Below are 70,969 nucleotides of genomic sequence, written 5' to 3' on the forward strand. Positions count from 1 at the left end.
CTGTCTATAACTGGTTTGCCTCCTATCTAGTGGGTCGCTCTTTCAGCGTGTTGGCTAATGGCAGCTCGTCTTCTTCTTTTCCCCTTTCAGTAGGGGTTCCCCAAGGCTCGGTGCTTGGTCCGTTGTTGTTTTCTTTATACATGTTGGCCTTGGGTAATCTTATTCAATCTCATGGCCTCCAATATCATCTGTATGCCGATGATACACAATTATATCTTTCATCTCCGGATTTTCTCCTGATGTTCACGATCGTATCTCGGCATGTCTTTCAGATATCTCAGCTTGGTTGCTTCATCATCATTTGAAACTTAATATGGCAAAGACTGAATTGCTTGTTTTTCCTCCTAAACCTTCTCCTCATCTCTCATTCTCTCTTACTGTCAATAATGTTACGCTTACTCCAGTCAAGGAAGCTCGTAGTCTTGGCTTTATATTTGATTCCTCGCTCTCCTTTATTCCTCATATTGAGGCAGTAGCTAAATCCTGTCGTTTTTTCCTATATAATATTGCCAGGATTCGATCATTTTTGTCTGTCTCTTCTGCCAAGACTCTTGTTCATGCATTGGTTATTTCTCGGTTGGACTACTGCAACCTTCTTCTCACTGGTCTTCCTTCTTCTCACATCAGTCCGTTGGTTTCTGTTCACCACTCTGCTGCTAAGATCATCTTCTTGGCTCGCCGCTCTGACCATGTAACTCCACTTCTGAAATCTCTTCATTGGCTTCCAATTCACTTAAGAATCCAATATAAACTTCTCCTGTTGACCTACAAAGCTTTTCACTGTCTAGCTCCTTCCTATCTCTCCTCTCTCATCTCACACTATTGCCCCGCTCGTGCTCTTCGCTCCTCTGATGCCATGTTTCTCGCCTGCCCAAGGGTCTCTACTTCCCTTGCTCGGCTTCGTCCATTTTCTTCTGCTGCCCCTTACGCCTGGAACGCTCTTCCAGAACATTTGAGAACTACAAGTTCAACCGCAGCTTTTAAAGCTCAGCTAAAAACTTTTCTTTTTCCTAAAGCTTTTAAAACTTGATTTTGTTCTGACTTTATACTGTTAGTTTTACCCTACCCAGTGCCTGTTTACCCTACCCTGTGCCTGTTTGCTTTCTCTTCCCCTCCTTATTGTTTTATTATGGTTTTATTAGAATGTAAGCCTATGCGGCAGGGTCTCGCTATTTACTGTTTTACTCTGTACAGCACCATGTACATTGATGGTGCTATATAAATAAATAAATATAATAATAATAATAATAATAATAATAATAATAATAATAATAGGTACATGGGATGAAGCTCATCAAAGAGGCCATGCCTCCGTTTGCCCTTTTTGTGTAATGGGTTCTTGCTATTGAGCTATCAATGGCTATAGATCACCTCCAATGTCAGAGGCAGGATTCACGCTGGGGAAGATGCCTTGGTTCCACCTATGGTTAGCTGCCCGGTGAATATATTCTCTCTTCCTTTCTGTGAAAATTGGACCAGCATTAAGAGAAAAGCCCAGAAACGGACCCTCTGCAGATTCATTCACAAGAGAAGTGAGTAGCATCCTTTTAAGACCAGAAGAGCTGGGTTTTTTGTTTGTTTGACTGTTTAATTTGTTTGGCTTATCTTTCCCTTTCAGTATTATCCAGTCAAAGCTTTTCTGGCGGTTACATAAACGCAGCCGGAGAAAATCCGACACGAAGGAAGCCATGCAAACTACGTAGGTATCAGTGAAAGGATTAGCACTGAGCTCAGCCGAAGGTTACGTTTTAAACCCAAATAGCCTATTATATAAAAGGGTTTCCCCCCCCGCTCCCATAGAACCCAGCAAGAGATGGGATCAGGGGGCGTTCGATGGAACAAACAAGAAAACAACTGCTGTGATTTTTGCCAGGTTCAAGCCAGGAGCAGGTTTTGTCATCTGAGGGTCAAAATCAAGGGAGCAGCTAGCTGAAGCCAGGAGTTTCTACCAACTCCAGTCTTTGAAAGGATTTTGCTATAGAAACAGGGTCAGGGCTAGTTCGGCTTTGGGCAGGTGTACGCGAATGTGGAATTGGAGGGTGGGTTCTCTTGTTCAGGGCCCTGAGCCCGGTGGCTAGAGGTAGAAACTGCAACCTGAAACACAGCATGCAGAAGGACTGCTTTGTTGCTAGGGTGGCCACTCACCTGTTGCCAAAAAAGAAAGAAAGAAGAGGAAATGCATTACCAAATAAAGATGACCAAAAGAAAAAAAAAAAAGATTCAAGAGTTGGAAAAAGTTTGCAAATGCTAATGCACAGGTATAGGTGGCAATTTAGATATGATTGCGATAGTTTAAATTGAAATACATCACACCACAGTAGGGAAGATTCTGACTTAGGGAGCAGCTTTATATCGAGTCAGCCTGTTTCTCCATCAAGCCCAGTATTGTCAACACTGACTGGCAGCAGCGGCTTTCCAAAGATTTCAGGTGGGAGTTTTTCCAGCCTTTCCTGGAGATGCTGGGAATTGAACCTGGGACCTTTTACCACTGAGCTAGGGACCTTGGCCAGGTGCCTGCTCAGTCTGCTGGCCAGGTGCTAAATACTGATGGACAACTTTAAGGTCCCTGCTCAATCAGCCTCTTCTTTTTTTAAAAAAAATCTCTCATCCGGACTTGGATTGGAAAGACCTTCAAATAGAGGACTGTCCTCTCTAAAGAAGGACTCATGGCCACCTTATCTGTTGGCCAAAGAAGGGACAGCATGTGGTCTGAGGACACAATATGTAACTCTACTGCCCCTGTTTTTGGAGAAGATGTCTTAAGTAATCAATCAGAATCAGATTCAGAACTAGAAGACGCAGCGCCAGACACCAGCCAGCCTGTACCAGTGGAGGAGGAAGCTCTCACAGGCGATTCCCCAGCTGGGAGTCAGCCCTCTCCAGAACTTATCTTCTCGATGCCAAATCCTACACACTCAGTGGGAAGTGAGGTTTCTTCTGGAGGTGAGCATCCCAACAAGCTAGCTGATGCTAGAGTCCGCAGAAAGCTCAAACACACGGCACGGAAGGAAGGCGTGAGAAAGTCAGTTTGATTACACCAGAACCTGCCTCCGCACCAGGCGCTCTGAAGTTAAGGGCGTTTGGGAAGTGGCTTCCTATTCTTCTTGAACTGACAATTGTCTTGCTTAGTTTGCATAGTTTTGCCTAGGGGGAAGTTTCCAAGAAATTAGAGTCTCTTCAGGTAGAAGAGACATTTGTTGCTGAATAAAAGCTTTGTGGATTACTTAGCAAGCCTCAACATTTGCCTCCAATCGAAAGCAGGAGTTTTCTGAGAAACACGACACGTAGCCAGCTACCATGCTAGGGGCGGCCCTTGCATTAGGCATAGTGAGGTGGCTGTCTCAGATGGCAGAAGCGAGGGGGTGAGGAATGGGAACAAGATACTGGAAAGCAGAGCTGTGTGTGTCTCACAGCCTGGCCTGTGCCTCCTAAGCTACTCAGATGCCTCCAGATATAGTGGAAGATGCTGTCCCATCACCAGTGTTGTAGGAAGATTCAGCTGTCAGTCTGGTCAGCCATCTTGTCCTTTGCCTCAGTCAGCAAAATGCCTTGGGATGGCCCTGCATCTTGTTGAAGCTAAGTAGGTTTGTGTCTGGTCAGTGGCTGATTGGAAGACTACCTGGGAATCTCATGTACATTTCCCCAAGTTCTGTGGTTAAAAAGGGGGGGATATATATGTAGTAAAATAAAAATAGAAAGGGATACAGGGAAGATCCACGAAATCACAGACCAGTTAGCTTAAAGCCTGTTCTTTATAAATTGGTTGAAAGCATTATTAAAGATAAATTACTAAGCATATAGAAGGACAAGCCCCATTGAAAAAGAATCAACATGGCTTCCAGAAAGGTAAGTCCTGTCTCACTAACGTGTCATGAGAACCCAGTCATTGTAGCGGGGAAGACGATGACAAGCCAACCTGTGTGCCTGCTCAATCTCCTATCCAGGTGCTCTCTGTTGACAGGCAACTCCAAGGACCCTGCTGCTCACCCTTCTTATCGTTCTTTCTCTTTAAACCAGACCTGGCTTGGGCAGTCCTTCAAATGGAGGATGCCATCAAGTCAAAGGAAAGGAAAGGAACCTCTTGTGCAAGCACTGAGTCATTACTGATTCTTGGAGCTTTCGCTGACGTTTTCTTGGCAGGCCTTATAGCGGGGTGGTTTGCCGTTGCCTTCCCCGGCGGTTATTACCTTTCCCCCAGCTAACTGGGTACTCATTTTACCGACCTCGGGAGGATGGAAGGCTGAGTTGACCCGAGCCGGCTGCCTGAAACCAGCTTCCGCTGGGATCGAACTCAGGCCGTGGGGAGAGTTTCAGCTGCAGAAACTGCTGCTTTACTGCTCTGCGCCACACGAGGCTCATCATCAAGTCAAGGACTGTCATAAATTAAGTAGGGCACACAGCGACCCTAATCCTTAGAGCTGGTTTCACTCTCTGGGTTTGGTCTCAACCTGATGTTCCTGCAAAAGGCATTTGCATGGAACCCGTTTTGCATCACACTGGCCGTCTCAATTAGACATGGCAAGAGGGATGTAAACACACCTTGCACAAGTGGATTAAGACGTTGCCATCACGTCACTTTATCTGGGCAGGAACGAGCTTCTCTCTCTCTCTCTCTCTCTTAAAAAGCTTCATTTGAGAAGGCTAAACTAGGATGTGGTTCAGAGTTGAACCGCATGATTCGGAGACTCCCATGGCACCACTTTTGCAAGGGGGTGGTGGAGAAATCAGCTGTTTCAAAGCTCTTTGTATCAACCCTCAAACTTTCTGCATATACAAAATTGAGCATCCCAAGGAAAAAACTAAACTTGATCTTATCTTATTGACCTATCTTGCTCTTGAGAGGGAGCTTTGTATGTCCAGAGAATCGTTGGTTTGATATGGAGAGCATGTGGTCCCCTGCCCCCAGGTCAGGGCCGACCCTACCATTAGGCAGAGTGAGGCCACTGCCTCAGGTGGCAGATGCTGGGAACAGCACTGGGAAACCCCTTGGTTATTCCAACTGAGCCCTCAGTCGTTCTCCTCTCTTGGAGGACAGCAGCCCCCCCCCGCCCGTGCCAGCACCCTCACTGCATGAGGCAGGAGAGGACATGTCAGCACTGTGCCCCTCTTACCGTTGCTGCTTCCATTGCCCACCCACTGTTTACCTCGTCATGGGGAGAGCCATGTGGCTGGAAGAATTTACTGCAGGGCTCTCATGAGACTTCTGCAGCCGCTGCTGCAGGCCACGTGGCTCTCCGCAGAGAGAGAGAGAGAGAGAGAGAGAGAGAGAGAGAGAGAGAGAGAGAGAGAGAGAGAGAGACCCACCAGCTACCCTTTCACTGCAGCAGATACCACAGTGTGAGAGTGGCTGGCTGCAGGGTGGTGGGCCCTCCTGGGGAAAACAATAGGTGGAAATGGTACCACCTGCCACTCCACCCACTCTGCTGCCTGAAGCAGACGTCTCACCTTGTTTCATGGGAGGGTCGGGCCCAGAGGACAGAGCTGTATCCTCTGAGGAGGGGCCGTAGCTCAATGGAAGAGCACTTGCTTTGCATGTCAAGAGTGCCACATTCGATCCCTGGCTTCTCCAGGTAGGGCTAGGAAGGAATCCTGCCTGAAACCCTGGAGAGCTGCTGCCAATCAGTGCTGCCAATACTGGGCTGGATGGACCCATGGCCTGAATCAGTATAAGGCAGATTTTCTATATTGTAGTCCTCCACGCCCTAAGCTAGCCTGCTGCTCTCAGATATGATGGTGGTCCCATTGCAAGTGCGGAAGTAAGATCCAACCAGCTTCTGTCTGTGGAATGGCGTTGGTGGTAGAGAGCACCATCTTCTTTGCCTTGGACAGCACAATAACTTGGTACGGCTCTGACCAACCCACCTCCATTCTGAAATGGTAGGATCCAGCCATAACTGCACCACACGACCCCCCCCTCGCCCCCAATGATACCTTTCGGCTCTCGTTCCCTGGTGCCGCTTCGGAGACGGGACTGCAACGAAACGTGCTGGCAAACCAATGGTTTTTAGGGCTGAGCGGTACCCGGACTAAGGATGCCTCCGGGATATCCTACCACAGTGACAAGTCTAAACAACGGCGGCAGAACAGCTGCTGGAGAATACAGTCAGAGGTTTCCGTTTTGAGACACAAGCTAAGGAGATTTGTGGTCTGCCTGCATCGCTTTGAAAACAAGACCCGAACAAAACAAAAGCAAAAATTATATATAAGCGGCCATGTGTTTATTTGCTGCAGAAACAGTTCCCCCTTTGCATGGCTATGCCTGCTATACGGAGAGTTCTGTACTCTCTCTCTCTCTCTCTCCCCCCCCCCCCCCAATCTGGACAGAATGTTCCATTGTTAGATCAGATAGGGTGTAAATAATAAAACTCTATCTGGGCCACTTTAAACAAGCGTGCTTCTCTTGCTACTCGGAACAAAAAGTTTCCCAGCACAGGCAGTGCCAAGCTGGCTTGCGAGAACTGAAGACGGGGACAAGGTTTCCAGCCAACCGTCATAATATTTTCACGAAAGGCAGGTTACGTAACGTTGTTTGTGGCCACGACACACGGGGACCAGCAAATAGAAGCCTGGAAAGTAGGATATATAGCCAACCTACATGCCTATCAATATGAGATTATGGGGATAACCAGCAAGGAAGGGCAGTGACCTTGCTGCCTTTCTTGGGAGCTTCCCAGTGGCATTTATGGAAACAAGATGGAGGGGACCATCACTTGGTCGTAGAGCACTTGCTTTGCATGCTGACGGTGCCAGGGTCAATTCCTGGCATAGAATCATAGAGTTGGAAGAGGCCTCTAAGGCCATCAAGTCCCACGCCCTGCTCAATGCAGGAACCCACCTTAAAGCATCCCTGACAGATGGCTGTCCAGCTGCATCTTGAATGCCTCTAGTGTGGGAGAGCCCACGACTTCCCTAGGTCATTGGTTGCATTGGCATACTGCTCTAACAGCCAGGAAGTTTTTCCTGCTGTCCAGCCGGAATCTGGCTTCCTGTAACTTGAGCCCATTAGTCCATGTCCTGCATTCTGGGATGGCTAAGAGAGCCTGGCCCTCCTCTGTGTGATGACCTAGCACTGGAAGAGTGCTATCATGTCTCCCCTCAATCTTCTCTTCTCCAGGCTAAACATGCCCAGTTTTTTCAGTCTCTTCATAGGGCTTTGTTTCCAGACCCCTGATCCTCATTTCCCTCCTCTGAACATGCTCCAGCTTGTCTGCATCCTTCCTGAAGTGTGGTGCCCAGAACTGGACAAAATACCCAAGATGAGGCCTAATCAGTGCTGAACAAAGGGGAACCAGTACTTCGCTTCCCCAGGTAGGGTTAGGAAAACATCCTGCTTGAAACCCTTCAATGTTGCTGCCAGTCAGTGTTGACAATACTGGCCTAGATGGACCATGGTCTGAGTCAATATAAGGCAGCTTCCTAGGTTCCTAAGATGCTAGGCAAAATGCACCTTTAGCCTGATCCAGCAGGGCTCGGGTACTATTTTTGCTCAGCCACAGCAGGCAGGCTTGATCTTGTTCCATGGAGCACATGCCTTAGCATTGAAGGCAGCCTTCTCCAGCTGGGGGAGTTCCAGATGATTTGGCCTACTGTTCCCATCACCCCTGACTGTTGGCCATGCTGACTGCGCTGATAGTAGGCCAAAACATCTGGCGGGAGCCAGATTGGGGAGGGCTGTGAAAAGGAGAAACAGCCTTTGCATGCCTATAGCTCTTCCACATTCATGTGAGATGGTGTAGGTTTTTCGCTGGCCACTCATTTTGTCAGGGGCCACTGCTGGCCCAACTAGCCATGCCCTCGCACTAGCTGCCATGCCCTCCTTTTCTCCCTGACTCCCAGAGTCAAGAAAGAACACCACACAGCCTGCCCGCTCCTCCTGCAAACCATAAACATCTCGATTATCCAGGTCTCCTAGTCACCTGTAGTGAGTAAAAATTGGGTCTAGGTGACCAGGAAGGGAAATTTCTGTGAACTCGAAAAGAGTTTGTTCTTTCTCCCTTACACATGCCAGGCCTGTTGATATACCACAATGGCTTGCATTTTAAGCAGATGGGCTGGTAGCTTTTGTGCATTTATCGGCAAAGCTGCCTTATTCATTGTCTTGCCTGCAGACAGCAAAGAGCTCCTGTTCTGACCCTTAATACTTAAAGTTTCCAGCCACTCATAAATCTAAACTCTTGAAGCATATTTTATAAGATTTCCATACAGGCTTTAAACATGTCTAGACTGAACACCCCCCTGCCCTTTTCCCTTCCCTTGTTTCTAATGCTATTTCCACAGAGGCATAATCTCAAACCTGAAATTGTCTTAGGCCTCATGCGGCTTCAAAGTATAGTTTGCAACAATTAAATTAAGCCCCTGGAAAGTATGCATAACCCGAAATTGCTATGCAATTAACATTCCCCGTTCTCCCAGTAATGCCCAGTTATCCGTGGCCTAGTTATAGTATAAAGAGGGGAGGTAAAAAAAAAAAAAAAGGTGGTGGTGATGGTTGCACAGCTCTTCCGAAAACAGATTCAGCTGTTTTCCAATAACAGACACCTTCTGGATGACAGAAAAGAAAAGAAAAAAGCAATGTTTTAAGAAGCAACTTTTAGGCTCCTTACGTAACCTCCATGAGATCATGCTTAATTCAGATGGTGCCTAAAGTTGAATTGTATTTATGTTTTCAAGGAAACATGCATTCTTTCAAAGAAAGAAAGAAAGGAAGAAAGAAAGAAGGAAAGAAGGAAAGAAAGAAAGGAGAGGCATTTTACACAGACCATTTGCCAAAAAGGTAATCCAAAGAGCCCCCCCCCCCCCCAAGCCTGGAAAAGAGTGACGTTGTTTGCCAACATAAATTAAGAACAGAAACAACGGAGGACAATAGAAAACCAGCTTATTCAAAGACAGAAAACTCTTGGTCCGTCTAGCTCAGGGTCATTTGTATGGACTGGCACTAGCTCTCTGGGTTTGCAGGGAAGAGTCATTCCCAGCTCTACCTAAGCGGGTGTGGGTGAAAATATCCATGCCATTGTCGGGGCCTTTTACGATGTTATAAATGAGCCATTTGTTTGCGACAAATTGGAAAATGTCAGTATATCGCGTGTAGAATCTGGAATGCACCAGGCCGAGCTGCCCAGAATAAATGTTGCTTTGGCATTTGCTATTTCCCTCCCCCCCGCCCCGCGCCCCCAAGCCATCATATGAAGGGAAGTGGGATGGGGGTGGGTTGAGGAGGAACAAGGTCTGCCAGCACTGAAGTTAGGCTTAGTTGGCTTGGGATCTCATCGTTTTCTCCAAGACACACAACTCCCCATTCAAAATGCAACATGAGCCATTGGAATCTGGGGGGCGGGGGGAGAGATACAGGGAGAAATTGGGGGCTCTGGGTTCTTCCAAATGGTGAGCACTTCACCGGCCAGAGCTGGTATGCCGAGGCGGAGGGAGTGTTGAACTTGGACGGGCACCGAAATGCAGCCCAATTCAGTGAGGCTTGGAGATCGTAAGTCAAACAGCCTTAGGCAAATAAAAACCTTTTCTCAACTTTTATCTTACCGCTTTAGAAAGCATCACAGATGAGCAATCTCGTGCCTTCGTTTAGACAGCATGTTCTGCCATCGAAATGTCTCGGACAAAGTACAGATTTCAGAGCCTTAAGGAAGTGACCTTGAGTTCTCTGCATCTTATCTACGCGCTGTCCTTGTGCCCCACGTAAATGACATCCTCAACCGCCCTCGGCCCCTTTCCAGCCACGTCACCTTCGCCCCACTTGCTGGAAACAGGAAAAACGAAAGGATAAAAAGAAAGACACATTGACGTGTGGACGCAAAACACCTGTAAGCCAACCGATTCCGAACTGCGTTCTGTGGGAGAGCTAACGTGGCCAGTGGTTACCGTGTCCGACAAAGACTGGGAATAACAGAGTTGACATCATTACACAGCCATGAAGCTTACTGGGTGACTAATCACTACCTGGTAGCCAAACCCACCTCACAGGGTTGTTGTGAAGTTAAAGAAGTGGGGGAGGGGGGAGAACCATGTTTGATAATGCCACCCTGATCTCCTTGGGATACAAATCAAAGGAGGAGCCATAGCTCAGTGTGATAGAACACATGCTTTGCATGCAGAAGGTCCCAGATTCGATCCCCGGCTTCTTCAGGTATGGATGGAAAAATTCCTGCCTGAAACCCTAGAGAGCTGCTGCCAGCCAGTGTCGACAACACTGGGCTAAATGGACCAATGGTCTGACTCAGTAGGAAGCAGATACTTCCTACTGAGATATTAAATGTAATAAAAAAGAATAAACAGCAACCTTGGAGCTCTTGAACAAGATCAATGTTGGTGGCAGTTTTCCCTGAAGAACACTCTGTCCTGATCTACCCTGACAACAGGGCAGGGCTCATTATTAGATTGTAAGCCTATGCGGCAGGGCCTTGCTATTTACTGTTTTACTCTGTACAGCACCATGTACATTGATGGTGCTATATAAATAAATAATAATAATAATAGTTAGCCATGCCAACTGGCTAATTTTTCTCAAACAAGCTACCTTGAGAGCTCCCCCTCCCTGGTTTGTTGTTGGGTTGTTCAGGGTGGTTAACAAGCCACCCTGTGGAAAATGCCCTGGGTTCAGAAACACACTAACCAACAGTTCAACAAACCATCCAAGGTTCAACAACAAACCGCACTCAACCACTGAGTGCAAGAGTGTTGTGCAAACAGTCTCTTTAAATCGAGGAGTATGTCTTTTGCACCAGGCTCCTGTCGATGGATCTTGGGGTTCTAGGAAAAAAACCAAAGTAGACCCCACGTGCCTGAAGTCTGCCCACCTTAGAATACTTCCCAGAATCCTCCGTGAAGCTCAATGTGGGAGCTTTCACCAAAGCTAGGTTTGTCAACCACTGCTGTTAATATGATCAAAAATATACCTCTTCTCGCCCACAGCTTACATCAGTGTTTGGAACGCCCAGACATTGCCAAGCGAGCAAGAACTACATTGCACTGACCAAGACCGGTCTGCAGATTTTCTCTTAAGCTTTTCATGTTCAGGCAAGTGTCAAGAAATGCAGCTTGAATCAAAAGGGAACGAACTAGGCAACGCGAGGAATTTACAGTTCCACGGCCCTTCCACCAAGGATTACTGATGGAAGGCGACAAGTGGAGGCTCTGGCCACTTGAGAAAAGAGAGACCGGGAAAGGAGGTTTATCGATCATTAGGCTAAGCTCTCTCTGCCAAGCAACAGCATTCAAAGCCTTAAAAAACAAAAACGCTCTCCAGATTATTCCACTGATTATATCTTTGGCTCCGGCCAGACAGCTTTATTTTGAAGGTCTATCACAGCCTTTCCCAACCCGCTGCCCTCCACCAGGGTTGTATCACAACTCCCACCACCTCCAGTCAACATGGCCATAACTGAAGTATGCCATGATGGGGGAAGGTTTGCCAATTCTCACATTACGCAATTGCCAAACCCAGGTTTGCCACCTGGGGGTTATGGACGTGATGCGCATGACGGAAACACAGGTTTGTCACGACTTTACATTTTCTGGTATACCCAACGAATACGGAACTAGATTGCCCCATTTTGCTTTAGCATTTGTATCTGAAGCATCTGTGGATCTTCGGTTACATCTCATTCAGCAAAACCTTTTGTTCCATGTTTTCAGGACAACACAACGTCTCTTTAATATGGGCTTGTCTAAGTCCATATTACCTAGGGAGGTTGTGGGCTCTCCCACACTAGAGGCATTCAAGAGGCAGCTGGACAACCATCTGTCAGGGATGCTTTAGGGTGGATTCCTGCATTGAGCAGGGGGTTGGACTCGATGGCCTTGTAGGCCCCTTCCAACTCTGCTATTCTATGATTCTATGAAGTCAGCTAATTGCTGGAAGTGTAATACAGCTAACACATTTTTAATGTTTTGGCAATGCCAATAGTTGCCTCATTTGCAGAGGTCATTATATGGATAAACCTTGCACTGGAACACTCTTTAATATTTACTGATGTACATGTCCTCTTAAATTATCTACCGGCTTCCTGGAACCTAACGCATGGTCAGCGCAAATGGATTCTCCACGCCCTTTTGACAGCTAAAAGGCTGATATTACAATACTGGAAGGAAAAACGCACCCCTCTTATAATGCAATGGATTGAGGACCTAACAACGTTTTCAATATTTGAACGGGAGCCATTTGCGAATAGACACTCACCTGGATATGTGGTCTGTTTTTGTTATAGTTTATGTATATTTCTTAGCTGTACTTTCATACATATACACACACACATATCATACGCATGCATTGAAATTGACAGATTCAGATCTACACGGCTGCAACTTTTCCCTTTTCTCTTTTTTTATTTTGTTGAGTTGCACACGCAGCCTCACTGGGATACATCTTGCCGTATCAAGATGGCATCGTCTGCTTTTGCTCACCTGTTGTTGTGGGAACTGCCTGCCTCCAGGTGACTCACCGAGAGCTGCTGGTTGTTTTCTTTTAGGCCCCAATTGGCAAACCTAGGAAAGCCTGGACAGATGCTAATAAAAACGGGCGTTGGTAGTTAGATATTGCATTTCAATACCGCCCAAAAGCCGGAGCTCTCTAGTAACTTCTGTGGACCTGGCAGCAAGGCTGACTCGTGAGTTCTTTGGTTGCCGCTGCCTTCTGTTGGGTGTATAGGGTTATCAATGTGCATACTATTCTACAGAGTATGAAAAAGCGGGTCTCTGTCCCCAAAGAAACTACAGTCTAAATTTAGACGTGGCAGATAGGGGAACGAGGTAACACATAGAGAAGGGTGAGGCAAAGGAGACAGCAGATGAACATGCAGAAATGTGGTAGCCGCACCAGTGGTAGGCAAGGAGTTAACGTGAAAGGGGGATTGCCATGTTCTGAGAATCACACTGTTAATAAGTTCCTGGCCGTGATGGGTTAGAAATTGTGCAGGAAGCATCTCGGATGGCTAGGGCCCTCTAGATATTGTTGGGACTCCATCTATGACCACTGGCCATGCTGATAGGTGAGAGAAGTCCAATAATTGCCAGAGGTCTACAAAAGTGCAGAAGCCATAAGTCCAGAATAGTCAAACACGCCCAATTTCCACAAGGCCTCTGTCTCTTCCGAGTTCAGCTTCAGTTTGTTGGCCCTCATCCAAACCGTAACAGTATTCATCAAGCACTGGTTCGGAATGTGCACGGCCTCTCCTGATTCAGACGTTACAATTTTTTATTTATTTATTACATTTGTATCTCACCTTTTTTCCTCCAAGGAACTCAAGGCGGCGTACATAATCTTTCTCTCCATTTCTATCCTCACAACAACAACCCTGTGAGGTAGGTTGGGCTGAGAGGCTGTGACTGGCCCAAAGTCACCCAGTGAGCTTCCATGGCTGGGTGGGGAATAGAACCCGGATCTCCCGACTCCCAATCCAACACTTTAGCCACTACACCGCACTGGCTCTCACCAGTAATAAAGCATACTGGTGACACCTTGCACCAAAACACACCTTGCTCCCAACGGCTTCATATAGATATTAATAACATTGGGGAAAGGACGGTGCCCTGTGGCACCCCACAGCTCAACTGCCATAGGGCAGAAGTGCATTCCCTCAATGCTATCTTCTGGAACCAACCCTGCAAGTATGAGTTGAACCAACAAGAAACAGTGCCCCCAACGGCCAACTCACGGAGACGTTCCAGGATACCGTGGTCAGCGGTATCAAAAGCCGCTGAAAGATCAAGGAGTAGTAACAGGATCACATTCCCTCTGTTCCTCTCCTGAAGAAGGTCATCCATCAGGGCGACCAAGGCCGATTCTGTCCCAAAACCAGGCCTGAACCCAGACCGAAATGGATCCAGATAACCATTTTCATCCAAGAGCACCTGCAGCTGAGATGTCAGCACTCTCTCAAGCACCTTGCTCAAAAACAGGGTATTGGCGACCGGACGATAGTTACCATAAATCGCTGGGTCAAGGGAGGTTTTTTTTCAGGAGTGGATGCACCCCTGCTTCCTTCAAGGCAGTGGGGACACCACACCATCCCGTAGAGATGCATTCACCACTTCCCTGATCCATCCAGTCAGCCCCCCCCCGGTTGAGGTTGTCTTGGCCCGCAGACGAAACACTAGTCTGGGAATTTCCTCTTGCAGTTTATAACTGTGATCTTCCCAGATCAGAACCCACACTTAACCTCAACACGTGTCCCACTTAATTGCTTTTTTAAATTTATTTTTAAAATCTTTTTATTTGGGCCTTTACTAGATTTCCTTGGTTATTTGGGTCATTAATTTCATGCAGCCGTGTAGAATTTCTCATCTCAACCTGCTGTCTGCCAGACGCCTTGGACTGCTGGCGGGGAAGCGCACGGCACAATGACATCACGTCGCACACTTTGCCTTTACTAAACGCTACAGGGAGACGAGATGCCGGGTGGAGACTCGTCAGCAGTAATATTTCATTTCGGCCTAGTAAAGCTTAATGATCCAACAGCAACTTGGATTTGAGGAGTACAACGTTCTCCAGGGTGAACGACAGCCAGTCCTAATAAAAAAGCCCCAACAAGAAGCTTTATTCGTTTGGGGGTTACAGATATTTGTGCACGTTTCTTCTGTCCAACCGGGGGCGGGGGGTTATCCACCGGGGTTTACTTATGTTGTGGCTGCAAAAGAACAGCATAGTCTCTCTCACTCTATGTATATAAAAAAAAACTATTGTCAAGTTTTAGACTTGCTTGGCATTATGCTTCCTCATCTTCATCTTCCTCATCACTGATCACGTATTTCTTATGCTTCTTGCTCGCCTTGTCGTCGTCTTCTGCTTTCCTTTTGCCAGAAGGCTCGCCCTCCTGCAGGGGAAACAGAGACGTTTTAGGCCAAACGGACCATTTCGCTTCCGGAAGAGGCTCGCGTTCCCGTCTGAGACCATCCTTGCTCCAAGAAACGGGCCTTTAACGCTCCTGACAAGGAGAAAAGATGCTCCCTTCTGGTTGGGCTAAGTGAAGATAAACCTTGGAACGTCTAGACACAACTACTCAGTAGATGTCCGCTGAGAAACAGACAAAATTAAAGTTGTGGTGACGGCCGCCGCTTTGGATGGCTTTAAAGGGGGCTGGAAAGATTCCTGGGAGCAGAAGGCTATCAATGGCTACTGGCCCTGATGGCTATGTGCTACCTCCAGTATTAGAGGCAGTAAGCCTTATATTGTTGTTCTCTACCTCGATCCAAAGGGAGAGGCAGGTAATAAATACATATTATTATTATTATTATTAATTATTATTATATTATATTATATTTATTATATACACCAGCTGCTGAGGAACATGGGTGGTAGGATGCTGTTGCAGCTGTGTCCTGCTTGTGGGGTCCCTGTTCGATCTCTGGTTGGCCACTGTGTGAACAGAGTACTGGACTAGATGGACCCTTGGTCTGGTCCAGCCTGGGTCCTCTTAAAACCAGCCTTCTGAACCCAAATAAAGATGGCGCTGGAGGCCGGTGCGGTGCTTTTCAGTGTGCCAGACTCCCAGTGAAAAACAAAATGATGTTTTAGGAATAAAGGTCAGGAATCCTGGTGAGTCGCTAAGACAAGTATCGTGGGCACAGGGAGGCCCGCAGCCGCCATGCTAAGAGACCTCAGCTCCAGCAGGGCCTTTCGGGTTATTTATTATTATTATTATTATTTAGAATATTTATATACCGCTCCCCATTGAAAATTTTCGGAGCGGTGTACAAGGAAAAATGAAAATAAAAACAGAATAAAACAGTTAAAACAAAATTTAAAAGAAGCAATAACAGTAATCCAAGGCTGCATGTTAAAGAAAGGCTTCTTGGAATAAAGATGTTTTCAGGAGGCGCCGAAAGGAGTACAAGGTTGGAGACTGCCTGACCTCCAGAGGCAGGGAGTTCCACAGGAGGGGCGCCACCACGCTGAAGGCTCTTCCCCTGGTGGACTCCAAACTGGTTGCAGTTTAGTTGGGGCTTTCGAAGGGAGAGGAGGGAAGTAGCCGCGTGCTTCTTATAGAACATATATTGCAAGGCTAGATCCGGCATGGGCTTGAAGGTATGGGGGCAATACGAGGCACTAACTCAGAAATCAGTCCGGGGAGCAGAAGGGAGCTTAATCAGGTGTCAAGATGGAACTCGCACCCTTCACTTTACACTTCTGTGCCCCCCAGGGGCCAGAAAGACCATGCAAATGGCTGGAAGGTAACTTTCGAACCCTTCCCACCGAAGGGAGACATGCGCTCTTGCACAACGGACACGTTGCAGGAAGCACTGGGGGCAGCGCGGGAGTTCTGCAGGCAGCTTCTGCTGTGGCAATGGAACGGAACTGAGCACCGGTGCCAAGTACGGGAATGAGGTGGCCAGCTCTGCTATCCGCTTCATCGCTGAACTGGGTAGAACAGGCAGTTCACACGCCACAAAGAAAGCGAGGTAAGTCACTGGCGCGTGGAAATCAAACTCAAAGTGCATCCAAGTCACAATGCATTAAAAACAGGTGTTATGGAGCTGAACAAGTGGAGGGTGCGTGTGTGTGTGTGTCAAAGACACTCCTTGTCTGGGACGTTGTTTGGTTTAAGGCTGGCCCCAATTCAATGCGAGATCTATACGCACGAATTGAGATACCTCTTGGTTTTACCAAGGGCCTACTGCTCTAAAAAGGCTCGAATTCCTGAATGAAGACAGAACTTTTCAAACTGAACGAAGGCCAAGTTGGGTCTGCCCCCCCCCCCCAACTGTTCGCCAGCTGCCTCCAGGACACGCAAACCCATCTCGGCATGGAATTCTGTTTGCAATTCCGCCCAAATTCACTTCTCCATTTCGGTGTCCCTCCTGGAAATCTTTGCGAAACTCAAACGCTCGTTTCACCCGAAATGGCCGACACCATTGGCCCCCAAAGCGTTATCCCCTGGATCATTTTTGGAGAATGACAATGTACGAACGTTTAAAACGAGAGGCAAACAGAAGCGCAAATGCCTGAGCATCCCATAATTTTGGGCACGTGCTGAGGTTCTCCTCTCTCTGGTGCATGCGTTTTCTTTTTTAATGTTTAAGCGCCCCCATGTGGTGTAGTTGAACTTTGGCAGTCAAACCAAAGCGGCTTTTAAGATGGAAGGCAAAAAAAGGGAAACGCATCAGCACAGGTGATCCATCTGTTGTCTTTTACCTAGATGGAAATGAGAAGTTCAAGACAGCAGAAAGAATCCATAAGCACAGTGGAACTGCTGATTATTTTGTTTTGGTCAGAAGACTCCTCTCCTCTCCCACATCACTAACTGCTTTCGAAACCGCCCCACACCTTCACCTTCAAAAGAAGTTTGTCATGCAGCATGACTACATACAACGTAGCACGATTCTGTGCATCTGCTCTCACCTGCAGAAAAACTATGATAAATCAAGGCTAGTAAGCCTTTATAGAGGCACCATTACTATTACGTTTATGACATCTTGTGTTTCAGATACATGACTCTTGTTCCTGTCTTTAACTGGATGGCTTTCATAAGAGTTGTAATTGTAGTTACCCGTATTTTCCGGCGTAGAAGACGACTGGGCGTATAAGACGACCCCCAACTTTTGAGAAGATCTTCCTGGGTTAAAAAGTCATCTTATACTGGGCGTATAAGACGACCCCCCAACTTTTGAGAAGATTTTCCTGGGTTAAAAAGTCGTCTTATACGCCAGAAAATACAGTATTTTAACCTCTCGGTTAACGACTCTTGCCTCCCTGTTCTTAATTTGGCTTGCTTTTATAATGACTGTATCTTGCTTTTATGATTATTGTATTTCTAGCTATTTTTAATCCGGTGGTCTATGACCGTAATAAATATGATTGGTGCAGCAGAGTAATAAAATAAAAATAAAACGAAGCCCATTTGTTTTCCCGGGCTCCAGAGGGCAGATCCTGAACCAAAGGGTTCAAATGACAAGGAAAGGGCATTTCGGCTAAACATGAGGAAGGCGCTCCTGACGGCATAGGCTGTTTGACGTCAGCACCAGATGTCTGGGAAAGGTGGAGGACTCCTCTTATTAGAGGATTTTAAGCAGATGCTGGATGGGTCACCCATTTGGGACGCTGTAGCTGTGGACTTCCTGCAGCGGGGGTGGGTGATTCTTTTGTTCTGTTGATATTGGTGTCGTCATGATTTCATGAACATGCCTTCATCTCGCAAAACCCCGATTCGTAGATGAAGCCCTAGTTAAGACAAAGTTTCCCAGCGCTCCACCGGCCTTTAGCAAATCAAGCTCACAAGCGCAGAGCATTCCACAATTCAGACCCAAATGGCAGCCAACGGAACCGCGTTGCCGCCCCAAAGAGACCCCTGCGGCTTCCCTTACCTCGTCACTGTTCAGCTTCTTTGCCTTAAGCAATCGCTGCGCTTTATCTTCGTCTGAGCCTTCGTCACTGTCTGAAGAATAAATCCTGGCCCGCTCCTCTGGAAGGGAAACGGACGCATTACTCTTCAAGAACAAAGCAACTGACACAATCCAGTGACAGAAGCCGACCGTAGCTCAGAAACACCCCCATGTTTAACTAAAGCGACCCTGGGCCACTCGCTCCACGAGGCGGGTTCCTGACATGGAAAACGTAGGCCCGAGCCAGTTGTGATCAGCGGCAGGCATTTGCTTGTGATCGTCGGCCGCTGCAAACGCAGAGCAGCGCATCTCTGCTGTGCAAATCGGAAGACAAAAGCCAGCTAGGGAGTGAACAAAGCAAAGCCGACAGCTAAGAATGAAACCATCGGGCGACCAGCTGGCCGAGGCACCGTTTGAGAAGATGGCTCCCCACCATAGCTAGGCTCATGGCGATGTCCGTCCCCGTTTGGGGAAAGCAGATTTCAAAAGCCACGCATCAGATTGAGTCGCGCGAGCTGTGGGCGAGGCGGGCGTACCTCTTATTCCGCCTTTATATCTGTTCTTTATGGCCGCCAGGCTGATGGCCTCTTCCCCTTCATCCTCTTCGTCGTAGCGATCCGGCTCCAAGTAGCTGGCGCTCAGCCCCCGCTGGTGCTGCTTCTCTCGCATCCGCCGCTGCTGAGACTCTCTGCGAATGGAAGCACGCAGCCTCTCCTCCTCTTTCTGCCCGGGGAGAGGGAGGGAAATAATAATAATAATAATAATAATAATAATAACAACAACAACAACAACAATAATAATAATAATATTTCTTACCCGCCTCTCCCTCTGGATCAAGGCGGGGAACAACGTTAAATACAAAAATATCATAAAATGCATAAAACTGATTAAAAAACATATAAACCGGATACAATATTAAAATAACAATCGGGCATCTTAAAATCCATCTGGGTAGGCCTGCTGGAAGAGATCAGTCTTCATGGCTTTCTTAAATTCAGAGAGAGTATTAAGTTGACGACCCTCTCCCGGCAGGCCATTCCACGGCCTGGGAGCGGCAGAAGAGAAGGTCGTCGGGGTAGCAGTTGTCAGCGTAGTTTTGGCTGACTGGAGTAAATTCTTCCCAGAGGACCTGAGTGTGCGGAGCGGACTGTGTGGCGGAAGGCAATCCCGCAGGTAGCCTGGACCCAAACCATGAACATACGTGTGTGTGTGTGCCAAGGGAGGCATGGAGATTTCGCGCACAGGGCTTGGCCTCTGCGTTGCCTGGCTCCCTCCACCTCCTTGCAGCAGTGAGGGTGCTTCCAAAGTCCCACCTCCTCCCTGCCACTCTCCCCACTTTTAAAGCCTCATTCCTGACCCTACTACCCGTGCAGCAGAACGAAGCGGTAGGATCCCACAGAGGACCGTCTCCCTTCAGACCGCAAGTGAGGGAAGCCTTTTATTAATCTTTGAACGCTTCCCCACATTAAAACTCCCTGCCAGCGAGCGAGCGAGAAAAATATCTAACGCAACAGCGAGACACATTCCAGCACCACCTCTGGGCCGGTGTTGGGGGTCAGCATTGTTGGGCACCTGCGAAGACTCACTGGGGACCCTTCTGGCCCTGCTGCGGTCTTCCCTGCAAGACACTGCTTGGTTCGTTGAGTTGAGTCAGCCGGCGTTTTCTGCACTCCGTGGCCTGGATTATATAAGCTGATCTGTCTTTTGGAGTCTGGCAGATGAATGTTTTTGTTTTTAGGTTAAACGCTGCAGCCTAAGTGCCAGAAACTACACATTCTTGCCTGGCAGTACCTATATAAAACAATTGTCAGCTTCAGATGGTGGCCCCGTTCAGAAGACACCTTAAGCCACGGCTTTAACCACGGTGGTTAAGCCAGAAAGCCGGGCAGTGTTCAGAAGACACCTTAAACCATGGCTTTAACCACGGTGGTTAAGCCAGAAAGCCGGGCAGTGTTCAGAAGACACCTTAAACCATGGCTTTAACCACAGTGGTTAAGCCAGAAAGCCAGGCCGTGTTCAGAAGACACCTTAAACCATGGCTTTAACCACGGTGGTTAAGCCAGAAAGCCGGGCAGTGTTCAGAAGACACCTTAAACCATGGCTTTAACCACGGCGGTTAAGCCAGAAAGCCGGGCAGTGTTCAGAAGACACCTTAAACCATGGCTTTAACCACAGTGGTTAAGCCAGAAAGCCAGGCCGTGTTCAGAAGACACCTTAAACCATGGCTTTAACCACAGTGGTTAAGCCAGAAAGCCGGGCAGTGTTCAGAAGACACCTTAAACCATGGCTTTAACCACGGTGGTTAAGCCAGAAAGCCAGGCCGTGTTCAGAAGACACCTTAAACCATGGCTTTAACCATGGCAGTTAAGCCAGAAAGCCGGGCAGTGTTCAGAAGACACCTTAAACCATGGCTTTAACCACGGTGGTTAAGTCAGAAAACCAGGCAGTGTTCAGAAGACACCTTAAACCATGGCTTTAACCACGGTGGTTAAGCCAGAAAGCCGGGCAGTGTTCAGAAGACACCTTAAACCATGGCTTTAACCACAGTGGTTAAGCCAGAAAGCCAGGCAGTGTTCAGAAGACACCTTAAACCATGGCTTTAACCACAGAGGTTAAGCCAGAAAGCCAGGCAGTGTTCAGAAGACACCTTAAACCATGGCTTTAACCACGGCAGTTAAGCCAGAAAGCCGGGCAGTGTTCAGAAGATACCTTAAACCATGGCTTTAACCGCAGTGGTTAAGCTAGAAAGCTGGGCAGTGTTCAGAAGACACCTTAAACCATGGCTTTAACCACGGTGAAAAAGGGAGAAAGCCTTATTCACCATGTTTAAAGCCATGTTTTAAAGTGTCTTCTGAACAGGGTCATACTTTCTGGCTTAACCACTGTGGTTAAAGCTGTGGTTTAAGGTGTCTTCTGAACGGGGCCATTGAGTTTCATGATGTCTGACCAATATGCAGTTACTCTTATTTCTTCTGCTGAGTTCCTACGAGTCCTTGCTTCTCCCCTGCCTTTCCCACCCCTGCTGTTTTCTGGCTCTGCCCGATTGGACTCATTCACCCCATTTGTTCCAAGCGGCCCATTCGTCCCCCACAGAGAGGACAACGTAGGTTATTTTCTATGGCAGATCAGACTCCTTTCTCGCTCGACGTCAACAAAGGCTTCGTAGCCTTGGAGCAGAGAGTTCAAAGATGCTGTCCAGCCAAGCGTACTGATAACAGTGCAAGGGTTTGGAAAGGAGGAGAGGGGGGGAAAAACACACAGTCAAAACAAAGAGCAGCTTAGAAGGAAAAGCTCTAAGATCCCCATGAGCAAAAATGTACCTTGATCATTTCGGTGCGCTGGGACTCCGGATCCCGGCCAGCCATGGGCAAAATGCGGATCTTTTGGGTCTTTGAACATCGGTCCGCGAGGGAAAGCGTCATCTTTCTGTGCGTGGCGCTGTCTGTCGAGTGAGGCCTGTCGGAGGATTGTCGTCAGGTTAAAACACTCCTTTCGGGGAACGTCAGTTTTCAGCGAATAATTACAGCACGCCAAGAAATAAATGCCGCTAAAAAGTGGGGCTGGTAGACGGCTGGCTGGAACCTGTGGCCCTCGAGATGCTGCTGAACTCGGACTCCCATCAGCTCCAGCTGGGATGCCTGTATAGGCAGAGGTAATGGGAGTTGTAGTCCAAAAAGATCTGGAGAGCTACAGGTCCCCCTTCTTTGCATTAGAGGAAAACAGCGTGCCACCTCTCCATTGGGAGGAAAAAAGCAGCAGCTAAGGAGAACACTATCGTAGAATGCCTTCCCAATGGATTTACTTTGGCCTTCACTGCTTCTTAGTACATTACCTGGGAAGTGAGAAATGACGATCCTTCAACCACAGTCCCCTGAGGATGCATGGCTTCTGTTAAATCCATTCTGCCTGTGTTTAGCGGACTGTCAGGTGTCCTTCCATTCCCTCGTCCGCTCATTGACGGAACCGGACTTTTATAACCAGAATTTCGTGCTTACCGGAAGGTTAGTTTCGTTTTGAACACCGCCTGCCCCTGAAGACCCGTCCCTTGTCTGATGAAGAGATGGTTGTGATCGCCCTGCAAGGGTGCTTTATACACGTCGAAGACCTCGTTCCCCAAATGCAGCGACATGCTTCAAAAGGAGAGGGGAAATGTTCCCGTTAGCTTTGCTTATCGTTGGGGGGCGGGATTGTAACAGGGACTGGACAACAAGACCACATCACACCAGCTCTTTTCCAGGTTCCCTGGCTGCCAGTCCAAGTCCGGGCCCAATTCAAAGGGCTGGTATTAACATTCAAAGCCCTCAACAGCTTGGGGTCAGGTTAACTGAAGGAACGTCGCCTCCTCCCATAAGTACCTGCCCGGAGCCTAAGGGGGTCTTTCTCCACGAGACCCTGCCTAAGGAACTGAGGCAGGTGGCTACCAGGAGGAGGGCCTTCTCTGCCGTGGCACCCCGGCCGTGGAATGAGCTCCCCGAGGAGGTTCGCTTGGCATCTACACTATATTCTTTCAGACACCAGGTGAAGACCTTTTTATTCTCTCAGCATTTTAACAGTTTATCATCTTAGTTTTTTTTTTAAACTTTGCTCTTTTAAATCTGTATTTTAAATCCATATTAATCTTTGCATTGCTGCTTGGTTTTACCCTGTTTGGGCTTTTACAGTGTACTTTTTTACTGTGGTTCCTTTTATACTTTGAATTCATACTTCATGGTTTTAATTACTGTGAAATGCCCAGAGAGCTTTGGCTATATTGGGCAGTACAGAAATGCAATAAATAAGTAAATTACAATAAAGCCAACTTCTGTTGGTGTATTGAAATGCCTTTTTATATTTAACTCAGTCATTTCCTCTCACCTTGGCCATACCCCTCCAACCCACTTCCCGGTTTCACTTAGGCAATGAACCTTAGAGCAAGAGCCTGCAAAATATTTTTTTTTTAATGGACAGTGCCTAGTTTAATATAAGAGATGCTTTAAGGTGGGTTCCCGCATTGAGCAGGGGGTTAGACTTGATGGACTTGGAGGACCCTTCCAACTCTATGATTCTATGATCTAAAAATATATTATCACGATCTGTTTGTAAGTCCGGCTTAGCCTGTAAAGACCCACAACAGCAATTGCCTCAAGAGGACAAAAGTCTCAGAGACCCCCGCTTAGAAACCACAGACGTCTTTAGACAGACATTACAAAATTTGGGGGGTGGGGAAATGTGAACGCCTCCTCGAAAGCTTTCCCCTCCAATGCAGCGAACGGCAACTGCGGACATCTGCAATCTCCAAATCTTCCAAGGCCTTATGTACAAGGGCCAAAGAGGTGAACCCAGGGGAGACACATGTGAACGAGAACTTAAGACAGGGCCTCTAAACCGAGCGACAGGCTGCTGCAGTTCACAAGAACAGGCCGGGCGGAAGCAGGCGGAAACTGACCTTCCGTCGGACCATTTGACTATCCGAGCGTTGCTCTCCCGAACCTCGCTCCCCTCTTCATCCCGGCGCGTGCGCCAGCGGATGGTGTTCTCCACCTGTCGGGACACAAAGTGGCCACGCGCAGAAAAGATGTCGTGAATAAGACGCCGACTGCTTTTGCGAGACATATGGCCGGGGAGGAGAGAAGACTTGCAGTCATGTCATGCGTGGCGTAGCGGCTAAAGTGTCGGACTGGGAGTCAGGAGATCTGGGTTCTAGTCCCCACTCGGCCATGGAAACCCACTGGGTGACTTTGGGCCAGTCACAGACTCTCAGCCCAAGCCACCTCACAGGGTTGTTGTTGGGAGGCTAAAATGAGGATTATGTACACCACCTTGGGTTCCTTGGAAGAAAAAAGGCAGGGTGTAAATGCAATAAATAAATAAAGTCATTGATCGCTATTTGGACAAATGGCTGAACCCATGTTTGCAGTATTTAATTAGTTGCAATGTATCTGTTGAAAATCCTTAAGATGGTGCTTATGGGACAACAAAGGAATCCAGTATACTGCGAGGGAAGGGCGGCTCTGGGCCTTTTTTGCAAAACCTTTGGCACAATCCCCCCTGCCCATTTGACCTCACCCCCCTCCTGCCTGCCTCCGTCTGTTGCCTCCACGGTGGCCAATTTTAGATTGTAAGTCCCTTGAACCAGGGACCTACCTACCTTCTAGTTATGGTGTAACGTGTGCTTTGGCGTCAGGCCCAAACTCTGCCTTGCACTGTTTCACGGGCAAATTCTTTCTCTCTGAGCCTCAGCAATTTGCCTTCTTAGCTTTCCTTCCATAAAATGGCTATTTTGATCTGATTGTCGGGGGCTCAAATCGGTGGTTTGGAATTTGGGGGTCAAGCCCACTCTTTGCCTTTCATGACAAGCCACACCTCCCAGGTAGCCATTTCGTTCTGGTGCCCACGGCGTTTTAAATATTATCATGCCCATGCATTGCCATAGTGCTGTAGATGCCAGCTCAAATCTGGATTCTGTATACGTAAGAAAAGCAATCCTTTGCATTTATATAGCTCTTTGAATACGACAATGCTTCGCATCCATTTGCCACAGCAATCCTTGCAACAAAGCTGTCAGGTAGTTTGGTGCTATGATCTCCATACTAGTGTGTGTGTGTGTGTGTGTGTGTGTGTGTGCGCGTGCTTGCTTAAGGCTACTAACCAACTTGACGTCGGAACTGAAATTTGAACAGGGGACTTCCTGCTTCACCACTACAACTTATAGCCTTTATGCTACACCAGCTCTCAAAACAGAACTGACATTATTTACAAGTCCTACAGCAGAATTTTATTTATTTATTATTGCATTTATAGCCCGCCTTTTTTCCTCCAAGGAACCCAAGGCGGCGTACATAACCCTCCTCTCCAGTTTATCCTTACAACAACAACCCTGTGAGGAAGGTTAGGCTGAGAGTCTGTGACTGGCCCAAAGTCACTCAGTGGGTTTCCATGGCCGAGTGGGGATTAGAACCTGGATCTCCCGACTCCCAGTCCGACACTTTAGCCACTACACCACACTGATAGGTATAAACCTGTGTGCGTGTTGCGGCCGGGAGAGGGGGAAACGACACGTAGAATTTATTGTTATACCTTCAGTTTTAACCTCGTTCTGCCTTCTTCATCAAGCATCTCCTCATCTTCAAATTCATCCTCATAATACTGAGGATCAAAGGGCCTGTAATAAATCAAGGACACGTGAAGAGCCCTGCTGGATCAGTCCAAAGGTCCATCCAGCCCAGTATTCGTGTTCTCCACATTGGCCCACCGGACGCCTCGGAGGAGCCCACAAGCAGGACCCTTCCGCTCATGTTCTCCAGCACATGTCCTCTGATACTGGACGCAATCTCTTGCCACCGCGACTAGTAGCCACTGAAAGCTTTTTCCTGCCATGAATTTCTAATTCCCTTTCAAAACCATCTAAGGCAGCGGTTCTCAACCTGTGGGTCGTGACCCCTTTGGGGGTCGAACGACCCTTTCACAGGGGTCGCCTAAGACCATCGGAAAACACATATTTCCGATGGTCTTAGGAACCGAGCTACATAATTTTGCTACATAACAGTAGCAAAATTACAGTTATGAAGTAGCAACGAAAATAATTTTATGGTTGGGGGTCACCACAACATGAGGAACTGTATTAAAGGGTCGCGGCATTAGGAAGGTTGAGAACCACTGATCTAAGGGCATAATCGATGGCGCGTTTAGATAGAAAGAAGGCCTACAATTCCCATCGTGACCACCCCACCCAAGCGGGAACGGCTGAAGAGATGCTGGGAGTTGCAGGACTTCCTTCTGGCTAAGTATGCATAGGACTGCACCGTAAGGCATGATTAGACAGAAAAAGAGCCTACAACAGACTAGCGTTCCGCAGTTAGCCTGCGTTGTAAGCTATCACCAAGCCTTATGGGGGTGAACTCCGTAGGGAACGCATTACGATCCTGGTGAGAGGTCCTGCAATCAATACAGGAAAGCTACACACCCACGGACCCACAAATGCACTCGCCAGCTTGCCACTGGCAAGTACATCTTTTGCTCTGGCGAAAGAACATAAGAACATGGGAAGAGCCCTGCTGGATCAGACCAAGGGTCCATCTAGTCCAGCATTCTGTTCACCCAGTGGCCGACCAGGGACCCACAAAGCAGGGCATGAGTGCAGCAGCACCCTCCTGTCCATGTTCCCCAGCGACTGGTATTCAGGGGCGTCCTGCCTCTGATACTGCAGACAGCACATAGCCATCGGGGCTAGTAGCCATGGATAGCCTTCGCCTCCAGGAATTTGTCTCACGGCCTTTTAAAGCCATCCAAACTGGTGGCCGTCACGACATCTTGTGGAAGTGAGTTCCATAGTTTGACGATGCACTGTGTTCAACTATGCGCAGAGAAGAAAGAATGGAAGAGAATCCCACCACTCTCCTGTGCCCGGAGAAGCCCGAGGACCCTCCTTGATGCCACACCAACCTCAGAAGCATGAGGGGGTGGCAGCAGCTGAGACTTCATGCGACCTCGTAAGTGTCTGAGGCGCAATGTATGAGAGGCGCTCCCCATTCCTCTCTCCCCAGGTAAGACTTGGGGCCTTCCAGATGTTGTCGCCTACAACTCCCATGATCCCTCACCAGTGGCTACGCTGGCTAGGGCTGATGGGGGAGTTTTATTTTGGCATTTGCAGCCACAAGAGGCGCTGCTGTGGTTTTTTTTACCTGGGCTCCACACTGAGGAAGTTGGGCAGCTTGACGAAATACAAGTCGTTCCCCAGGTCGGTGTTCACTTTTGGGATCTCTACTTCTATCCGCGTTTCTGGGATAGGCTCCTCCTCCTGCTGATCCTCATTCAACCCGTTCTCATCCTAACGAAGCGGAGGGAGGGTGTGCGTGTAAGCCAAAGACGGAATGAAAGAAAGCAAATGGGAATAATGATTTTAACAACAATAACAGCAACAGCACTTCCACGCTAGATTCCATACAGTTTAAGATACTGACGGAAGTAATTGACTATGCCAGCTTCCACCTGGAGCCCTCCAGATATGTTAGACTACAACTCCCATCAGCCACCTGAGAGAGTGCCTTCTCCCCTACCATCCTGCCCGGTCACTGAGGTCATCCATCCTCTGATTGGGGTCCACCAGGGGAAGAGCCTTCAGCGTGGTGGCTCCCCTCCTGTGGAACTCCCTGCCTCTGGAGGTCAGGCAGGCGCCAACTTTGTACTCCTTTCGGCGCCTCCTGAAAACAACTTTATTCCAGGAAGCTTTTCCTTAAATGTCCAGCCATGAGTCACTGTTTTTGCTTCTTTTAAAATCTGTTTTAAGTGTTTTACTCGGTTTTTATTATCATTTTATCTTGTACACCGCTCCGAAATTTTCAGTCGGGAGCGGTATATTATTGCTGCAAGCTGCCTTGCGGGGGCTTCTGCCCTGAAAGGCAGCCAAAAAATGTTTTAAATAAATAAATAAAGTGACGTTAGCAGGGATGATGGGGGAGGCTGGGGCATGCCGGGGCACACAGCATCAAAAGCACTTCCACGCAGAAAGTTAGCTTAAGGAAAGAGGGGAATGGTGACCTCCCACTAGCCAAACAACCAACGGCAGCTGGGGGCTTTCTTTGACCCCTCCAACGTAACCCATGAGGGTCTCTGTGCCAAATGGCCATGTGCTGATTTGGGGGCAGACCTGCCATCCTTTTATGCTCCTGTCGTTGCCAGAAAACTAGGATTTCGGAGGCCATCCAAAATGTGGGCATTCAGTGTTTCCAAACCGTGCCTGGGGAAGAAGGAGCTGTTGGTTTGCCCCTCCATTGGGAGATGAGAGGACGGAGCAGGGCCTTCCCACCAGCCTAAGCAGTCTCCTTAATTTCTTTTTATTTTCTCCCTCTTCCCTCTATACACTTTTCCTTGTGTGTCATGTCTTTTTTTTTAGAATGTAAGCCTGAGGGTAGGGACTGTCTTCTTTACTGATACATTGTAAGCCGCTCCGAGAGCCTTTTGGCTGAGGTGCGGGATAAAAATACTCTAAATAAAATAAATAAATAAAAGACAGCTGGCCAGCAAGTATCCATCTTCCTCTGAGTTGGGCAGATCAGGAAGGGTGAGGGATGAGGCAAAGGGGAAGTTAATGCATATGTCCCACACCGTGCACGTAATATAATATGTGGCACAGCGTGGATATGCATGTATAATAACCCTTACTCCTATGAGGCCTTAAGAGTGCCTGGCCAATGAAAGGACAGGCCTAGAATGGTGAGAAAGGGGCTGAAGAAAAGCCAGTTGGTGGTAGGAGGAAGAGAAGGTGAGGAGAAAGCTGAAAGGACAGCAGAGGGAGGAGAGAGAGAAAAATCTTACGTTACATGTTTTCAACCTCAAACATCAAGTAATGGTAAACAATCTTTTTAAAAAGATCATCTTTTTTTGTTTTCACCTTTGGCAGTTTACTAGGATCTCAGCTGTCCTGAAATCCTAGTGATAGAGGGTGGGATATAAATGTTTTAATAAATAAATAAAATTTGCAGTATGTTTATTTTAAAAGTGTAAAGTTGCTCCAGTTGCAAGGGAAATGGGCAAACATATTTTTATCCAATCGTTCTCAGACTACTAGCCCCCATGGCGGGATCTGAACCAGTCTAATTAGATGATGCAAAAATGTGCAGGGATGAACACCTTAGAGGTCAAGTTCTTCGGTTCAATCCTATACTGAGCTGACAGTGCCAGAAGGGCAGGGTGACGTGCGCAGCCCCCATGCCAAAGACTGACAGATGCACTTACGATAGGTTGCCCTGGCGTTGGGGGCTTGTCTTCCCCATCACTCCCTGAAGAGATGTCATCTGCTCCTCCAAACAGATCCATTGCATCCCTGTTATCTTGCCCAGGAAATGAGACAGAAAGGTTATTATTTTGTCTCTTTCAAATGTATAAAGTAGAGGTTGGGGAAGGGGAGAGATTGGGTTGAGGATTTTTTTAAAAATGCATCATTTGTACAAAGAAAAGAATCTGCAAAGAACATGAAAGCTTTCTATCATTACACAGAAAAAATGTGTGTATCACATACAAAATTAAATATGACAAGAGAGAAAAGCCAGAGTGGTGAGGTGGTTAATGTTGCACCTAGTTTGGGCTGACCCAGGTTCAAATCCCGGCTCATCCACAAAACTTATTGGGAGATACTGGGCAAGGTGTACTCACGCTTTCTGACTAACCTACTTCAAAAGGTTGTTGTGAAGATTCTTTTTTTAAGGGCTCATTTATTGCATTTACATTCCGCCTTTTCCTTCAAGGAACTCAAGGTGTTGTACCAGGTTCTGCCTCACCCCTTTTATCCTTAGAACAACCCTATGAGGTAGGTTAGGCCGAGACACAGTGCGTGGAGGAAGGATAGGACAGAGGCAGAATAAATCAAGTTCTCCTAGTTCTCTGTTCCTTGCAAGCAGAGTGAGCTTTAAAACAAACACAGACCATACTTTGATTAAAGTTAGCTATGGCTCTCAAAGACCAGTCAACAAGCTTCCAGGTGTTGGATCCACTATGCAGAGAGGGCCTTTTCTGTGGTGGCCCCCCAATTCTGGAACAATCTCCCCGATGAGGCCCGCCTGGCGCCAACATTGTTATCTTTTCGGCGGCAGGTTAAGACTTTCCTTTTCTCCCAGGCACTTAACAGCATGTGTTGCGTTTTAACTGACTCCAAAACGAGCTTTGGCCTGGCTGAGTGTTTAAAAATTGTTTCAAATGTTAGCTGTTTTTATGCTTTTGTTTTTAAATTTTGTATACTGATTTTTAATGTTCAGTCTTTTTAATCAGCTAAAAACTTTTCTTTTTCCTATAGCTTTTAAAACTTGATTTTGTTCTGACTTTATACTGTTAGTTTTACCCTACCCAGTGCCTGTTTGCATTCTCTTCCCCTCCTTATTGTTTTATTATGGTTTTATTAGAATGTAAGCCTATGCGGCAGGGTCTTGCTATTTACTGTTTTACTCTGTACAGCACCATGTACATTGATGGTGCTATATAAATAAATAATAATAATAATAATAATAATAATAATAATAATAATCTAATCTTTTTAATCTTTGTAAACTGCCCAGAGAGCTTCGGCTATGGAGCGGTATATAAATGTAATAAATAACAATAACAACAACAACAACACTGAGTTCAAGTGTTAGAAAAAGAAAGCTATGTTAGCCAAAGTGAAGCCATTTTAGAAAGGAAGTAGAATTGCAGGCATTTCACAGCAAGCGAGAAGTCACGTCTATCCATAGGTGTCAGCTTGTTTCCCCCTTTATCTAACAAAAATAGTTACTTCTAGCTCCGGCCTGGAAGGTCATTGTTGATGTAGAACAAAGGAACAGTGTTGGTTGTTGTAAGACGAAAGGAATACAGAGCAAGATAACTGTTATGCTAAACTTTATGTTCTGATTGGCTAATACTGTTATTGGGCAAAGCCCAGACACTAACTATATAAAGATACTTAACTTTCGTTTTCTTTGTCTGACCACTCGCCTTTTAGAGCTCAGATCTTGATTTAAATCAATAAAGCGCTTTTTGAACCCTCTGTCGTTGTGAAAGTAGAGTCGTGCTTTGGGGCTAATTAGATCTCGCCCCTGGGCAAAAGAACCTTTGTCTAACACAAGGAAGCCTTCAGCTAAAGCATCTGGCATCCTCTGAGCCCTTGCTAGAAAGCAACTGACATCAGATGGCCCAAACACCTTGCAAATCGAACCCCGGCTCAAGCGGGAGGCAGGAAAAGGCGCGGCTTACTTTTTTGCCCTTCTGTATCACTATCCATTTCGGAATCCGAAGCGATTGGCTTCTTACGCTTCATGTGCAGGACTTCGTCATCACTGTCACTGCCTCTGGCAGACTCTGGAAAGAGGAAACGCCTGTCTTTTCACAGCTGAATGGGAATCTGTACACTTTCAAATATTGCATACCTTACTAGGTAACTTTACACGGACGGGTGCAAAACCTCAGGCCTGGAGGCCAAATTGGGCCAGCCCGGGGCCCCAATCCGTAGGTGGCCCCTCCTCCTCCCGGGATTCCAGCCCCTTTCCCATCCCCCAGCCCCATTTCTCCTGACTGCCGGTCGTTTGGTGGTTTCCCCCTTCCCATTTTTAAAGCCTGAGATGCCTCCCCTAAAGCTTGGTTACTAGCCTGTCTACGGCTGACTTTGGTCCCACCCACTGCCAACACAGGTGAGATCAAAGAGAGAGCAATGATATTATAACCTACCCAGAGACTTTGGGAGAGCTTTTAAAAAGAAGAAGCAAAAAGGTCAACGATTGAAATCCAAATCCTTTCTCTTCAAGGACAGGCTGCAGAACAGCAAAGGTGCGTAACTGGGGCAAAGGAAATTCACGATCTTAACCTCCGAGACAACGAGGAGGCTGTAGCTCCGTGTGAAAGGTCCTTGCAGTGAAGCTTATGTGGGAGCAGCGCGTTGGGAGTGGGACGTGGCTGGTTACCAGTGAGACAGGAGAGAATGCCGGGGAGGGGGCAGTTACGTCAGTTAGAAGGGGCAGTTGGGAGAGATGGAGGGAAAGTGATGCAAGGCTTGGGCAAAATGGGGACACTGGTGTTAACGTATAAGTTATGTATGCTGTTGTTGGAGGGGAAGGCTATCAACAGTGTTGGAAAAGTACCCTCTCCGAGGCAGAGTTGCTACGGTAGTTGCTAACGAAATGTTGCAAAACGTCTATGAGAAGCCATTCCAAGGATAAGCAAAATCAAGTGAACGTTCCCGTAAAGAACATTCAGTAGCTCTCTCTTTGTGTTGATGCTTGCCAAAAGAACATGCCATGTACTCTCTTCTCAGCTAGAAATTTCCTGTTAGATGGTGCCTACGTATTTGACACCAGAGAAGATAGTGTATAAAACCTAGCTACCTCCCTTGCGAGGTAGGCACATGCTTTGGGAGCAATTAGCTCTTGGGTCTCTTTATTCTGCAGAATAAACGTCGTTTGACTCATACCCTATTTCTTCGATTCTAAGATGCACTTTTCCCCCCAATATAAACATCTCTAAAAATCGGGTGCGTCCTTGAATCGCAGGTGCGTCTTAGGGTTCTTTTTTTCTGTTGGTGGTACTGAAATTAGTGTGCGTCTTACAATCAAAGAAATACGGTACTTCATCTCCTCTCCTCCTTGTGTGCTGTATTGGACTTCTTACACCAGGGAACGAGCAATTTTTGCAACGGAAGGCTATCAATGGCTACTAGTCCCGATGGCTATATATGAGCCGCAGTGTCAAAGGCATGGATGCCTCCTTACACTTATGTCCTGCTTGTGGGTTTGTTTATTTATTTATTTATTATTGCATTTGTATCACGCCTTTTTCCCTGCAAGGAACCCAAGGCGGCGTACATAATTTATTTATTTATTTATTTAATTAATTTATTTAAGGATTTTTATGGCGCCATTCAGCCAAAAAAGGCTCTCACAGCGGCTTACAAAAGTATTTCTTGACAGTCCCTGCCCACAGGCTTACAATCTAAAAGACATGACACAAAAGGAAAGGGGATTGGGAGGGTAATCCTGTCAGTATAATCCTCCTCCTCTCCACTTTATCCTCACAAAAACAACCCTGTGAAGTGGGTTGGGCTGAGAGTCTGTGACTGGCCCAAAGTCACCCAGTGGGTTTCCATGGCTGAGTGGGGACTAGAACCCAGATCTCCTGACTCCCAGTCTGACACTCTAGCCACTACACCACACTGGCTCCCACGGGTTTCCCATGGGTAGCTGCTTGGACACTGTGTGAACAGAATGCTGGGCTAAATGGACTTTTGTTCTGATCCAGCAGGGCTCTTCTGATGTTCTTGTTATTATACGGAATTGTTTTCATGTCCCTTATTCACCCAAAATACTTTGGCCCTTGTAAGAAAAGCCCAGGAGTGTCCTGTTTTCTAGACTGAACCCACACTGGTAGGGTTTGAATTCCTCCCCCATCCCCAAGAAGTATTTAGTTTACAACCTGCTTTGCATTCAGACGGTCCCTGCCACCTTCAAGGGAGGGCTGGGAAGCGTCCCTGTTGAAGACTGTGTAGAGCCTTGCCAGTCTGTTGAAAGAAGGGCCCAGTTCTTGATCAGAGTAACCTATGCTACTAGTTGCTAAGCTGAGTTGCTAAGGAAATGTTGCAAAATGTCTAAGAGAAGCCATGAAATTCTCAAGATAACCGAAATCAAGTGATTGTTCTCCAGGGAACAGTGAGTACTGTAGAGGCTTGCCAAGAAAATGTCTTACCACGTACTTTACTTTTCAGCCAGAAATGGGTGTATAAACACCTTGCTAACTGCTCTGCAAGGTGGGCACATGCTTTGCAGCAATTAGCTCTTGTTACTCTTTATTCTGCAGAATAAGCGCTGTTTGACCCACACTTCATCTCCTCTCCTCCTTGTGTGCTGAATTGGACTTGGTACACCAGGGAACGAGCCATTTTTGCTACAGTCAGTGAAAAGATGCCCGCCAGCTCTTTTGGACTACAACTCCCAGCATTCCTGACCATTGGACATGTTGGCTGGGGCTGCTGGGCGCTAGCTTGGCCAACAACGCCCGGCAGCTCTAGCCAGCTTAGCCAATAGGAAGGGCTGGAGTCAATGAGAGCCAAACCATCCGGAGGGCTACAAGCTGCCCAGCCCTGGTCCTTCACCTTCCCCCTCTAGCCTACCAGATTTGTGCTCGTGTTCCTCCTCGTCCTCCGAGAGCCGCCGCTCTTCGTCGTCCGAGTGCTGCGGCCTCTCGTCATCCGAGTTCTGCAGCTTCTCCTCATCCGAATGCTGCGGCCGCTCATCGTCGTCGTCCGAGTTCTGCACATTTTCTTCATCCGAATGCTGGGGCCTTTCGTCTTCATCAGAAATCTGCAGCTTCTCCTCGTCGGAAACTGGCAGCCTCTCTTCGTCCTCCGAGTTGTGCATTTTCTCGTCGTCCGAGTTCTGCAGCCTCTCTTTATCGTTGGGAATCCGAGCCCTCTCCTCGTCCTCCGAGTTCTTCTCCTCGTCCTCCGAGTGCTGCAGCCTGTCTTCGTCATCCGAGTGCTGGAGCTTCTCGTCCTCGTCCGACTGATCGCTTTTGTCTTCCCTCCCCCATTTCTCGTCCTCCGAGTGTGCTTTTTCAGATCCTTCTGCCTCGGAGTGGCGGCTGCCTTCCTCCGACCGGTGGTCCTCATCCTCGTCGTCATCGCGAGCAGCTTCCGAACCACTGTGCTGGTCAATATCCGACTGGTCGTTATCTTCACGTTCAGAGTGTCCTGAGGCTTCAGAGCGAATGTAGGACCGTTCGGACCGGTTGTCACTGCCACTATGGTGAGAAGCACCATCATCTTCGCTGTCATCACCAAACAATTCCTTATTACTGGGTTTCAAAGCCTCTTGGTCGTCTTCTCTCTCGCTCTCACTGCCAGAAATGTTACTGACAGAACCGATGTTCTCCTGATCAGAATCTGAATCAGATCCGGAATCAGAATCTGTTAAAAACAAACGTACGTAAGTGTTAACCAGAAGAGAATAAAATTAGACTGACACAATTTTAATGACTGATATTCCATCAGAAGGAAGCAAATTCACGAGACAAGAAATTAACCAATGCCCTGAACTAGTTTTCTTTGTTTGAATGACTGGCATCAATGAAAGCTCATCATAATGAAATAGAAGTTCAGCAACAGTTCTGATTCGAAAACAATATAAAAAGAGTAGCCATGAAAACATTCCTGAGGAGTCTTCGACTTGGGCCCACGCTATTGCTGCTCTATTGCATTGAGAATTACTGTTAGAGGCCAGTTGGTGAACAGTGGCTCAGCCTAAGCCTTACTCTGAAGTTTAACACAGCAAACACAGGAGGAGAGGAAGCAGTCGAGCTCTGCCTCCCGTCCTCACACGTGTGGCCCTCAACTCATGGGAGCCGATCCTCTGGGGAGGAGAGCCACCTGTGTCTGCACAGGGTCTCCCAAATAACCCATATTTTCCAGCATTCTGGAAAACAAATGGCAAACATGCGTATGGGACAAATGGGCTAGTAAAAATAGTTATGGGCTAATAACTCCTTTTACTAGTTATCGCTGACCACCTCAACAGGATTATGGTGAGCCGCGGAGGCCTATTTGAAAAGCAAGGTTGGTGGGGAGGTAAGCATGTATGATGCCGCCCTGAGAGTTTTAGAGGGAAAAGCAGGGTAGAAAAAGAGTACTAAAATAAAGGTGCAATCCTAGGCATATTTTGACAGAACAGAAGTCTTAAAAGCCATGGGAATGCTGGTGTGTGTGTGTGTGTGTTGTATGACTTCTTTCTGTCTACACATGAGCAGGATTGGGCCCTAAGGGTTGTATCCCATGTCAGCCCTTAAGAGTATACCCATTAGAATGAATGGGGCTTAAGCTAGTCCAATGTAGGGTGACCATATGAAGAGAAGGACAGGGCTCCTGTATCTTTAACAGTTGCATAGGAAAGAGAATTTCAACAGGTGTCATTTGTATATATGGAGAACCTGGTGCAATTCCCTCTTCATCACCACAGTTAAAGCTGCAGGAGCTATACTAGAGTGACCAGATTTAAAAGAGGGCAGGGCTCCTGCAGCTTTAACTGTTGTGATGAAGGGGGAATTTCACCAGGTTCTCCATATATACAAATGACACCTGCTGAAATTCCCTTTTCAATACACCTGTTAAAGATACAGGGGCCCCGTCCTCCTTTTCATAGGGTCACCCTAGTCCAATGGAACTACTCTAAATAGGGCTGACGTGGGACATACAGCACGTTAAGTCAGCTCTTCCCCCATTCCCCCGATGTACAAGGCTGGGTTGCGATAAGGCACTCTGCACATGCTCAGAGGGGCTGTTTTCTGCACGGCTGCTTTTCGCGCTCCAGGGGCTGAAACTCAGGCAAAAGGAGAAGCTTCGAAGGAAGGAAGAGAAAAGTGGGGGATGGAGAGAGCCGAGGAAGCCCCCCCCCCCAATCGCGCATGCGCGATGCGAAACCCTACCGCACGGCGCTCCCCTCCACCCCTCACGCCACCTTTTTGCTCCGGCTCGGTGTCGGCGTCGCTGCCGAACAGCTCCTCCATGTCCGCCATCGCGACGGAAGCCGAACTTCTCAGGCCAGTTCCTCCGAAGGACCGACACTCGACCGGAAGAGCGCGTCGCCAAACGTGACGTAAACAAGCTGCGACTGAAACGCACGAGAGGAAGAGGCGGGGCCTCACGCATAGAGGCGGCCTGGTTTATTTATTTAGAAACCCCAAACTTTTTATTTAAAGCCCTTCCATAAGGATAGAAACATTAAACCGACCTAACCTCACGTTTCGGTACAAAGAAGGGAAAGAAGCCCGTCGTTAGCCACAGTTCAGTTGACTCGCAGAAGTGGTGCCGCTCTAGACTTTTTAATCTCTATGGCGAAAGTCCTATAGAGGAGCGAAAAACTGGCCGGTATTTGGCCGGAAGTATATAGAGATAGAAAGTGTAGAGTCATACTACCTAACACTGAAGACAATTCCTAGTTCCTTTACCCCCTCACCCACCCCAAGCAGGAAGTGGCAGCTACCTATTCAGCACAAGCAGAAGTCTAGAATTTTTAGTGTAGCTGCGATCGGGCGCAGCCGCGTCCGAGAATGGCCCCGTTCAGAAGACACCTTAAACCATGGCTTTAACCACAGTGGTTAAGTCAGAAAACCAGGCTGTGTTCAGAAGACACCTTAAACCATGGCTTTAACCACAGTGGTGAAGTCAGAAAACCAGGCTGTGTTCAGAAGACACCTTAAACCATGGCTTTAACCACAGTGGTTAAGTCAGAAAACCAGGCTGTGTTCAGAAGACACCTTAAACCATGGCTTTAACCACAGTGGTGAAGTCAGAAAACCAGGCTGTGTTCAGAAGACACCTTAAACCACGGCTTTAACCACAGTGGTGAAGTCAGAAAACCAGGCTGTGTTCAGAAGACACCTTAAACCATGGCTTAACCACAGTGGTTAAGTCAGAAAACCAGGCTGTGTTCAGAAGACACCTTAAACCATGGCTTTAACCACAGTGGTGAAGTCAGAAAACCAGGCTGTGTTCAGAAGACACCTTAAACCACAGCTTTAACCAACCACAGTGGTTAAGTCAGAAAACCAGGCTGTGCTCAGAAGACACCTTAAACCACGGCTTTAACCACAGTGGTTAAGTCAGAAAACCAGGCTGTGTTCAGAAGACACCTTAAACCAGGGCTTTAACCACAGTGGTTAAGTCAGAAAACCAGGCTGTGTTCAGAAGACACCTTAAACCAGGGCTTTAACCACAGTGGTTAAGTCAGAAAACCAGGCTGTGTTCAGAAGACACCTTAAACCAGGGCTTTAACCACAGTGGTTAAGTCAGAAAACCAGGCTGTGTTCAGAAGACACCTTAAACCACAGCTTTAACCAACCACAGTGGTTAAGTCAGAAAACCAGGCTGTGCTCAGAAGACACCTTAAACCATGGCTTTAACCACAGTGGTTAAGTCAGAAAACCAGGCTGTGTTCAGAAGACACCTTAAACCACAGCTTTAACCATGGTGAAAAAAGCAAAAAGATGTCTTGCGAAGACAGCAGCAAAGTAAATCCACTTAATTAACTCCTTCAATCCCCCTTCCAGCCCAGGTTTATCTGCATCCCAGTGAAACAATATTACTTTCCCCAGGCCCTTCAACAGTTTTAACATTTCAAGCCTATACAGGCGCAATCCTATGAGAGAAAGATGTTTTCAAAGGCTGAGGGGGCATTGGCCCTTCATTCCAGCAGTCTTTTTACAACCGGAGATGTTTTGGGGGAAGACTTCATCACACAGTGCGTAAACTATGGAAGTTGCTACACCAAGATGTAGTGATGGCCAACAATTTGGATGGCTTTAAAAGGGGGTTGGATAAATTCCTGGAGAAGAAGGCTATCAATGGCTACTAGTCCTGATGGCCTCCAGGAATCAGAGGCAGTAAGCCCATGTACACCAGCTGTTGAGGAAGATGGGTGGGAGGGTGCTGTTGCACTCATGTCCTGCTTGTTGGTCTCCCATCAACAGCTGGTTGACCACTGTGTGAAAAGAATATTCGACTAGATGGACCCTTGGTCTGATCCAACATGGCTCTTCTTAAGTTCTTCTGGGATGGTGGAAAAATTAAGAATGACTAATACGTATGATGTTCTGTTGAGGAATTTTGCTTTGTTAGACTATCATGTTAGACTAACATGAACTCACCTGAACATTATGTTCAACATCTAAGGTCCTCCTCCAGGTGACTACTCCGAGGGAAGCTCGGAAGGTGGCAACAAGAGAGAGGGCCTTCTCTGTGGTGGCCCCCCAAATGTGAAACAATCTCCCTGACGAGGCCCACCTGGCGCCGACATTGTCATCTTTTTGGCGCCTGGTCAAGACTTTTCTCTTCTCCCAAGCATTTAGCAATATGTAATGACCCTGGGTCTGTTTTTCTGGCTCATCGTTTTTAAAGTTGTTATAGTGGTTTTAAATGTATGTGTATTTTGCTTGTTTTTGTGGTTTTTAATCTTTGTATATTGTTTTTAAGTGTTTATCTTATGTGAACTGCCCAGAGAGCTATGGGGCGGTATACAAATGCAAATAATAATAATAATAATAATAATAATAATAATAATAATAATAATGTCTCCTTTTATCCTTCCCCCCCCCCCAAGCTCAACAATTCCATCTCTTGCAACCGCCCCTCATGGGGGAGATACTCCAGCCCCTTGATCATTTTCATTGCTCTTTTCTGCCCTTTCCCCAACTCTACAACGCCATACCACAGCGTGGCAGTATTATTGCATTACTATGCTGCCCTTTAGCCCAAAAGGCTCTGAGAATGGATTACCAAGATTAGTGGCATGAGGGACTCTGTCTTCAGGCTTACAAGCTAAACTGAAGGCCTGACACACAAGGAAGGAAACCGGGATAGGATGAGAGGGAGGATATAGAATTCAAAATCTTTTTTAAAAGGCCTATTTGAAAAGATGGTGACGGTGAACGCTTACTTCCTCTCTTGTTGGGAAGAGGGGCCCTATCCCTGCAGGGTGAACCAGCGGCAGTAGGTGGGAAAGCCAAATCATGAGAAACATTAAACTCACTTAGGAAGAAAAGACCACCAAACCCCCAAAAAAACCTTCGCGGCAATAATGCTTTGGGGGGAAAATATGATTTGGATACTTTTATTACAATAACGACAGCATACAGCGCTGACGTTGTGATGTTTTTTCCATTCATGTTTCTTCAACAGAAACTTCAGCCGGACCAGACGCTATAGTTTGTAGCTTACAAACAGTATTATTGGTATCAAAAATAACAAGAGAAGGTAACATTTGTAAACAGTGTTAAGTGTAAGCACATTATTTTGCAGTCTACTACGGAAACATTTTTTTATTCAAGGTCTTAAAAAGTGGAACCTAAAGACAATCAACAAAATATGAGGTTAATTATGAGGATAAGTGCATATTTTGAAACAAAAACCAATCTCCCTCTGCTCAGAAGAACCATTCATCAGACTGTAAAAAAATAATAATGCACGAAAGCTTCACTGCTTCGGAAACCAGCCCAGTTTTATATGTATTTCTGAACCATCCTCATATGTAGAGTTACAACCTATGTGCCCTTAAATGCAAGCATAGCAAGCTTGAATTTTCCAAATATTCAAAGTCAGAAAATCGCATTGGATTATAGTTCCCGACTCAGAAGCCTTCATTTTCCACAGAAAAAAAATGGAAAGGAAAGGTACACACACGCACACACACTGGTTAAAGCGTCTCCATTTCACCTTCTGTCTGTCTCAGAGGGACTGGTTTTATGGCTGAAGGAGTTCCGTGTCTCTCATTGCTGAGCAATGGAACAGCTTTGCTTAAGAGTTATGGACAAGGCTGATGATGGCTGGATTCCTGCAAGCAAACTACCAACCCACGTGGATCACCGGCTTTTAGGGAGTCCAACCACAATGCAAATGGTTAAATCTAGAGCAACTCATGGCCTCCACGTATTGTTGGACTGCAACTCCCATCATTCAACACCATTGGCTACACCATCTAAGGCTGACAGGAGTTGCAGGCAGAAGGTCGATCTTCAGATGTTCTGTACTTCCAACTTCCAGCATTCCTGGTGACTGACCGTGCTGGCAGAGGCTTCTGGGAGTTGGTCCAAAACATCTAGAGATCTAACTTCCACCCACTCCTGCTCTACACGAAAGAGCATTACATCTTAATTCTTTCCTTTGTCTTTAACCAAACTCGTTACGCTCGTAGGTGCTACACCAACAAGTCCAGAATCGGATCTGCCCAGTGCAACAAATCCCTGCTCAGCTGTCAATGTAGACTCCAGCTGTCCCCCAACAGAACCCAGGGGAATATATACTGACTTGTTTTTGACAACTTTTAGATACAATTAGGCACTATAGAAATGAAAGAACCAACCCACCCAGGAGAGCTATTGCGTAACCCCTGTTGATCCAAACGTGGCACATGCGAACTCCCAGACAAGCCCCACTGAAATGAACCCGGGCAATGCCATAGCAGTGCCTGATGGATCCTGCCACCCCTGGTTTCAAGACGGTGTAATACAGTACAAGCAATTCCCACGCTTTGGCCAAGTTAGCATAGCACCGCCTGTTTGAGAGACACTCAGGGAGCAATCCTGCCCATGGATGGGTCATGGTTTCCAATCGGACCTGTGCACCTGAGTGCAGGATTGCAGCGCTTTCTAAATGTGGGTTGCATCCAATGGCCGCCACTCCACAGAAGGATTTTCGGTCATTCCTCCTGCAGCCTTGTGATCTGCACCTGAAGGTCCTCCGATCCACCAGAGCAAATTTGGAAGGACGTGGGGGTGCGGGTGGGGATCTGCAGGGAAGAGGAGGAATGGCTGAAAATCCCCCCTCCCCATTCTACCAGAAAAATGACAACCACTGGATATAACCTTGTATATGGATGCAGAGGATGGGAGCTCTGACTGTAGGATACAAAAACACACACATTGTAAACCAGACTTCATAGTTTGCGGTCGCTGGGCCCTATATGCACCCCTGCCAGTTACTGTGGCCTTCCAGCTCTTGTTGTTATTGTTGTGATCTAGGAGAACTGGGTCTGTCAAGCATCGTGCAGGCTGTAAATCTGACGGGTCTTTTGTAGAAAGACAAAAAAAAAAAAAAAAAAGGAAGAAAAGGAGCAATGTAATTTTGGGGTACCTTTCCCCCAAAATAACTCAGCCTAATATTTTAAATAGTTACAGCATTTCCCTAGTTCTCTTTGCTGGTTAATAAACCCTACAACATGGGTTCCAATGGCTTGTTAACCCTGCCCAGGATCGCTCATAACGACTCGCCGTGCCCCGTGAAGGGAATAAGGGAACTCAGGCAGCACAGCAGGGTGGTGATGGTGGTTAATACGCAACCGCAGCTTAACAACCACCCGCATGTGTGCAAACACGGTTAAAACGTTTTACAGTAAATGAAGGGAGACTTAACGCTCGAAATGGGAACAAGCTCGTTGTCCAGTTTTTCATCAAGACAGAACGCTGAACTTAAATAAAATGGGTGCAATCCACCATGTACTGCACTATTGTTTGTGTTCCATTTCCTTCATCGTGGCTCATGTAGGCCCAGCCAGACGGATTGTGCCCTATATCTACCCCTCGCAGGTCGTATATCGCGGAGTCATCCCATTGGTTTCAGCCATACCTTTCATTTGCAGTTTGCCAGGAGCATCACAACCGTTCAAGACTAATTTTTCCTATGCATTTTAAGGATGTTGCCGAATAAGGGCTGGTTCCAGGACTGAGGAGGCCCTTGACCAAGGGCCATGGGGCAGGGGGGCTCTGGGAGTGGGCTTACCTGGAAGCAGGGTTGGGATGGGAAGGCACCATTACAAATTTCCCACAAGGTACCAGCAAACCCATTGTCACTCTTGGGGATTGTGGGAAAATAAAGCAGCGCCCCCCCCCATGTGAGGCCAATTTAATTTCCCCAGAAAGCCTTAGCGCGATGCCATGCAGGGCATTGTGGGAAATTCAAAATGGCAGCTTATCTAACCCAGCCGGCTGGCTTAAGGCAAGCGACGCTGCTAATGGGCCTGGCCAAGGCGCTCAGGCTGCAAGCCCCATCAGCTGCCTGAGGGTGCGGAATTCAGGCCTACGCAGAGCGTGTGAAATTTCCAGAAGACGTGCTAGGCTGTGCTTTGTCAAAAGGTACAGCTGCATTATGCGACGAGGTCACCATGGATTTCAACCCGCACAAACTGGGCTTCAGTGGAACTCTACACAATGCGGGCTGCTGCTTCATGGCTTTGGAGCTGTGAGTCGGACATTTAAACAATAGCTCTCTCTCTCTCTCTCTAACATCTTTAAATACCAAGGAACATAACCCAACACGGTGCTGATGAAACTGGGGTGGGGAAGGTCTATAAATATATCCAGTTCAGACATTCCAGGACAAAGTGCTGAAATGTCGGGTTCTGCAAGTTAACAGAAAAACACAGGCCCACCAAACACCCGAAATTGCAAACGCCGTAGGCATAAGGCACCCCGTCGCTGTTTTAGTCAGCTCAGCTCATCTCCAAGGAGATAAAAGAGCAGAAGCACCCCTTAAAGTGGAATCAACTTTTCTAAAAAAAAAAAAAAAAAAGCAAAGAAATAGAAAGAAGTTTCCAGCTTCGTCTCCATGATCAAGGAAGCATTCTAAAAGAGGGTTAAAAGCTAAGGACAAAAGGAGCCTTGATTTATCATCCCTGTGACATACGAACAAGGTGAATGAAGCAAGTAGTCAAAGTCCTTTGGTCTTCCTTTGAAAGACGCCCCCCACTCCCATGCCACTTAAACATTGTTTTCAAAATATAAAAAGCCCCCCCTCCTCCTCCCGGTGCTGAAACAGCAACTCTAGGTTTCCTATCCGAAAACTTACTCGTGATGGGTTTCAACCAGTCTTCCCCAACCTGGGGAAGGTGTTTGGACCATAACCCATCATCCCCCAGACAGCATGGTCGGGATGATTGGAGCTGTAGTCCAACATCACCAGAGGGTGCTGGGTTGGAGCAGACTGGTTGAAAGCAAGATCGCTGCCTGTAGATTATGCGGGAGCCATAGCAGGCCACCTTGGAATGGCCCATTTCCTTTCTGGAAGGCGCACGCCCCAAGTTTCGAAACAAAAGGGTTTTCAGGAACTGATCTTGGATGGATGGGGGGGCCGGGCGGTTACAGGGTTTGGTTATCACGCATATCGATATAACTTTACAAACAAACAAACAAAATACACCCACGAACAACAGACAACAGGAATGGCGATTCCAGTCTTTTCCCTTCTACCCAGGTAAGAAGAAATCTTGGGATTGCCGGAGCTCAAGCGAAACAGAGGCACCTCGAAGAGCTCCGAATTCTCCACACTGTGCCCATCTGGCAGCGGGAAGGTTCACTGCTGGTCTCCTTCCACTCTTCTCTTGCGAACTGTGTCCCGGGAGAGGGAAAGAAACAAACAAAAGCAGTGTAAGTTTATATCGGGTTTCAGTTATTGGGAGAACGTCCGTTGATACTCAAGAGCTAGAAGGATGGATCGCAGCGATGGTCAGTCAGAATGGTGGCCCAGGATCTAGCGATCCTCCCATCCAGTGGGGTCCAAAGTTGCCTCCAGGGAAACAAAATGGCAAGGCTGTTCACCCAAGGGGTCTCCTCCTCAAATCCCACCCGTTTCCACCCTCCTACTGTGGTTCCACGCCATTCCAGGGGGTCCCCTGCCCCCCTTGAAGAGTAGATACAGATACTTGTTACACCAGCGCAACGGCACATCACGAAGGACAGTGTTACACAAAAGCCCAGCAAACGGGTCACGTTGGCACAAATTTGCAGATGTTAAGGACACAGACTGGTATTCGACCATTTCATAAATGTACCGGGCTGCATGCCTCACGTCTCCTTCCGTTTTTAAACCGCACAGTTATTGGAACGGGGAAGATTCCTGCCAAAATCCACTTAAATTTGATAAAAAAAAATTGAAAATGAATGGCTGGATTCTTCATGCGCAGCTGTCTGGCCCTGCCTTGCTATGACTGTTGATCTTGATTTATTTTTTTTATCAGCGCTTTATTGTGTGATGCGGTGCAGGAAATCAAAACATTCAGACCTGGTATTGGAGGAGTCAAATGGGAGAGATTATGCAGCATGCACCAGAGCACTGCTTTGGGGACAATAAACCAGGATTCCTTAGAATCCTGGCTTACCGTTATGTGCAAATGAGGACAATGTTTGCTGTGTGAGTCATCTATGCTACAGAAATAGACACATCAGCAACACTTCTTGAATTGGGCTGCAGCCCTAATTATTCCACTGTGTGAACACAAGGCCACATGAAGCAGCCATTTTCCTTCCGCTCATGCTACCTTGGATCTATCCCAATGGGCTCTGAGAACTTATTTAAAACAGCCTTTCCCAAAACTAGGTCCCTCCAGATGTTTTGGACTACAACTCCCAGTATCCCTGACCATCGGCCATACTGGCCAGGACAGATGGGAGTTGTCGTTCAAAACAGCTGGAGGGATTAGATTGGTGATGGCTGGACAGTGACAAATTATTCAGCTGTGAATGAATTAGTGCAAATTCTAAGATGTCACCAAATCCGGAATTGGCTGAAAAATAACATTATATGGTATTTTGATTAGGAATGGTTTGTGGTCCTAGCTAGTCATGCAGTTAGAAATAAATTCCAACTTAAGCCTCTAATGAATGGAAATGGGCATGCAGGATTCAAGATGCACACAGATCTGTTAGGAAAGCTATACAGGGACATAGATACGAGATTTTCAAAGTTATTCCTCTCACAGTGCTCAGAATCCAAGCTGGGCATTTCTAATAACCTGATTCAGGCGCTTCAGGGATGAAGAGATGAAAGGGAATTTGCAGAAAGTTTTACTCCCGTATGCTGGACTAGGAAAGCAAGAAGAAGAAAAAGCAAGGTATCAATAGATGATAGAAGACAGATCTTCCAGCAATGAAAAATAATAACTGGAATTGCAGGGCAGGGGGTGGTGGGCAGAAATAGGAAAGTTTAAGATGAGAAGAGATAGTGAAATAATGAAATAATCAGAAGAGAGGGAGCAAGTTCAAGGGGGAGCCACCCTGAGCAACCCATGGGTTTTCAAAGTACAAGCCACACTGTGTGGTTAACAAGCCACCCTGGCTGCGTTCAGACAACACGCTAACCCACGATTCAGCAAACAAGCCACAGTTCAAAACCTATACTTAACCACTGAGTGTGGGTTGGCGTGTTATATAAACAGCCCCAGTGCCTCTAGGTACCAGTCATTGGCAAATATGAGCAGGCGGGTGCTATTGCATTCGTGTCCTACTTGTGGACTTCCCACAGGTAACTGGTTGGCCATTGTGGGAACAGAATACCGGGTGAGAATTTTGGAGAATTTTTTTCCTTGGGGAGGGGAGCAGGGTTTCCACACACTTTTTAAGTGTAGGCAGTTGTTGAGTGGTCTTCTATTCCTTTTTTAAAACAACAACAACACCCCCAGCACTTGCAGGAGCCCAAGCGTTCTTCCTGAATGCCTATTGGAGAGGGCGAGGTCACATGGTCTCCAATAGGCATTCAGGAAGAACTGCCGTGCTCCTACAAGTGCCGGGGTGTGTTTTGTTTTCGTTAATGAAAAAATAGAAAGAAGACCCTTCAACAACCGGCTAGACTTAAAAAGTTACGTGGAAACCCTGTCCCCAAGAAGAAAATTCTCCAAAATTCTCCCCCTCCCTGCGAAAGAGGCAGAGAAAACAATGCCTCTATCTCAGAGAGAGAAAACGTTCCCAAAAATAGGAAACAGGATTCGCCACGGCACTAGTCATAGCTGTATTCTTATTAGAATGCAAAATAACAATCACAAAGCTCCTTCTTATAGCAGAGATAACCTTACCGAAATCGTTATTTTTTGTAATTGCATTCGCTGCTCTGGTTCGTGGTCCCTGTTGTGTGAAGTGATATCCGAATTTAAGGATCTTGGGGTTTTCCTCCAACATCTTGGCGATCTCCATTTCTACCGGTGTCCCCAACTGCTGCCTCTGTGAGAATCAGCAAGGGTTAGAAACCAGCCCACACCAGCCATAGGGAACTGCCCAAAGGAGAACTCCTGACGATCTAGGGATGGTCTATCGGCAGCAGCATTGCCGAGATGGGGGACCTCGTCCCAGACGGCCGAGGCGGGACGGCACGGCAAATGCGGCGATGAACTCTCACGCCTTAGGGAACGGCAACCAAACTGGAGACAGCAACCCCACTCGGAGGCAAAGAGTCTCCCACGTTCATTAAGGGCTGTGTTACATTTTCATAGAATCACAGAAGAGTAGAGTTGGAAGGGGCCTATAAGGCCATCGAGTCCAACCCCCTGCTCAATGCAGGAATCCACCCTAAAGCATCCCTGACAGATGGTTGTCCAGCTGCCTCTTGAAGGCCTCTAGGGTGGGAGAGCCCACAACCTCCCTAATGATTAAAAAGACCCAAACACTTTATAACAAGGGCGGGGAACCTTTTTCCTATCAAGCGACATATTCCATCAAGGTTAATCTGTCGGAGGTTGCACACCGGGGGTGGGAGGGATGAGAACCCAAAATGGGTGGAGCAACCTTTTTTCCTCTCTCTCTCTCTGCCACCCCGTTTCTCTCTCTCGCGCTTTGCCACCACCTTTTCTTACTCTTTCCCTCTCTCTCTTTGCTACCCCCTTCCTTTCTCTCTTTTGCTCTCTCTCTCTTTCTCTTTGTCACTCCCTTTTCTCCCTCCCTCTCTCTCATTCTAAGGGCCCTCTCAAGCCTGACCCTGAACAGAACATTCTAGAACTATTCAAGTAGATAAACCCTTAACGCTATCGTCACACCCACCTTGACGAATCTTGGGGCCCTTTCTTTTATTTTTTATTTTTAGGTAAGTCCCAGTCCAAGACCCTAACTCCTGCCTGCCACTGACTCTCTTAACCCTTGCACCACACTGGCGCGTTGTCCTTTCAAACACCCGCGCCGCGTCACAAGTGCTCCCCAAATCCCCGCAGCACGGCAGAAGGGTGTGGCAGCTCTTTGCGGAGCAAGGGAGTCTACAGCCTTCCACGTCTCTCTCCCTGAGCTCACAGAGCCAGTTCTCAAACGACACCTTGGACCTTTGCCAGCCTATCTTGAGATCGCTTGCGCGAACTGTGCAAAACGAAGAAGTCAGCGTTACCTGGTTATCGATTTTGATCTCGGTCAGGGTTTCGTTCTCTTTGAGCGCGTCGACCAGCGCCAGGATGCCCGCCCCAGTGATGAAATTGGATTCGAAGTTTAGGCTCCTCAGTGATTTGTTGGCCCTCAGCATGTCCGCAAAAGCCTTGAAATGCAAAGGAGCGTCAAAGAACTGAGGCCGTACGGAAACCAAGGGGGAAAACAGCAGACCTTCCCAACCCAGCACCCTCCAGATATGTCAGACTACAACTCCCAGCATGCTGGCTGGGGCATGCTGGGAGTTGTTGTCCGACACAGCTGGAGAGCAGCCAGCTGGGAAAGGCTGGGAGGCAGTCATGTCTGTCTTGGCAGAACAGATAAGCGGAAGGACGTATGTATGTATTACTGCATTTATATCCCGCCTTTTTCCCTCCAAGGAACCCAAGGCGGCGTACATAATCCTCCTCCTCTCCATTTTCTCCTCACAACAACCCTGTGAGGTAGGTTGGGCTGAGAGTCTGTGACTGGCCCAAAGTCACCCAGTGGGTTTCCATGGCCGAGTGGGGACTAGAACCCGGATCTCCCGACTCCCAGTCCAACACTTTAGCCACTACACCACACTGGCTCTTGGGCCCATAGATCACACATTAAAGGCACTGTGAGACACCGTGAGTGGGTGGCGGGGTGTCAAGACACCTGCTCCTCCTGCTGCCTTTCAACACTGTTGAGTATTACCTTGTCTCTGCAACTCCGCCTTCTCTACAAACCTGGCTATGTGATTCGGTGAAAGGGCGCCCCCTAGGTTTCAATACCAGACTCCTACCAGGCCAATGAGGACCCACCAGGCACGTCATTCCTCAACTTGGCTTGCCTCGTCCCTCTCTCTCCTTCGTCTCCCTGCTCTGGAACTTGACCACCGACCTATCTCAGACCATATTGTCTTGCCTACCTGTATCACAACCGGCGCCTCAGCTACAGTGGCTCTCTGTGCTTGGCCAAGGCCTGACAGGTGTTGAAGACACCTTTAAGCATGTGCCACCTTTTACCTTAGCTACATTGTTTTGACTAGCTGTTCAGTTCCTTAGCTGCCTCCCTCCCAGCCCTCTCCTGTACAGCTACAAAATGTACACTGTAGAAGAAAATCTGGTTATCTCACTTACCACAGCAACGGGGTCGTTGCTCCGAGTAGCTGCAAGACTGAAGCTCTTCACGTAGGTATTTCTTTCCAGGGCCCTGGCAAACTCTTTCAGCGTTGGGATAGGAATGTTCTTGAAATAAAATTAAAAGACGACACCATTAATATGAACACGGTTATCGACAGCTACCTTTCTGTATTTTTATTGCTCGATAGGTACCTTAATGTTGTTCAGGTTAACCTCTACAAGGCGAGGGTCATTGTCTTTAATCCTCTGCAAACTCTCCTCTACATTGGTGGGATTTGGTGGCTCATCAAAGACTGGGACCATCTTTTCACCTTTGACTACATCTGAATTAACAGGGAAGGAAGACACATCGACTCATTTATCATTTTCATCACAAATGGCACTGGTACTAGTTCTTAAATGCAGGTTTGGGAAGAGAAACAGCTTTTTCATGCCCTAGGACATCCTTTTTAAGTGGTATCTTGGTTCCTATCAAATTTTGTTAATTGTACACCATGACTTGGTTCGCACAATCACCACAGCCCACCGTGGCTTATTAACCACGGTGTTGCAGCATCTACAAGTGCCACGATGCCAAGCCAAGCTGCCACCTCCTCTTCTCGTTACATGTGAACCCAGTGAGGATGGATTGTTGGGGCAGTTCACAAGCCACCCAGAACCCATTGGCTGTTTTAGGGTTGCTCCCTCTGTGTCCTGAATATTCAAAATGGCGGCCATAGCAGTGATGAAACCCCCCATGGGGAAATTCGCACACCTTGGCTTCTCATGACATGTGAACTGGGCCACTGAAAATGAATCATCACATCCAAAAGCTAGAGTCTGATATAAAACACACACATCTATCGTTTTTTGTTGTTGCTTTTAAAACAATACAATGTGTTCTACTACAGTTTTTATCGATGGTTTATAGGTTTAGCTTTCATTATGTACGTTGCCCTGTGAGTTTAAGGTATAGGGTGATTCATAAATTTACGCAAACATAAAAAACCCAGCTTCTATGCTCTTTCTTCACATTGCTAAAATCTCTTCAGAGAAGGGGCTTTAGTTCAGTAGGAAGTTCACAGACAATAATTTATTTCCAAAACCTGCACTTAGGCAGACCATGTTATGTTCTTTAAGCCTCCAGCGTTCACTAGAAAAATCTTATAGCTTATGTCATCTTATCGAAATTACCCAATGGCCAAGAAACAGAATATAGGGTTGTAGCCAACCAACGCACACATTTTATACGTATCAGCAGCAAATCGTGGATTAATTAACCTATGATTTGCCATGGCTCATACCCGGCATGCCCCAGAGAAAATCATAGGTTAATTAATCCACAATTTGCCCCTCTTATGTGCGAATTGTTCCACAGTGTTTTATGTATACTTTCAGCATGAATACTCACTTGAGTAACCATCATTGGCAACACCATTGCTACTTCCTATGATATCACACAGCTGGGAGTTGCTGATCAAGTTGTGCATTCCAAGGATAGCTATCAGGAGAGAGAAAGGAAGAAAACCACAGTTGAGTTTCTTTAAGCGCCTGGCTTAGGTCAGGGTTCCTGGCCACCAGAACACGGCTGTTTAAAGAAGCGTATTCACCCGAATAATTCAACTGCACTTTTGTGATGCAGAAAACTGGGCATGGAAAAAACCCACTTGTCATGTGACAAAGTGTGGAACGACCTTATTTTATTTTTAAGCAGTCCGGTTTCCCGCAACACTCTGAAGTGGGGTGTGAAATGTGTGCTTTAAAAAAAGAGCAAAACAGGCAAACCAAAAACCCTGCCAACCTGCAAGGTCACAGAGTTCAGTGTCCGTAGCGCTCGTCAACGCTTCCTCCAGTTCTGGATCAAGAGTCACCTTTTCTTCCGCGTAAGACTGGACGGGCTTCTGTTTGGGGATAAACACTTTCCCTGTTGAGAAGAAGGAGAAGAAGTGTTGCAGGACAGGGTCAGCCCTCAGCGTTCCAGAGCTTAGAGGATTCATCCGGCCTTGCGAGATCACCACGCTACACTTATCGTCAGCTTACGAAGATGCTTCTACCCAAACTGATGCAATGCACGGCTAAGGGTGGGCCTGTCCAGTAATGCTTGCTGCAGCCTTTCTTATGGGGATGACGCTACGCGGCTCTCAGCTAGGCAGCGACTTCCAGCGATAACCGGGTCCCCGTGGAGTTCAGTGCTAGGAGATGGAGGCAACCCTTCTCTAAGAGGGCGGCCCTCCAGACCCACAAGAAGAGATCGCCATTTGGTTTTGAAGCTGTAGGAGGCCTCCAAGAAATAGCCTGGCTTTCCTTGAAACGGCTGAAATGCAGCCCCCAAGGAGAAGACTTCTTTTCTCCATAAAAAAAAATTGGTTATTATCACAGATCTGTGCTGAACGTTCCCTTCTGTACGAGCGAAGGTTCTCGCACAGAACCGGCACGCTTTCTCTCGAACACATCAAATCATTGCTGAAAGTCCAGGGTGGAGTACGTGCGTTGGACTGCAACTCCCATCAGCCCCAGCCAATGGCAAGGACGATGGGAATGGCACCCCAACCTCCCCTGGAGAGCTGCGCGTTCCCCTGTCCCTGCTTTAAGGGTTTTGCGCTTTCACAGAAGTAAAAACGACGGCGCAGCAGCAATATCAGCACCTTGCCTTGCAGCACTGGGGAGGCGTTTGTTTCCCCGCCTGGAAGCCCAAGAGAATTCTCACGTCTCTTATCATGCTGGCCGAGGATGGTGGGCATTGTAGTCCAACTCCTCTGGGGAGCACAAGCTCTCCTCCACCCCCTGCATCCCCCGACATGCCTCTAAACTGCTCTTCTGCTTGCCCCTGGTGGAAAGGACATGGCGGATCTTTTGACCGCATCTTTTCCACCGGGGGTAGAAAAGCAGTGTGCAGGCAGAGAGGGAGGGCAGGGAGGCCATTTTGAGCAGGAGCACCGTCGGAGCAGGGAAGGGTTAAGCAGCCTCGGATGGATGCTTTTCCATGGGTGGAAAAACCGCGTGGAGAGGTGGATTCTGGACAGAGGGAAAAAGCACCAAAAAAAATAATAAAATAAAATAAAAATTAAGCACCCCTCCTTGTGTCATACCCACACCCACACCCTTCCCTACAAAATGTGCAACTCCCCGTGGCTGCTTGTCGTTACAGTCAGTCAATTTATTGTGTTACAAGCAGTTAGCCATTATACACAAGTTATAAAAGAGAACAGTTTACAATAAAAATAATTGAGCATCATAAAAGGGGTCACTACCCAAATCCTTCATGCATTGTGTAGAACATATCTGCATAGACTTAGCTAAAAATTTCGACACTCTAAAAGAAACATTTTTTGTTTGCATCTGATAACAAATGACAAACTTTAGCATGTGATGAGGAGCCCTTCAGCGATTTTCGCAAAGGAGAAATGTATATATTTCTAAGATCATTACACATAGGACATTCAAGCAAAACATGAATTAAGTCTTCGATAGAGACTGCGTTACATCCACATACTCTATCTTTAATTGGTAATCTCTTATAGCGTCCTAGCTGAACTGCTAAAGGGAGAACATTCAGTCTTGCCTGTGTAAAGATTATCCTCAATTTAATGTTGGGTATTTCCACCAGATAACTTGGTAGAGATAAATAAAATGGCGTGAAAGAATTATAGAAAGGGTTAGTTTTACAGGACTTAAGCTCTTCTGACTGAGACTGCATCTCCCTTGTCGTTACAGGAAACAAATTGCATGACTGCTAAACGTGCCCGCCAGGCACCGTCTACTTTGGCCCAGAGACGGTGATCCTAGTCAATTCAGAGGCGTTGACGAGCAACAGAAAGGCGTTCTTTAAAAAATAAATAGAGCCTTTCAATACAAATCAATAAAAACAAAATGAAATCATTTGCCGACCCAAGTTGGGAGCAAGCCCACTCGGTAGGACGTGCTTCCAAATAAATGAGTGCAGGACCGGGCCGCTTAGATTTGAAACAAACAGTGATGTGTCCTTTTGGAAATGCTGCAATCGACTCTATTGTGGTCTGGTGCGGCTGCTCCCTGCTGCAGAAAGGGACTCGGTTGCAAAGGCAAGGTTGGCTCCCCGGAGCAACCAGCAAGCCTCCACTTGTTCAGACCCACCCTGCTTTCAGTGGGGAGAAAAGATTCCTTTCCAGGTAATGAGTAAATACTTTAAAAACTTAAGCTTATTGTTCAGTCGCTCCAAGGGTAACAAAAAAAACCAACCCATAATAAAATAAATCTCCAGTCTTTGGAAACAATGACTTCATGGTTGGGAAGTGGGCCAAGTGAGCACTTGGAAGTTTCCTCTTCGTCAAGACATACCAACGCAAGCTTTGTACGAAAGACACATCTGCTCGTGAGCTCGCGCAGCGGCCGCGGACATCGTTTTGCTGAGGGGGAGGGAACACTTCATGTATTTCAAGACGACGCCACGTGGGAGAGAAGAGACAGGTTTGGCTTATTTTGAAAACCAGAGAAACACGTCCGAGCCAAACAGCTCAGCGTAAAAGCATCAACAGGGCCAGGATGCTTATATGCTGAGCAGCACTGAGCTATGTACATGAACGGTGTTTCGAATGGAGAGAGAAAAGATTAGCGTGGTGTGGCGAAAGTGGAGAGAGAAACAGCGTGTTCAGAGGAGGGCAACCAGGATGGTCAGGGGTCTGGAAACAAAGCCCTATGAAGAGGGACTGAAACAACTGGGCATGTTTTAGCCTGGGGAAGAGAAGATTGAGGGGAGACCTAATAGCACTCTTCAAGGACTTAAAAGATTGTCAGACAGAGGAGGGCCAGGATCTCTTCTCGATCATCCCAGAGTGCAGGACACGGAATAATGGGCTCAAGTTACAGGAAGCCAGATTCTGGCTGGACATCAGGAAAAACTTCTTGACTGTTAGAGCAGTACGACAATGGAACCAATGACCTAGGGAAGTTGTGGGCTCTCCCACACTAGAGGCCTTCAAGAGGCAGCTGGACAACCATCTGTCAGGTATGCTTTAGGATGGATTCCTGCATTGAGCGGGGGGTTGGACTCGATGGCCTTATAGGCCCCTTCCAACTCTACTATTTCTATGAATAGAAATGCTGGGCAAGGAGATAGCTAGAAAGGGCTCTTCAGCTATGGGAACCTGTTGCGGCTGTCAGAAGTGATAGCTGCAATAGATGAATGGAGGCTTCAGTAAAAATGGTGCCTGATTGAGACACAATGATGTGAACCAGCCTTTCATAAGAATCTGCCATGACCATACTCATGTAGGTTAGTGGTTACATTATGGTAGGTCCAGGGAATCCACATAAATACCGAAAAAGCCCAGGATGTGATACTGGGCACAAAGTCTTAGTTACGGATGTGGAGTCAAGATGAAAGTGTGTGAGCAGCTTCTGACGAAATCTCAAAAGCCAGACCAGTTAGTGGTTGAAGAAGATTTCTGGGTGAAGGGTGTCAGTGACCCACATAATCCCTTGTCTCTCTCCATGACTAACCAAAGGAGAAAATATTAAGCAAAGTGAACAAGAGCAGATAGAGCCACTCATAATTCATGCAGGTCACAGACTTCAATTTGCTTAGTGCAGAATTAGGGTTACATTCCCATAGGGCTGCATTCCCACCCCCTGTTAATCCAGTGTGCCAAAGAGCTCAGATATCTATGAGCAGGTGCTTTGCAGCTTTGGTCAGTTGGTCAGGAACAGGAAGGTGTCTCTTAAACTAATCCATTTCGATTCAGGTCGAATCTAAATACAGCAACTTGACCAAGGAGCACAGGAAGCCACGACCAGGTAGAAAATGAACTCCCAGAAGCCTTTGGTGCTTAAGCCGTTCAATGCTCTCACTTGCAGCAGGCAAGGATGTTTACATGGTGTTTTGATATCCACAGGCCTCTACTAACAAAGCTCCCATTGTTGAAATAATGAAATTTAAATTTTTAAATGTCATTCCGTGAAAGGAAGCGTGTTACGTCAGCCTTCTCCTTGAACAACAGCGGCTCATTGTCTGTTATACCAGCAACCGGGGCAGGGAGAGATGTTCAAGCTACAACAACTAATTCAAACAAAAAACAGCACTTTCTTCCTTCCTTTATGTCGGAAAAGACCTCTGTTGCACATGCTGGACATGCTACACGTTTGCTAAAATCTCATTAGCTCAGTCCTACACACGTTGCTTAGTCAAGCCCTGTTCAGGCGTTCTTGAACTGTGTAGAAGAAACGCGGGAGGAGAAGCAGCGTTCTAGCTCCGCCCCCCTCCTCATGCGTGGAGAGCAACGGCCTGAAAAGGAGAATCCCATGACTATTATTTATTTTATTATTATTTATTTATATAGCGCCATCAATGTACATGGTGCTGTACAGAGTAAAACAGTAAAACAGACTACCTGGAGGTTCTCCACATGAGCCAAAATGCAGATTTTTCCAGCATCCTGGCTCATGTGGTGAGTTTCCACAGATACAGGAGGCTCTTCTCATCAGACTGCCGCCCTTTGTTAGCAAGGCCGGCCCTACCATTAGGCAGAGTGAAGCAGTTGCCTCAGGCGGCAGATTCTGGGAGGTGGCAGCAAGGTGCTGGAAGAGAGGAACGTGGGCCATGCGACCTGCTCTTCGGCTCCTATGTTCCCCTACTGCCTTCAGGTGTGGTGTAAGACACTGTCCGCGTTACTGACTTTGGAACTTCTGCTTGACACTGCCGTTTCGGAACTCTTATTATACTCCACTGATATCCCATGCGTTTGACCTCGGCAACGGCTCTGACTTCTTTCTGGAAAATCCATGCCTGCTGGGTAAACTGTATCTGCCTAGCTTGGAGACTAACCCAGCTAAAGCAGGACAGCCCTTGCTCTCCACCAGACACATCAGGTGGTAATCCACTCCCGTATCTGATCGTCCGGGTGCCAAATTGGCATGATCCCCCACCAAAAGAAGTGTGTGTGGGGGAGAAGATCATTTCTTTGTGCAGCTGGTCATGCGCATAGACTACCACCTAGCCAACCAGTAAGGCTGTGCCTGTGTTAGGGTGACCATATGGAAAAGAGGACAGGGCGCCTGTATTTTTAACAGTTGTATAAAAAAGGGAATTTCAGCAGGTGTCATTTGTATGCATGAAGCACCTGGTGAAATTCCCCTTTCATCACAACCATTAAAACTTTTGAATCTTGCGCCTGCAGCTTTAACGGTTTTGAGGAAGAGGGAATTTCACTGGGTGCTGCATACGTATAAATGACGCCTGCTGAAATGCCCTTTTCTATATAACTGTTAAAGATTCAGGAGTCTTGTCCTCCTTTCTATATGTTCACCCTAGCATGTGTGGAAGGGAGTAGGGTGCACTTGCCCTGGTTCAGGGGGGAGCATTTACCTTTCTTTTCTCCTGTGTACGGGACGATGTCCTCAACGTCCCTCTCCTCCAATGCTTGTTTCTCCAAAAACGAAAGAAGTTTCTCTCTGTTGAAAGGACCGGAGGGCGTTTTCAACGTCTGATCCTTTTGCCGGAACCCCGCCGGCAACAGTGCGTTCTGCAAACAAACAAACAAAAACCGGGCAGGTTATATCTGTTATGCAGAGACACATTCACTTAGCCAAAGCCAAACATTTTCTGGGAATGGATGAAAAAAGTTTATTTTTTGCATGTGTTATTCCTTTTATTATTAACATTGCTCTACGATAGCTTAAACTGCTAGAAAGCCGTCAAGACAACGTACAACAATTTAAGTCGTTGCAACGATAGAAGTAACATTTAGACGCATTTTAAAAGGCCAAATTGAAAAGATGCATCTTGACACCCTTTCTAAAGGCTGACAGAATGGTGGCCATTTGTAGTTCTTGGAGGAGCCCTTTGTGGCAACACAGGAGAAATCCCTTTCACACGCGCCAGACCAACGGGGCTTCTCCTGCAGATCTTAGTACTTGGGTAGACGCACAGCAAGACAGGTGGTCTTAGATAGAATCACAGAATCATAGAATAGTAGAGTTGGAAGGGGCCTACAAGGCCATCGAGTCCAACCCCCTGCTCAATGCAGGAATCCACCCTAAAGCATCCCTGACAGATGGTTGTCCAGCTGCCTCTTGAAGGCCTCTAGCATGGGAGAGCCCACAACCTCCCTAGGTAACTGGTTCCATTGTCGTACTGCTCTAACAGTCAGGAAGTTTTTCCTGATGTCCAGCCGGAATCTGACTTCCTGTAACTTGAGCCCGTTATTCCGTGTCCTGCACTCTGGGAGGATCGAGAAGAGATCCTGGCCCTCTGCTGTGTGACAACCTTTTAAGTATTTGAAGAGTGCTATCACGTCTCCCCTCAATCTTCTCTCCTCCAGGCTAAACATGCCCAGTTCTTTCAGTCTCTCTTCATAGGGCTTTGTTTCCAGACCCCTGATCATCCTGGTTGCCCTCCTCTTCAGATACCTGAAGAGCAGAAGACAGCATGACGTCACCCTAGGCTACGCATCCCTGTCCTATCGCAGAGAGAACGATTATTCATCTTCTTCCAGAAATGGTATCACGTTTAATTTTATTATTGATTATTGCAGCAAGACACAGCCCTCTCCTATCCCTTCTTGACTTCTATTATCTCGTCAAATCCTTTTAATTTTAGAAGGCCTTTGCAAGCAGAGGAAAATTGAAAGGAACTGGATATAGCTGTATGCTGCTGCTGCTGCTTCTTTCTTTTGACATCTTGCACTGGATTTATTTTGGAAGATGAGCGTCTGTCTCATTACGGGGTGTTTTTACTGGCCTGGACTCAAAAGGTGCCACTCCGCAAGAGAAAAACATCCGCCGCTCGTGGAAGTGCTGTTTTTGACTTAGCAGAAGAGAGCTGCATGGAAATCTGGAGTTGTTTGTCGGTTAGCAGGAGCCCTGGGCTACTTTTCTATGGAGTCCATATCCTTAACTGTGGTCATAGCTTAAGGCTGTTCTACCTGCACAAAGCAGGCAGTAGTGGGTTGGGCATAAAGAGATCCATGCGGCCCAGCCATGAAGGTAGAGGGATGAGGAACCAGTGGCCTTTCAGATAGGATTGGACACCAACTCCCATCAGCCCTAACTAGTTCAGCTCATTGCTGGGAACAACGGGCGTTGTAGTCCAACAGCATCTAGAAGGCTTCAGGTCCCCCAGCGCTGCATTGGGACTTGCTTTCCGAGGGGAAAAAACATGTTTCCACTCCAGCCTTTCAAGCAGTCTTCCCCAACCTGGTGCCCTTTAGATGTGATGGACTACAAGTCCCATCCTCTCCAATAGGGTTGTAGTCCCAACACATCTGGAAGGCACTAGGCTGGGGAAAGCTGAATTGGGGTTTGGGAACATAGCTGGCTGCCTTATACTGAGTCAGACCCTTGGTCCGTTTGGGGTTGGACTCGATGGCCTTATAGGTCCCTTCCAACACAGCTAGTCTATGATTCAGCCCAGCATTGTCAACACTGACTGGCAGCAGCTCTCCTAGGTTTCAGGCAGGATTTTTTCCTAGCCCTACCTGGAGATGCTGGGGTTTGAACCGGGACTTTCTGCGTGTAAAACGGGTGCTCTACCACACTGAGCTATGGCCCTTCCCAGTTTGTGGTTCATGCAACAGCCCTAATAAAGGCCGTGCTCCACCCAGGCGTATGAGGATCCAAGCCACTATAGGCGCCTTGAGCGTTGGTTGTCCAGTTGGCCCAAAACATACCTCTGGATCAAGGTCATCCAGGACGGTTTCCAGTTGTTTCAACTCTTCTTCCGTCAACTTCCCCAGGATCTCATCCTCGTCGAGATCCTTGTATTTCTCCAAGTCCTTCCGGAAGGGGAGCGCCATCACCGCGGCAGCCGAGAGGCGAGCAGCTTGTCAAACGTCTAGCAGTGTTGGCGACTTAGCTGCTCTTCTTAACTGGAACCGTGAAAGGGGATTGGGGGACGGAGGGAGGAAAAAGAAATTGCAATCAGCATTATGGGCACTGCATAACCCATAACATTTTTAATCCATTTTTTTTTTAAAAAAAAGGGTTTTGATGCTTTTACACTAAGCCTTCCCCTCCAGGAATTTGTCTAACCCCCTTTTAAAGCCATCCAAATTGGCAGCCGTCACTACATTTTGCAGCGACGCCAAGTTGGGGAACGCAGGGTCCGAGCAAAATGACAGCGAGATGCGTGCAGCATTTCATGGGAGGCTCATGCATTTTGTATTCAGGTATCCGTACTTGAGTACAGAACGCAAAGCGAGAATCGGCCTTAAGAAAGGTAAGGGCAAAGTCTGAGATCTCCTGTCGAGTTCAGCTCAGGTCACCTCTCGGATTTCTGCTCAATCCGAGCACCTGGGTGCGTTGCACACAAGCCGAGCATCGCTGAGCTCAAGAGAGAAAAGGCATAATTTCTCCCCTGCCATCACACACCACCAGTTCTTTCTAAAGGGCTAGACTTTGGCTTAGGTCAGTAACTCAAGCGTCCAATGTGATGCCCAGGGACTCGGGGCGAGGGACAAGAAACAGAGGTTAACGACTCTTCCTAGCTATAAACCCAAGTCCAAAGATAGAAATGCTGAAAGACCGTTTCTTATTTTTCAGGCTCAGGATCATTTTCACAGCTTGACGGTGAAGCATCCACAAAGATGACCTAAGCTGCGTACAAGTGCAGAGATATGAGTCAGCAACAATGACAAAACTATTTCCCGCTGAGTCGCTTACATTCCAATGCTAGCTCTAGATTTTATAGTCAAGAGAGGATCTCTACCTGAGACTCTGAAAAGTCGCTGACAATTCTGGGCTAAACGGACAAAATAGCCTGACCTGGAAAAAGCAGTTTCTCAAAACGAAGGTATTCTTGCCCTGGGTTTGCTCATTTAGATAGAAAAGCAGAGTTCAACTCAATGACATGGTTTGCACCGTGGCTTGTTTCAACCGCTGGGCATGGACTCCCCTAATTACCCACACCGGGGCAACTTTTTGTGTTGCCCAAACCTGGTCGGTTTGGGGTGGGCAGCAAGCCATTTGAGGATTGCTGCCTACCTCAAACAAGCTATGCTGCTTGGGTTGAGATGACACAGCAAGCCGCGCTGGGATACACAGGAAAACCCACACGGCACCTTAGAATCATAGAATTATAGAATAGCAGAGTTGGAAGGGGCCTACAAGGCCATCGAGTCCAACTCCCTGTTCACTGCAGGAATCCACCCTACAGCATCCCTGACAGATGGTTGTCCAGCTGCCTCTTGAAGGCCTCTAGTGTGGGAGAGCCCACCACCTCCCTAGGTAACTGATTCCATTGTCGTACTGCTCTAACAGTCAGGAGGTTTTTCCTGATGTCCAGCTGGAATCTGGCTTCCTTTAACTTGAGCCCGTTATTCCGTGTCCTGCACTCTGGGAGGATCGAGAAGAGATCCTGGCCCTCCTCTGTGTGACAACCTTTTAAGTATTTGAAGAGTGCTATCATGTCTCCCCTCAATCTTCTCTTCTCCAGGCTAAACATACCCAGTTCTTTCAGTCTCTCTTCGTAGGGCTTTGTTTCCAGACCCCTGATCATGATCGCCATGATCACACAAGCTGGGCCAGTGTGTTTGACAGGAGATCAAATATTCAGCTAAGAAATTAAGAGCACAGACCTAACCTGCTTGGATTATATTCAAATTTCAATTGAATATAATTGAATATATTTCCATTATATTCAAACTCTTAAAATGAGATGTTTGTGTCATCAGCAATACGGCACTGCGAATGGCCATTGTTAATAACGTAATTATCACTGTCAGTACTTTCTGCATTTCATTTCTTTCAAATCTCGTCATTTACCATTTCCCCCCCTCCACCCGCAACCATATGTACTGTATCCTTCGCCCTTCAGCAACACCACGTGTACTGTATATAAGCCAGAAACTCTCCATAATATTCAATGCATCTGACAAAGTGGATTATAGTCCATGAAAGCTCATGCCAGAATAAATGTGTTGATCTTTAAGGTGGCACAGGACCCTTGGTTGTTTTTGCTGCAATACACTAACACAAATATCCGCTGGAAATGATTTTTTTGTTTTGGTGAAAGTGGCTTGTTGCCTAATGGAGATAAAAGAGTGTTTTATCTCATTTTTCTGCATTGGATTTTGAATCCTTTCTACTAAAATATCCTCTAGAACAGCCTCAACCTGGGGCGCTCCAGATGTGTTGGACTACAACTCCCAGAATACCCCAGCCAGCTCTGCTGGCTGGGGCATTCTGGGAGATGCAGTCCAACACATCTGGAGCACCCCAGGTTGAGGAAGGCTGCTCTAGAAACTGCTGGGGCAGGAAGCAGTTCCTTATATACCATTGGTGTGTGTGTGTGTGTGTGTGTGACAGACCTAGATTTTCCTTTCACTGTTGCCTTATTTATTTATTTATTTATTTATTTCATTTCATTTCTATACCGCCCAATAGCCGAAGCTCTCTGGGCGGTTCACAAAAATTAAAACCATGAAGAGCATAAAAACAACCAACAAATTTAAAACACAAATACAAACTACAATATAAAAAGCACAACCAGAATAAAACCACACAGCAAAAATTAATATAGGGTAAAATATGAGATTAAAACAGCAACGTTTAAATTTAAGTTAAATTAGGTGTTAAAATACTGAGAAAATAAAAAGGTCTTCAGCTGGTGACGGAAAGAAAACAATGTAGGTGCCAAGCAAACCTCTCTGGGGAGCTCGTTCCACAGCCGGGGTGCCACAGCAGAGAAGGCCCTCCCCCTAGTAGCCACCTGCCTCACTTCCCTCAACAGGGGCTCATGGAGAAGGACCCCTGTGGATGATCTTAAGGTCCGGGCAGGCACATATGGGAGGAGGCGTTCCTTCAAATAACCTGGCCACAAACCTTTAGGGCTTTAAATGTTAATACCAGCACTTTGAATCGTCCCGGACCTGGACTGGCAGCCAATGAAGTTGTAGAAGGACTGGCGTGATATGCGGCCAGTCCCTGTTAGTAGGCGAACACAAACAGCCATTTCAGCCACCAATAGCATATTCCACTTATCACTTTACTCCTATTTGACTGCAGAACAATGCAGCCCTCTCTACATTCTGCAGTGCCAAGACCAAAGCTGCTGCTTACACAACTTGGTTGGGAGTTTTGCTTAAAGAATTCTTTGAACTCCATTGTTTACTTTAAAGGAAGTGCCAAATTACTTGATCTCAGCATGTGTCACCACTGGACATTACTCCGTTTGAGCTCCGAAATCGAACATGGGAACCTTTGGCTTACTTGCTCCAAAGCAGAGACATATTTACTGTAATATATAACACGCAGATATCAGAAACTCTGTAATTTGCCAGTAATTGTTAACATTTGGGAAGGAGAGCGGGGAACGTCAACATCTGCTAGTAAATCAAGAACCATTAAGGACTTCTGCTAAAGGTCGACATTAAATCTATTTTTATAAGACTAGAGCTTACTCGGATTTTGCTATTTTTCATTAGAGGCACACGCCTCCCACCCCACGTTTCAGTCTCAAGCATCCTATATAAAGTAGGGATGTGTGAGAAATTCACTCTGTCAAGGTTTTTTTTTTTTTTAATGGATTTATCCAATTTGTATCTCCGAGACCCGAACGCAATTTATAGTTGGAAACTCTCCATTTCTGAGCTTGTGATGTATTCCGTAAAATAAAAACACATTCAACAATATGCATACATTTGAAAAACGTATGCAAAAATAGGCCTTAGGCAGTGGGTGCATATGTCCAAAAATGCATGCAACCTCCAAAAGCATACATTAACGCATTCATTGTGAAAAAGACATACGAATGTCATACAGTTAGAAAAATCACAAGTTTGTGCGGAAATGGAATGGAACAAACTTGACCTTAAAAAACCCAACTATCCCTAATATAATGTGGAAGTCCCATTTAATGTGGGTCCCATATAATGTGGGTCCCAGACACACACACACAAAAGAATCAGACTAGCAAGAGGGAAGCACTGTCGTCCTATTCACGGCATGTCTACAACGATCATTGCTGACCCAGCAGGAAGTAGGGGTCAAGGCAGGGAGACAGAGCAGGTGAAACATGCCAAAAGATGAGAGCCTGGGAACACACCAATACTCGAAACCATGGAAGGTTACAATCGACCGGGCAAAGTTCCAGCCTGAACAGGAAGCTGTCATAGACTTTCCTGCTGAGAAGAACCAATGGTCAGCCCAGATGGGCGGAGTCATTCCTGCAGCTGTTAGGATGTGAGTAGAAGTGCCCCATGTGGTGAGCCTCTGAACTGCAGGGGGTAGCTTCTTGGGAAGGAGCAAGCCAGAAATTACTTTTATGTCTGTGTCTTCCAGGTATGTCTTTTTTAAAGAAACATTTTAATCTACCGTAGGTGCAAGGCCCCTGATGGAAATCTTAAAAGCCCTGTTATGCTAGGGCCCTGATCCAGATCGGGGGTGGTGTGCCTACTCTAGAGTAAAAATAAAGGGGGGGAATATGTAGCTGCTAGATGGGCATTTAAAGTATTGTCCTTTTTGGTCCTAATGTACCCTCAGGCACTTTCTGCTCAGGCTCCTCCTGGTCAAGAAAGGGCTTTCCATTCCAGTTGAGACTTGCTCAAGTAACAAAGTTTTCCTGGGCTCCAATGTGCTCCTGTAGCCTTGGTTCTGACTTCTGGCTTACTCCTCAACCCTGCCAGCGGAAGGAGGTACGGGCATTTGGGGAACCGTGGAGGCAGCGGAGGCAATGAATTCGCTCCGGGTTTCGGTCCGAACCAGTCAGAGCTCTCAAGGAGCTATCCAAGGTGGACTGGGACCCCAGGGTGGTGAGATCTGGAGGTTCAACCCCCATGGTGTACTGGATATGCAGTCAAATCATTGGCTCCAGGCAGCAACCAGACACATGAATTCCAAGGTAGCACACCCATACAGGCCAATTGCTCTCCAAACGTGTGGTGCGACCACACTTAGAATACTGCGTAGAGTTCTGGTCACCACACCTAAAAAAGGATATTATAGAGCTGGAAAAAGTGCAGAAAAGGGCAGCTGAAATGATTAAGGGGCTGGAGCATCTCCCCTATGAGGGAAGGTTACATCAACTGGGATTGTTTAGCCTGGGAAAAAAGGAGGCTAAGGGGAGACAGGATAGAGGTGTACAAAATGATGCATGACGTGGAGAATGTGGATAGGGAGAGATTTTTCTCCCTCTCTCAAAATACTAGAACCCGGGGTCATCCCATGAAGCTGATTGGTGGGAGATTCAGGACAAATAAAAGGAAGGACTTCTTCATACAGCGAATAGTTAAGTTATGAAACTCTCTACCGCAGGATGAAGTGATGGCCACCAATCTGGATGGCTTTAAGAGGGGGTTGGATTAATTCCTGGAGGTGAAGGCTATCCATGGCTACTAGCCCTGATGGTTGTGTGCTATCTCCAGTATTCGAGGCAGTACGCCTGTGTGCACAAGTTGCTGGGGAACATGGGCGGGAGGGTGCTGTTGCAACATGTCCTGCTTGTTCATCCCTGGCCGACGGCTGGTTGGCCACTGGGTGAACAGAGTGCTGGACTAGGTGGTCCCTTGGTCTGACCCAGCAGGGCTCTTCTGATGTTCTTAAATGCGCAACCTCGCATCAATGACGCGGTGCCTTGATTTCCATCCGGGGCGACAAACGCCCAGAGTGCTGCACCGCAGCCGTCGGAACATTCCACTCCAATTTTTGTAAGTGTGAAACGGTCACAGCGGCCGATCTCGTACGGCGGGCAAACAAAGCTTCCTACTCCGAGCACACAAACTTCCTTCCCCCCCTCTTCCCGGGGGCCTTTCAGTTCGGAGCCAGCCTCTCAAAAGGAAATGGCTCCCTGCAACTAATTACCGCGGCACCGTGAGCTGCCAAGCCGTGTCTCTGTTTGCCAAGTCACCATTATGCTGCGCTTTCCCTCCCGTGCCCAACCCCTTCCCTGCATTGTGCAAATCTGTTTATAATCATACAAGGCCAGAATAGTTGGAAAGGGGAGGAAGAGGACCTTCACGACATGAGGGGAATGGATTGGATACGTACAGAGAACAATAAAAAGAAAAGAAGGAAAGATGGGGTTTGACATGCGTGGTATTTCTGGTCTCCTTGTTCTCTTCCCCTATCAAGAGTTACTAGCTAGTGGTTTTTAATCCAGGCTAAAGGAGGGCTGTGGTTGCAGTTTAAGTTCAGCCACAGTTTTGCTCCTTGCAGGTCAATCTCCCGATGAATGGATCTACGCAAAATGGGCACAGGGAGCAAATTGGTTTGTTCTCTCTGTAAGCAGGTGGAAACACCAGCTTCTATCACACAACCATAAGGTGATCCGATTGCTGTTTCCGTCTGCCATCGACAGCTTGCAGTAAAGCTTCAACTTCTCTTTCTCTGCGGGTCTCCCCAATGACGTGAGATGCCCATATGACTGGTTGGCCGGAATGCAAATGGTTGGCCGGATGGCTCTGCGGATCGCACGTCATGCTGAGATGCAACCAACAAACCAAAATCTCATGAGGTCAGGGCCTTGGCTCAGTGGTAATAGTTCATGTTTTGTATGCAGAAGGTCCCGGGTTCAACCCGTGGCATCTCCAGCAGGTAGGGCTGGAAAAAATCCTTCCCTAAACCTGGAAAGCCGCTGCCCAGTCAGCCTCAACAATATTGGGCTTGATGGACCAATGGCCTGACCCCGTATAAGGCAGCTTCCTCTGTTGGCTCAACTTCTCCTGCAGGAAGTGACTTAGGAGGAAGTTCTCTGAACTTGACCCTTGCCAAGTTAGCAAGTGTAGGATGAGCTTTGCTGTGGACTTGCTCTGCTTTTGAGTCTTCCAGATGTTCCAGACTTCAAGTCCCATAAGCCTCAGCCAACACAGCCAATGGTTAAGAATTCTGGGAGTTGTAGTCCAAAACATCTGGAGGCCACCAGGAGAGAGAAAAATAGATGGGAAATGTCTTTGCTGGCAGATGGGAGGCAGGAGAAGAAAAGAGTTTGCCTTTTGTGAAACGCCACTGGAAATTGTGGGTTCAAAGGACTTGCTTTGCATCTCGGGGCTCAGATCCCACCTCAGTCCTGTGGGCAGCCATTTTGTAGTGGTGCCCCAAAGAGTTGCTGAAATTGCCAAATGCGGGCCTCAAAATGTTGTCTACTCTGGTCTACAGGGTTTCCAGGAATTTTTTTCCAGGAGTCGAAGTCATGATGTTTTGCATGCAAAGCACGTGCTGTACTATTTTATCAGAACCACAATGCGCACTCAGGTTTTTCCGGTGCAACAATGAGGGATAGAAACTTTTTTAAAAAAAAATGCACACACAGGATCTTCCTTATACCAGGATCAGACTATTTGTCCTTCTAGCCCCGGTTTTGCATACTCCACCTGGCAGGGGCTCTGTAGAGCTCTGGGCAGAGGCTTCTACACGAAAGCTGCGTTTCTCAGTCCCTCGTCTGTGAACGTAAGAGCAAGAAGGAAGCGTTGCTATTTGTCCGGAATTAAGATCTACATAAACAGAAGGCAAGAAAAATACACGTCCTCAAGAGCCTTCGACCTCAGGCATTATCAAGGCTGCAAAGAGGTGAAGAGTGAGCGGGCCGTGGAGTCCTCCTTGTTTTTCCGGTCACAAGTTTCTTGAGAGAAGGGGGGAGGGTAGCTTCTGATCCCTGCACACTAATCCCCGTTGCTCATATTTTAAAATAGGAAAATGATATCAGAGGCGAGTGGATGAAGTTGTCTGGGGCCAGAATGCTCACGGCGTGAAGCTGGGTCGCTCTTTACTTCGCTTACGCCTTCTTCTAAGCAGCCTCTGGGTGAACCTAAACCGGAGAAGGGAGGGACCGGCCGGCAAAGTTTATCAGTTTTCCACCATCCATCAGAGGCTTGAAACTGGTCCAGCTGCTTTAGAGAGAGACCAATTTCAACCTTCTCCCCAGAGAACCCTCCGGTTTAGCAGCGTTAACTCTTCACCGCCACTTGCCTTACACTGTAGGTTGCATAATAAAACATGCATTTTAGTTTGTTTTTAACTGTGCATATTTATTGTTTTATACTGCATGTTTTTATCTGTACGCTGCTCTGAGATCGTAATGATATAGGGTGTGATATAAATGTTTTAAATAAATAAAAATAATAATAATGCATGACTTAATAGTTCATTATTATTAACATCTTTATTAATGTTATTACTGATAACGGGCTCAAGTTAAAGGAAGCCAGATTCCAGCTGGACATCAGGAAAAACTTCCTGACTGTTAGAGCAGTGCGACAATGGAATCAGTTACCTAGGGAGGTTGTGGGCTCTCCCACACTAGAGGCCTTCAAGAGGCAGCTGGACAACCATCTGTCAGGGATGCTTTAGGGTGGATTCCTGCATTGAGCAGGGGGTTGGACTCGATGGCCTTTAGGCCCCTTCCAACTCTCCTATTCTATGATTCTACAATATTATTATCATTTTTATGAATGTTATAATATAATTGTCGTTAATATATTTATTGCCATCATCATCATCATCATCATCATCATCATCATCATCATCATCGCTCCTGCTGCTGTTATTGCTACACCACCACAAGTGGGACCTGAAACAAAATATTCTGTGCTCCACACATGTCTGACTCCATTTGATTTGCTCCACCGAGGCACTGAGCTGTTTGGGGTTTGCTTGGCTTTGCCCAGTTCAGTTTCCCCCCCCCCCCAAAAAAAAAGTTTTTCTCTAAATCTGCAAACCTCGGGGTTCCACTGAGCCTCCTGATACCTTCCTCTCGTTTCTCCTTGGCCCTGCTTTGGTTACACAGCCACTCAACACCTGAGCTTCCTGTGAGTATATAAGATAGCACCATCAACATGCGTGATGCTTTACAGCATACAAGACGGCAAGCGCTGAAAAGTTTCCAATTTAAAGTTTTATATAATGGCACGGCGACGGGGCTGGACGGAGGGGGGCATGCTGAACTTTATAGCACAGTGGCAGGTAGGCCATCTTAAACCACACATTCGTCTTGTTCCAACACAAGGGACTTTGCCCACGACTTGTTCCCAACCATTCACCCAACCCTCCACCTCCCACAAAAGACAGCCAGCCAATAAGGAACCCAAATAAAGCTTGTAGATGAACAACGCGACCCAGAAATGAGGTGAAGCCAATCAGATCTGGCTACATGATGGCATCACAAAGCCAAATCAGAGTGAAGGCAAGGCTTCCTGCCCTCGCTCTGAATAAGCAAACATTTTCACCCTCTTTCGCCAGACCCCACGAACTATCTAATAAAGAAAATATTAGCTTAGTTTTAAAATCAATAAAAATAACTAAACACAAACACCACAAACACACACCTATTTGAAAGGTGTGGTAATATGCAGGCGATAGCAGCCCTAGTATTTATCCCTCTTTGCCCTGAACCCGCAACAGTGCAAGAGGAGCACCTGCACGAGTGTTGCCAGAGTGGAATCTGAAACAAAAAAAGTAGACTACGGCAAGTTCAGATATCCCATCCAAAGCATGGACACCTTGGAGCTGATGCGGTTCTTCCTGTCCCCTCACCTTCACACAGTAACACTTTTCTTCCTCTCATGTGAAGCTGGTGGGTGAGAGATTCAAGACAGATCAAAGGAAGGTCTTCTTCACGCAGCGCAGAGTCCAACTATGAAATTCGCTTCCACAAGATGTGGCGATGGCCACCAGTTTGGAAGGATTCAAAAGGGGGTTAGACAAATTCCTGGAGGAGAAGGCTATCAATGGCTACTAGTCCTGACGGCTATGTGCTACTCCCAGGATCAGAGGCATGACGCCTATGTACACCATATTGTTGGGGAACATGAGAGGAAGGGTGAGTTTCCTGCTTGTGGGTTTCCTGCCATGGTGTTAACAGAATGCTGGACTAGGTGGCCCCTTGGTCTGCTCCAGCATGGTTCTTCGTGTTGATATGGCTTGGTTACATCAAGGTTAGACTCACTACTGCAGCCTTCACCATCCAGATGTGTTGGGTTCCAACTCCTAGACACTAGGAGTTGTAGTCCCACACATCTGGAGGGCCCCATCCTGGGGAAAGCTGCAATAATTTAGCATCCTCAGTCCCAAATGTGCTAGTCTTCTCTGACGAAGAGAGCCAGTGTGGTGTAGCAGCTAAGGTGTTGGACTGGGAGTCGGGAGATCCGGGTTCTAGTCCCCACTTGGCCATGGAAACCCACTGGGTGACTTTGGGCCAGTCACAGCCTCTCAGCTCAACCTACCTCACAGGGTTGTTGTTGTGAGGATAAAATGGAAAGGAGGAGAATTTTGTACGCCGCCTTGGGTTCCTTGGAGGAAAAAAGGTGGGATAGAAATGTAATAAAAAAATAAATAAGTTGATTTGAACTTCTTCTAAACTAGCTTGTGTTTATTGCCTCAGACACTAAATTTTGTGTTGCCACGCTTTTCCTATAAAATGCAACTCTGCTGTAAGTCACACCAGCCTTTCTAACAGTGTAGCCCTCTGGGGAAGCCCAGATTTGGACTCTAGGTGTGCCGGTGACCCCCATTCCAGAGGGTCAGACTGGATGACTTCGGTTCCCACTTAGCTTAGTGATTCTACCTTTTGTGGGCTGATTTTTAAACCCTCATTTGTGTATATTGGCCAGAAATCATTGCTCCCTTACCCCCGACAGCAACAACGTGTCCCTGGGGAAATTGGCCCATGATAAGTGGAGGCTCCCTGCAGCTCACAGCTGTTTTAGCTGCAAGCAGTGACGGACATGCATGACTCAGTACATCACTGGCAAAACCCTAAAGCACCCCACATCCAGCATCTTGGGAACTAAGAGAGGGGCAGAATATAGTGACAAGCATGGCCTCTGCCCATTCCCTTCCCGCAGTACAGCATCACAATTCTGATTTAAAAAAGAAGAAAACTGCTCTATTTTCCAGAACCGTCCCACTGAACTCTACACCCTGGAGGCCAAAATAAACACGCCAGCCCAGGAGATGCCCCAAGTATTATGGAAACATTTCGAGTATGTACACATTTACAGGGCAAACACAGCCCCCAAGGGAGTGGTGTCATTCAAGAGCCATTTCTGGTCCGACACATACCTTCCGAATGCTCGTATTTCCTGTTTCCACACAGCTGCACTGCACAGCACCGGAAACTCCTTTGCATTAAAGCAATGGGGCACACCTAACCCTCGATTAGTCGGGCCGTGACAGGGCCGAACGTTCTTTAATCACAGCAAGTTTTTAGAAATTACAGACCTGTGCAGCTCTGAAGTCACGTGGGACGTAAACAGTGCAATTGAAATTGCAGGAAGATTGAAAGACAAATGAGAAGGGGGTTGGACTCAATGGCCTTGTAGGCCCCTTCCAACTCTGCTATTCTATGATTCTATGAATACAAAGGGATGTCTAGATTTGGCGAACTACGTCTTCCCCACCATTCGGTTACGGTTTAAGGAACGTTCAGTCCGAAAGGATCACTTTTGACGCTCCTGAACTCCGTAGGCTAAAAACATCTCGAGGGGCAGAAATTGCCCACTCCTGACTTAAAGGGAAAATCTCAGGTTTTCAGGGCCGTAGCGATACAAACTCAATGTTACGTTACCTAGTTGTTTTGATTTAGCACAGGAACCTGCAGCCTTCCAGATGTTGTTGGATTACAACTCCCATCAGCCACAGCCAGCATGGTCAATTGTCAGGAATCTTGGGAGTTGCAGTCCAACATCATTTAGAGGCCCACAGGTCACCCAACCCTGACACTTCAGGCAACTCTGTGCTACGAGCTTAGAGTGATTGTCTGCCATTTCAAAACTCTCGCGGCAACATCCCTGCAAGGTAGTCGAGGCTAATGAGATCAGGACGGGTGCGAGGTAAGTTTCACGGCTGAGTGGGGATTTGAACGCAGGTCTCCCTGGTCCTTGCCCTCTATATCACACTGGCTCTCATATTCAAGTTCTCTGCCACCGGCAGGGGACACCCTGGGGCAGTAGGAGGCAACCTCTCAAGGTTGCTGCAAGGCCATGCACCACAAAACACTTGACATATGAAGCGTGCTGGATTATAAATCCAGTAGATCCACCTTCCCTAACCTGGTGTCCTCCAGATGCGTTACACTACAACCCCCCCAGGATGCATTAAATTCTTTTAGGGGGCAAGCCCACGCGTGTTTAGACAGAAAATAGTTTTACAACTCCTGGCCTGCTCAAGGCAGCCATGCTTTTTTCGGTCAAGACTTGCACAGGATTGCACCCTTAATGTGTGCATGCCTGATGCTCACGCTTCATCTAGCAGCCTTCGATGTAAGTCAACACCAACAGGTACCCTCTACAAGTTCAGAGGAAGCCAGGGGAGCCTTACATTAGGGGTATGCAGGAACATCAGTTCTATAGAAAGAGATCTGTAAACGTAAGTCTCCATTTACAAGGTGACTTCCCTTGCAGGACCGGGACCAACATGCAGGGCCAGGGGTCGGTTTCATTGGGCACCTGCTGAGGCACGTACCGTGCCAGGGGGTCCACAGCTCTTCCCCAGCCCCCCAAGACCTCTAGGCCTGC

General features: G+C 47.2%; 2 protein-coding genes across 3 annotated transcripts; both read right to left on the minus strand.

Annotated features, from left to right (window-relative positions):
• Positions 1 to 14,522: 14,522 nt before the first annotated feature.
• On the minus strand, positions 14,523 to 36,365 carry LEO1 (LEO1 homolog, Paf1/RNA polymerase II complex component). The gene is made up of 12 exons (XM_063142508.1): positions 36,267 to 36,365; positions 33,929 to 34,723; positions 31,027 to 31,131; positions 29,041 to 29,135; positions 26,988 to 27,133; positions 25,384 to 25,468; positions 23,753 to 23,847; positions 22,323 to 22,457; positions 21,648 to 21,783; positions 18,864 to 19,050; positions 18,310 to 18,407; positions 14,523 to 14,822 (listed from the first exon to the last, which is right to left on the minus strand). The coding sequence occupies exons 1-12, from the start codon at positions 36,322 to 36,324 to the stop codon at positions 14,715 to 14,717; spliced, it is 2,043 nt and encodes a 680-aa protein (XP_062998578.1). The 5' UTR covers positions 36,325 to 36,365; the 3' UTR covers positions 14,523 to 14,714.
• A 3,035-nt stretch (positions 36,366 to 39,400) lies between these two features.
• Positions 39,401 to 58,396, minus strand: LOC134409666 (tropomodulin-3-like). 2 transcript variants are annotated; one of them, XM_063142521.1, is made up of 10 exons: positions 58,196 to 58,396; positions 55,894 to 56,050; positions 50,356 to 50,478; positions 49,966 to 50,055; positions 48,768 to 48,898; positions 48,573 to 48,680; positions 47,435 to 47,578; positions 46,143 to 46,287; positions 45,052 to 45,156; positions 39,401 to 43,683 (listed from the first exon to the last, which is right to left on the minus strand). In XM_063142521.1, the coding sequence occupies exons 1-9, from the start codon at positions 58,319 to 58,321 to the stop codon at positions 45,101 to 45,103; spliced, it is 1,080 nt and encodes a 359-aa protein (XP_062998591.1). In that variant the 5' UTR covers positions 58,322 to 58,396; the 3' UTR covers positions 39,401 to 43,683; positions 45,052 to 45,100. The 2 variants fall into 2 exon arrangements, with proteins under 2 accessions (XP_062998591.1, XP_062998592.1); XM_063142522.1 differs by lacking the exon at positions 45,052 to 45,156.
• Positions 58,397 to 70,969: the final 12,573 nt, after the last annotated feature.

Source organism: Elgaria multicarinata, chromosome 16 (assembly GCF_023053635.1).
Source record: "Elgaria multicarinata webbii isolate HBS135686 ecotype San Diego chromosome 16, rElgMul1.1.pri, whole genome shotgun sequence".
NCBI classification, from domain to species: domain Eukaryota; kingdom Metazoa; phylum Chordata; class Lepidosauria; order Squamata; family Anguidae; genus Elgaria; species Elgaria multicarinata.

Bases quoted from the DNA above. Each gene is read 5' to 3' on its own strand.
- LOC134409666 (XM_063142521.1), bottom strand. From the start codon at position 58,321: ATGGCGCTCCCCTTCCGGAAGGACTTGGAGAAATACAAGGATCTCGAC. The intron at 56,051-58,195 runs GTATGTTTTGGG...GTTTGTTTGCAG, and splicing joins TGGATGACCTTGATCCAGAG to AACGCACTGTTGCCGGCGGG. The intron at 50,056-50,355 runs GTTGGCAGGGTT...CTCTCCTGATAG, and splicing joins TGAACTCTGTGACCTTGCAG to CTATCCTTGGAATGCACAAC.
- LEO1 (XM_063142508.1), bottom strand. From the start codon at position 36,324: ATGGCGGACATGGAGGAGCTGTTCGGCAGCGACGCCGACACCGAGCCG. The intron at 27,134-29,040 runs GTAAGTGCATCT...CCGCTTCGTTAG, and splicing joins CAACGCCAGGGCAACCTATC to GATGAGAACGGGTTGAATGA. The intron at 18,408-18,863 runs GTACGCCCGCCT...TTTCCCTTCCAG, and splicing joins ATATAAAGGCGGAATAAGAG to AGGAGCGGGCCAGGATTTAT.